The sequence below is a fragment of the Saccopteryx leptura genome, chromosome 1, assembly GCF_036850995.1.
Source record: "Saccopteryx leptura isolate mSacLep1 chromosome 1, mSacLep1_pri_phased_curated, whole genome shotgun sequence".
NCBI classification, from domain to species: domain Eukaryota; kingdom Metazoa; phylum Chordata; class Mammalia; order Chiroptera; family Emballonuridae; genus Saccopteryx; species Saccopteryx leptura.
Genome location: NC_089503.1, coordinates 82,451,734 through 82,523,822, shown reverse-complemented (window position 1 = coordinate 82,523,822; position 72,089 = coordinate 82,451,734).

Genomic DNA, 72,089 nt, shown 5'->3' with positions numbered 1-72,089 from the left:
AAATAGACAACTTAATACAATACCTATATCCTACAGTAGTGAAAAAAAATACTATGAAGGAAATTATTAGTTCAAGTGAAACAACTGAATTACCAATCACAGATTCAATAGAAACATTGGATCCCTGTTAAATTATTATAGTTAATGATGGTTCTGTGGTCATATAAAATATCCCTCTTCTTATGAAATACATAAAAAATTATAGTAAAAGGCAACATTTTACCTCATTTGAATAAGTTGAGTAAAATATGAACAGTAGTTGAATCTGTATAAAATAAACAAAGATGTTCTCTGTACTTATTGTAGAATCTTTCCTATAAAGTTAAAGTACTTGCAAAGTGACATGTTAAAAATACTAAGTAACAAAAACAAAGAATTAGTTAGGTTTGCTCACATGCCTGATTGGTGCATGAGTATGAAGCAGTGCCATGTGTGTATTGTCTATGTCAGGGGTCCCCAAACTTTTTACACAGGGCGCCAATTCACTGTCCCTCAGACCGTTGGAGGGCCGGACTATAAAAAAACTATGAACAAATCCCTAAGCACACTGCACTTATTTTAAAGTAAAAAAATAAAACAGGAACAAATACAATATTTAAAATAAAGAACAGGTAAATTTAAATCAACAAACTGACCAGTATTTCAATGGGAACTATGGGCCTGCTTTTGGCTAATGAGATGGTCAGTGTCTGGTTCCATATTTGTCAATGCTAGCCATAACAAGTGATATGACACGCTTCCGGAGCCCTGACGCGTGCGTCCCGCATCGCTGCGCTTTGTGGCGCCACCACATACAGCACACAGGATGCATCCTGTGCTCTCTCACTGACCACCAATGAAAGAGGTGCCCCTTCCGGAAGGGCGGCGGGGGCCGGATAAATGGCCTCAGGGGGCCGCATGTGGCCCGCGGGCCGTAGTTTGGGGACCCCTGGTCTATGTAAACCTGTGGGTGCCTGCCCTCAGGATGGCAGATTGCAAATTGCAGACTGCTTGCCTGCTTGGTAGGGGCCAGTGTTTGCCAGGGAAGGTGTTTCTCCCCCTCCTCCAGCTTGTTTGGCTTGTGAGGCCAGGAGAGTCCAAAGAGAGAGAGAGAGAGAGAGAGAGAGAGAGAGAGAAGCAGTTTTCCCAGCCTGCTTGTTCATCTGCCATTGTGAGACTCTAATAAACGGAATGGCCCACCATCCTCTGGTTCCAGTAGGCAGCTTTACCATCTGCCCGAACCCAATGTGAATCTGCATGGCCACGGCCACCAGCCTCATCTGGTACAGCCAGCAGGATTCAGATCAGATTGGTATGGTGCCGCTTCTACCCTTGAGGGGTGGAGTAGAGGAGTGGTCATTGCTTTCCAGTGTATGGTTCCCATGGCTCTCCTTTGGGAAATGTCAGCTGGCTGTTTACAGCCCTGCAAGAGGAAACCAAGAGCTCTGTGTGAGAAGTGGCCTGAGGTCAAAAGCTCCAGGAAGAGCTGCAGTTTCAAGAATTGCAGGTCAGGCTACAGGCTGGGAAGCAGAAACGGTGTGAACTGAAGCAAGCGCTGGAGAAAAAGGCTGACCTGCACCAGGTTTGAGAGCTGTAGCTTGAGATGCAGGCTGAGCACCAGTGGTGCATGGAACTGAAGCAGTCTCTGGAGAAGGAATTACAGGTTCACAAGTTGCAGTTTGCCTTGGAAACTGAACATTGGCAGTGACCATTGTTGGAGAAACAACTGTGGGTTCAAGAGCTCTAGTTTCAGCTTCAGGCCAAGAACCAGTAGCCACAGGAGCTAAAAAGTCACCAAAGGAGCAGCAGCATCCCTGCCAGTGGGATGGCTTTGAGTCAGTGGGAGCAGGTGTTTCCAACTCCACTTCTGAAGATGAGGAGGCACTAGCTGAAGCTGCCATCCACAGACTCAGAGCCTGGCCAGTGGTCACTAGGAGGTATAAATCCAGGCAGAAGTGATGGAGTTGGGAGCACAATTCAGGCAGAAACCCACTGAGCCCCTGGAAGGGTTGCTACATTTGTGGGTTACAGGGGTGGATGGCATCATACTCTCCAGAACAGAGAGAGAGAAATTGGCCAACATTATTATGGACTTCTTAAGGCAGCATCTTCAGAAATGCCATGACAACAGGAATGAGGGGGGATGCCTGAGGCATCATGCAAAATTGCAAATCCACTGGTCCCCTTCTAATGTGCGACAGGTGTTGTAATTAGAAGATAATAGGTGACTTTTTTTTTGTAGCAGCAGCAGCAACAAATAAGAGTACTATCAAGTGGCACAGCCTTGAATGTGTTTGACCCCACCAGGCCCTGTAAGCTTGGTGAGGGGTTTGAATGGGGCTTGCAGCAATGGACAGAGCACTTATGAAAAGGTGCTGAGGTCTGTTAATAAAGAGCTGTATGTTTAGTTTCATGTAACGGACCTTTATGTTGGTGATTTGCACAGACAGTTGGACTATCATGGACTAATTACTGAGCACACTTGTTGTAAAAGACTCTTGGACTGTGACCAGAGGGGGTTACCAGCTCCCTTGTTGGATGGATGTGTTGCATTTAGACAGTATGAGAGACCCTGATTGGGGGCGGGGGAAGCTCCGGTAGAGGCACTCCTGCACCAGAAAGCTGCTCTCCTCCAATTGGAGAGACGCGCCAATGGCACTATAGTTTCCATGGACATAGCCCAGGACTACACAGGCCCTCCCACCTACCATCGGGTACAAGGCTAGAGAAGGGCATCCAGTTAGCACCTTGGGCAGAGTGCTCAGGGAGACATTGTGAAGGGCACCTTTGTAATTGTTGTAACAAGTGCTGTTGCTGTAGTCTGTTCATGTAATGTGCCTCACTCCTCACACAGGGACCATGGTGGAAGATACCTGTCATGTAGATCATGAAGCAAGCAACCCTAAAGGGGTGGAATGTTGTGTAAACAAGTGTGTAATAAGTGTGTTAGGCCTGCTCACATGCCTGATTAGTACATGAGCATGGGGCAGTGCAATGTATGTATAGTCTATGTAAGGCTGTGGGTGCTTGACATCAGGACAACAGATTGCAAATTACAGACTGCCTATATGCTTGGGAGGGGCCATTGTTTGCAATTGTTTTCTGGGGAAGGTGTCCCCCTACCCTGCCCTATTTGGTTTGTGAGACTGGGAGAGTTGGGAGATAGAGAGGGAAGTGGTTTTCCCTGCCTGCTTGCTCATCAGCCATTGCAAAACTCTAATAAATGGAATGGCCCAGCATTTTCTGACTCCACAGTTCCTTTACTGTCTGCCCAAATCCAGTGTAAACCTGCATAGTCTCAGCAATTGGACTTATATTTACACATTACTATTTAACATTTTTTGGGACAAGCCAACTGTTTTAAATCATTAGGTTCAGTCACATGTGCACACACACAAACACACACACATACAATCACACATCTCCATTGTACACTTATAGTAATCTGAAATTCTGTAGTTCTGGGGGAAAAAAAAGACCCTGAAAGGACAAAAGGCTGCAGCTAGTCTGTCATCTCCTGTTGTCTTTACCTTTGACTACCTGTTCATGAATTCTTTATTTCATTGACAATTGTGTTAGGCAGATAAAATATATTATGCACACTTTGTTAAAAATGGCGCTGCCCACATGGAAGCCCATTGCCCACGTGATATTAATGTGTGTTGGAGGCAGGCTGTGGGCAGGCAGGATTCATGTAGCCTGGGACTTGGTTTTAGGACTAAGCAATTCTTACCCTTTTTGATGTGGGGTGGTGCAATCCTATCATGCCTCAGATAAGTGACTCTGTATCAGAGACTTCCTTATTTGTATATTGGATTAAAGGTTTTGATTTCTACATTATAAAATAGGGGCAGACTGGGAGCTTGCTCTCTCTCAGTTCCTGAGATTAGCATTAGAGCAGAGAGCAGGTGGAGAGCAGAGTAAGGCCACGTGAAGGAGAAGAGAGGCAGCTAAGATGGCAGAGTGCTGAAAGAGAAGCCAGTTAGTGCAGAGTTTGTGTAGAGAGAAGGTAATGGGGAACAAAGGAGAATAAGGCTAGTGAGCTAGAAACCTTTGATTCTAGGAAACTCGGATAAGTCAGTAGCTTTATGAGCGCTGAGTGAGTGGGTTTTGGAGCCCAGTGTGTGTTTTTACTTGCCCGCCGGGTGCAAGCTAGGATTAAAGGTAATGAATGGCCCACCAGTTCGTGGCTCTGTTGTTTCATTACCATCTGTCTGAATCTAATGCAAACCTGCATGGGCCAGGCTGCTTTGATGGTGGCCACAGCCACTGGATTTACATTTGGCATAGTCAGCAGGATTCTATATAGATCGGCAAGGAGCCACCACCATCTTTGAGCGGTGGAGTAGAGGACTGGCTGCTATTATGGTTCCCCATGGCTGTCCTTTTGGGGGCCGTAGGCTGGCTGACTTTTACAGTCATGTGTGAAGAAACCAAGAGCTCTGTGGAAGAGGCTGCCTGGGACCTCCAAATCGAGCAGCGGAAGGAGCTGGAGCAAATGTGGGAGAAACAGATGCTGACTCTGGAGCTGGAGGAAGTGCTGGAGGAGGAGGCCGACCAGGTTCGTGAGATTCTTTTGGAAATGCAGCAGACGCTGGAGAAGAAATCACAGGTTCATGAGTTTCAGCTTGCCCTGGATGTTGTGGAGAGCCAGCAGCAGCAGGAGGCCAGGTCCGGAGCTGCAAGGTCTGCGAAGCAGAAGGCTGCGGCAGCCCAGGGCTCGAGCCAAGCAGCGGGAGCTGGTGTTTTCAGTTCCTCTTTGGAGGATGAGGAGAATCGGGCTGGAGTTGCAATCTGCAGTCTCCAGAAGATGAGAGCATAGCAGCAAGGAGTTCTTACTACAGTCCTGATAGGTCTGCGATTTTGGGACATAGGGGTGAATGCCATCATGCTTTCCAGAGGCGAGATGGAAATGCTGACTGCCATTGACACGTGCTCCTCTTTGGGACAGTGTAAGACCTGCCAGAACGGCAGGGATGAGGGGGGAGGCTGAGGCCACATGGACTGATTTCCCGGACTACAACCATAGTAAGCACTGGCTCCTTTGTTGGATGGACTTACGGATTTTGGACAATGTGAAATACCCTGATGGGGGTGAGGGGCGGCTTTGCCGGAAGCACTCCCCTGCCCCAGAAAGCTTTTCCCATGGCTGAAAAGAAGGCTGAGGACATTTTGTGATTTTGGCAAAGTGCTCAAGAGACTGATGAAATGTACCTTTGTAATTGTTGAAACTGTATGATTTGTCATGTTGTTGTAATTTGTGTAATGTGCCTAATTTTCTTGTACAAGGATGCCAGTGATGTAGATTGTGGGTAGTAAAGTGAGCATAGGGGTGAATTTTGGGGCAGATAAAATATATTATACTCATTTTGTTGAAGATGGCACTGCCCACATGGAAGCCTATTGCCCATGTGATATTAATGTGTATCGGGGGCAGTCTGTGGGCAGGCAGGATTCTTGTAGCCTGGGATTTGGTTTTAGGACTAAGCCATTCCTACCCTTTTTTTTTGTTTGTTTGTTTGTTTGTTTGTTTTTTCTGAAGCTGAAAACGGGGAGAGACAGTCAGACAGACTCTCGCATGCACCCGACCAGGATCCACCCAGCACACCCACCAGGGGGCGACGCTCTGCCCTCCGGGGCATCACTCTGTTGCAACCAGAGCCACTCTAGTGCCTGGAGCAGAGGCCAAGGTGCCATCCCCAGTGCCCGGGCCATCTTTGCTCCAATGGAGCCTCGCTGCGGGAGGGGAAGAGAGAGACAGAGAGGAAAGAGAGGGGGAGGGGTGGAGAAGCAGATGGGCGCTTCTCCTGTGTACCCTGGCCGGGAATCGAACCCGGGACTTCTGCACGCCAGGCCGACGCTCTACCACTGAGCCAACAGGCCAGGGCTCCTACCCTTTTTGATGTGGGGTGGTGCAATCCTATCATGCCTCAGATAAGTGACTCTGTATCAGAGACTTCCTTATTTGTATATTGGATTAAAGGTTTTGATTTCTATACTATAAAATGGGGGCAAACTGGGAGCTTGCTCTCTCTTGGTTCCTGAGATTAGCATTAGAGCAGAGAGCAGGTTAGAGAGCAGAGTAAGGCCATGTGGAGGCGAAGAGAGGCAGCCAAGATGGTGGAGTACTGAAAGAGAAGCCAGTTAGTGCAGAGTTTGTGTAGAGAGAAGGAGATGGGGAACAAAGGAGAATGAGGCTAGTGAGCTAGAGACCTTTGATTCTAGGAAACTAGGATAAATCAGTAGCTTTGTGAGTGCTGAATGAATGGGTTTTGGAGCCCAGTGTGTGTTTTTACTTGCCCGCCAGGTGCAAGCTAGGATTAAAGATCCACCAGTTCGTGGCTCTGTTGTTTCATTACCATCTGTCCGAATCTAATAGGAACCTGCATAGGCCAGGCTGCTGTGATAGTGGTCCTGGCTACTGGCTTTACAGTAAGCTAAGGATATTTCTTTTTGTGAATTTCACTCACTGTTGCTTTTATAAATGCCAAGAAGTCATGATGAGACCCCCAGTGACACGGATAAAAAGCAAACTCTTAGCCTAGGCTTCAGATCATACTTGTTGAGTTCACCAGTGTTCTCACAAAGCTATTTTAAAAATCAGTGTAATTGGAAAGCAGCAAAATCTCTTTGTTTCTGTCCATATGACTTTATTAGAAGCCGATATTTACATAAAAATAAATTAGTTTTTTAGATAAAGGAAAATTGTGCAATATTTTTTTAGATGCAAGGAAACAGCTATCTGAGAGAGTTTAAACCACAAGAAGTATATACTTTTTTAGTATGCCACCTTTTAAACAACTAAGTCCAAACACCAGGCTTCAGATAATTTTCAATACTTCCCTTAAATGCAAACAATGGGGAATCACCCTGAAAAACACCTTGGAACAAAGTTCTGGTATTAGTCACCTTATACACAGATAAATTTATAAACCTTTTAGTGTCTATCTCCCCTCCTTTGCCAAGAGGTATAGGTTAATCTTAGGATTTCAGGAAGGGAGGGAGAGTTAAAATCAGTGTAGGGTGGTATGTAAATTTTGTCTCTTATTGAAAGGGAAAGGAAGTTCTTCAGAAAACCTTAATCCTTTCAGAGAGCTAAAACTAAATGACCCAGTTGTCCTTGTAAGTCAGGAGACTTCCATATTCTTCTCCCTCCATTTTCCAAAGAAAGGACAGGACAGAAGCCTGACTTTTCCTCTTTAAAATGGCATTGCCAATACTAAGTTTTACAGGTCTTTGATACCTTAGCACAACTGCAGCATTATTTATAACAGCCAAGATTTGGAAGCAACCCAAGTGCACATCAGTAGATGAGTGGTGTGAGAGCCCATCTATGAGCTAGAGCTCAGAACACTTGTGCAGTAGCTACACCAAAGAGGACAAGACCGAGAAGTAGGAGTGTGTAAAGCCAGTATCCACAGCCACCATCACAGCTGCCTGGCTGTAAAGCCAGGAGCCAAGGTCAGGGCCGCTATCACAGCAGCCCAGCTCATGCAGGATTGCATTGGATTCGGACAGTCGGTGAAGAAACAATGGAGCCAAGAACTGATGGGCCTTCATCTTTAATCCTAGCTTGCACCCGGCGGGCAAGTAAAAACACACACTGGGCTCCAAAACCCAATCACATTCAGTGCTCACAAAGCTACTGATTTATCCGAGTTTCCTAGAACCAAAGGTTTCTAGCTCACCAGCCTTATTCTCCTCAGTTCCCCATCTCCTTCCTTATCCCAGATACAAACTCTACACAAACTGGCATCTCACTCAGCACTCCGCCATCTTGGCTGCTTCTCCTGGCCTACTCCACGTGGCCTCCTTCTGCTCGCTGCTCTGCTCTCTCCTCTAATGATAATCTCAGGAACCAAGAGCGTAAACTCCTGTCCTGCCCCCATTTTATATTGTAGCTTCAAAACCTCTAATCCAATATACAAAATAGGGAAGTCTCTAATACAAAGTCACTTCTCTGAGGCATGATTGGATTGTACCACCCCACATCAAAAAGGGTGGGAAAGGCTTAATCCCAAAACCAAGCCCCAGGCTACAAGGATTCTGCCTGCCTTTAGCCCACCGCCAACACATTAATATCACCTGGGCAACGGCCTCCACGTGGGCAGCGGCGCCATCTTTAACAAAGTGAGCATAATACATTTTATCTGCCCAACACTGGCCCATGCAGGTTCCTATTAGATTCGGACAGACGGTAATGAAACAAGGGAGCCACGAACTGGTGGGCCATTATCTTTAATCCTAGCTCGCACCTGGCGGGCAAGTAAAAACACACACTGGGCTCTAAAACCCACTCATTCAGTGCTCACAAAACTACTGACTTATCCGAGCTAGCTCACTAGCCTCATTCTCCTTTGTTCCCCATCTCCTTCTCTCTACACAAACTCTGCACTAACTGGCTTCTCTTTCAGCACTCCACCATCTTGGCTGCCTCTCTTCTCCTCCACATGGTCTTACTCTGCTCTCCAACCTGCTCTCTGCTCTAATGCTAATCTCAGGAACTGAGAGAGCAAGCTGCCAGTCTGCCCCACTTTATAGTGCAGAAATCAAAACCTGTAATCCAATATACAAAATAGGAAAGTCTCTAATACAAAGTCCACCCCACATCAAAAAGGGTGAGAAAGACTTAGTCCTAAAACCAAGCCCCAGGCTACAAGGATCCTGCCTGCCCACTGCTCGCCCTCAACACACATTAATATAATTACGCCCATTCCAAGCATAAGGGCAAGTAATGTCATCACCTGGGAGATGGGCTTCCAGTTGGGCAGCGCCATCTTTAACAAAGTGAGCATAATAGTATATATTTTATCTGCTCAACAGAGTGCATGTACAGTTGCTCCCACAGTTATATGATGTGCTGCCTTATCTATAGTTTACTTCAGCAGAAGGGGAGTCATGCATGCGTGAATTCTTCCACAAGGTATAGAACTGGCCTTGGGAAATAAAGTGCATAGCAGCTTCTATAACATTCTTTCCCCCATGTTGACACCTCGTACATTCTTTTCCCTCAGCACCACCTTACCTCTCAAGGTACCTCTTGACCCTGACAAGTGGCCCAGTGAGTAGGGTGTCCAAAATGAGGTGAATAATGCAGGGGGAACACCCTACCCCCGGAGAGGAACAGGCTGGGGGGGGGGAGGCAAATAGAATTTTGGCCCCTGAGCTCTTTATTATATCCAGTAGCCACATTATCTGTCAAAGCTGGATGTTGCCAGAAGACTGGGGCATAGTTCATCCTGGCCAGAGGGAATTCAGAGAACTTTAGAGCAACTGGAGCTGAATGCCCTGGCAGCCCACAGAGAAGGGGTGGGCCAGGTGGCTTAGCTACAGTGCTGGGCAAAGAGCTTGGAGCAATATCTGGGCAATGTAAATATGCACCACCAAGGGCAGTTCTCCCCGGTATGAGCGAGCAAAAATCCACAGCTGTAAGACGGGAAAAAGGAATGCCACCCCAACTCACAGGAATAACAGCGGGCTCCTGAAGATTAGCTGGTGTCAGCTATGGCATGATTTATAAGCAGGGAGCCAGCTCTAGCTAATTATCTGCCAGAGGGTGGGGGCCAAGGAACCCAGAGCCAGAGGCCTCATGTTGAATTAACTATTTATTAGTCCCCCTGCAATATTTAGCATGCCTTAGCCTTGGTAAACACAGGTACAGACTCTACTTTGATTTTTGGCAACCACAAACCAGTTCCAGGGATGCTTAGTGACAAGAGAAGGCTAAAGGGGCACCAAATATGGGTTTGTAAGACCATGATGACTATAGGGATCGGAAGATTGCCTTCTAGGGCATATGAGGTTTATATATCCCCTATTGCAGAATACATCTTAGGTGTGGATGTATCGGCAGGACTGGCCATAAGCACCACCCAGGGAGAATTCCGGTTGTGATATGAGTAGTGAAGACAGTAGTGAAAGGGCATCCCCACCACACTCCCCTGTGCCTCCCCCAGGTAACCAATGGTATTATAAAGAGGCAATATTGCCTACCAGGGGGGGCATAAAAAAATTGGCTGGACCATTTTAAAGCTGGAGGAAACTGGGGTCATTTGGCCAACACACGGCCTGTACAACTCCCTCATGTAGCCTGTCCAGAAGCCAGATGTTTCCTGGCATAGAATGGTAGACTACTGAGAGTCAAACAGGTCACCCTGCCTTTGTGCACTGCTATCCCTGACATCTCGGAGCTGATGGATCAGTTGTCAGTGGAACTGGGTCAATACCACTACGTTGTGGACTTGGATAATGCTTTCTTTTCTACTGACATTGATGCTGCTAGTCGAGAGCAGTTTGCCTTCATGTGGGAAGGCTGGCAGCGGGCATTTCAAGTATTGCCTCAGGGGTATTTGCATAGCTCTACTTTGTGTCATGGCCTGGTGGCCCAAGATTTGGCCACATAGAATCACCCTGAGACAGTGCAATTGGTCCATTACATTAATGACATAATGCTAACCTCTGATTCTCTTGAAGATCTCGAAATAGCAGCCCAAGGTCTTCAAGAGGCCCTGGCAGACTAGGGGTAAGCCATCAGTGAGGACTAGGTCCAAGGATCCAGTTACACTGTCAAGTTCTTAGGTGTTATTCAGTTGGGTAAGACAAAGGGTACGCCTGAGGCAGTGATAAAATTCAAGCACACCCCCCAAGCAGAAACTGTAAAACAGTTGCAGACCTATGTAAGCCGGCTAAGGTTCTGGTGGACCTTCATACCCCACTGGCCTTGTTAGCCAAACCAGTGTATCGGTTGACCCAAAAAGATGAGCCCTAGGACTAGACCCCCGAGGCTAAGCATGCGTCAGTACCACCAAAAGGGTAGTGGCACAAGCCTAAACGTTACGGGTAGTAAACCTGGCCCTGCTATTCCTTCTGATGGTCCAAGTTGAGGAGACAGGGTTTAGCTAGGGTCTTTAGCAAAAGCAAGGTGGTCAGAAGATGCCCACTAGCTTTTGGTCCCAGGTGTAGAAGGGAGCAGTTGGCAGTGACATATGCCGCCTTGCTGACCTGTGAAAGTATCACAGGGCCACAACCAGTCATGGCGCAGACCACGTATCCGGTTGAAGGCTAGCTTTGTTCTTGGGATACATGCCCTCAAAATAGGATAGCACAGACTCCCACCTTGATCAAGTAGAGTACATATCTAGATAGGGCCCGGTTCTCATCTAGTCCCCTGATTCAGGACTACACTCCTTGCTAGGACTAATCACTGCTTTTAAGAGAGAAATGAGGGATAGAACCAGCCCTAGATGAAGTACAGGAGAGTTTGTACCAAGAGGGGAAGCCACCTCCCTCGCAGAAGCCTAGTACATGGGCGGCTCCTATAAGAGGCCGCCACCAACGTAGATGGCTATTGCTTTGCTGCCTCAAACAGAGACCTTTTACTTTGAGACAGGTGCAGGACAATCCAATGAATAGACTGAGCTACAAGCAGTATAGCTAGTCCTGATAAGAGAAACTAGACACCTGCACATCTGCACAGACAGCTGGGCTGTGTACCATAGCCTAATAATGTAATTGCCCTGTTGGGCTGCTCAGCATTAGCTTATTAGTACCACTCTCTATAGGGGAAAAGGATGTAGCAGGACATAGAGAAGTGCAGCTTACAGGAAGGAGCCATGATTTGCCATGTTTCTAGGCATAGAACCTTACAGGCTCCTGGTAATAATGCTGCAGATACTTTAGCATGGGTCTGAGCAACCATGCAAACCCCAGAGCCAGCTGCAATCACAGTGTATTTGCACAAGAAGCTAGGACATATAGGGGCTCATACAATAGACCTTGCTTTGCAGCACTGGGGACTGTGTTCCAGTCAGAGGCCAAAGAGGTCGTGAGGCAGTGCCTGTAGTGAGGCAATACCCATAGAGGAGGCACCCGGCTACCACCCTGGGACAGATACCTAGGGGAGAGAAACCACTGCAGTTGTGGCAGGTAGATTACATAGGCCCCATGCCCAAAGATTGGGGTGTCGGTATGTCTTCACAGCAGTAGATACTGCCACTGGCTTAGAATATGCCTACCCTGTAGCCAGGGTTGATCAAGAGCACACCATATAGGCTTTAGAGGGCCTTTCAGCAGCCACTAGCACATACTAGTGACCAAGAGATCCTTTTTACTGGGCAAGCTACCCAGGTGTGGGCTAAGGACAATGATGTGCACTAGCAGTTGCATGTACCATACCACCTTCAAGCTACCCGCATGATTAAACGTTGGGCTGTTGAAGGAGAAACTGAAAGCACTGGTACCCTCAGGAAAGCGGTGGAAGTGGCAGCTTCCCATTGCAGTGCGGATGCTGAATGAGCAGCCTCACCAAACAGGAAAGAGCCCTATGAATCAGGTGCTATAAGGGCAACTTGTCACCTTAAAGTGACCAGTTCTAGATCCATAGATCTGCTTACACAGGCACAGGATGGAGCCCTAGTACTACCAGCCCTGCCGGGACAGGAAGAAAACTAGAGCTGGCCATGGAAACTAGAGGCAGAGGGGTCTCCATGGGTAGTGTTACTAGAACCCTAGGGAGCAGGCCTAGAGAAAGGCTTGACCCTTGCACCCTGGCTCGCCAAATAGCTGAGAGAGGTGGGAGCAACTTTGCCTGCTACAGCTCCCTCCTCCTTCTGAGAGTCACAGTTGTTGTAAGACTGTGGCCCATGCCCTTGTACACAGTGGTTCTTAGTGAGGGGCCCCTCCCCTGACTGCAGGTGTACAAGTCTAGTATCACCAACCAGAGGCCCTTTAATTCCTGCCACCATCCTCCCACAGGATGAAAGGGTGGCTTACACTCTCCCTAAGAGACAGGACTTGCCTATGATAGTTTTACTTTCTGCTCTGTCATACCGTCCAGAATGACTGCTGGCCACAGTCTCATGTCATGGGCCCCCACTTCTGTGCAGGTACTTCAGGTGTCCCACTGCTGAATTTACACTGAGCTGCCGCAGAGATGGCAGAGGGCTTCCTTGGTGTAACGTCCCTGCCTCCCTCCAGAACTGGACTGAGATGCGTGTCTGGAACGCCCACCGCAGGAGTCCAGTGTAGAACGTGCATCAATGGACTATTAAGATGCTTCTCCGGAACTCTCCCACAGTGAACCGCCCTTACTGAGGAAAGCTGTGTATAACGGTTAGGGGTAGGAGGCAGGCATTCATGTAGAGCTTTTCTAGGTAGCCCCTTTTTGTATAGAGCAGTGCCATGACACTGTACCCAACCACACAGTGGACTGGCTGCCCATAGACTTGTATACCCAACTAATGGTGTCTCCCACCACAAATCACTAGTAGGATCAGAGAAAGCTTGAAGGTATGAAACCTACAGATGTTCTGCCAGGAGATAGGTTGTAGGTCCATAGCAGGTATGGCTAGCCCTACCTGCCAGCTCACTAGACTAATCACTGTACTTAGGGTCACCCATTTATCTAAAGCAAGGTAGTACATACATTACCACAGAAGCCCCAGAATTAGGATTCTGTGTATCACCACTGGCATAAGGAAAAGAGAGCTACCTGATAGTTTTACCCTCTGGCTCTCTTTGTACCAGGAGGTAGCACTATTGATGTAGAATCACAGGTTGAGGCATTAGTCCAACACATAGCCCAAAGCCTTAAATGTCACTCGCCACTTCCTGAGTCTCCTCCTTGATGAGACTACCCAAATGCAGAATGTTGTAGGTAGAGCACAGAGCACAATCCTTACAGCTGTGGCTGATGCAATGCTGTGAGAACGCTCCAGCACCTGAAACCTTCCTAGGCACACTAGGGACATCGCCCACTATAAGAAAGTGACTCAGTGCCAACCAGGCAACTCCCTGACCTTTTCAGCCATTGGCTTTGAAGAGCACGCTGTAACATCCTATAGGCTGAACCTGTTTATATAAGCTAGCTTACTTCCTGAATAAATCGGATCTGCATCACTGAACCTGGTCCCCGGAGTCGGGTCTCTGTGTCTCCATCGTCCTCACCCCCGGCGGGCCTTGTCCACAGAAGCTAGTCTTACAGAACCACATAGCCTTAGATTTGCTTACTGCAGCGCAGGACAGTACATGTGCCCTTGTGCATATAGACTGCTTCGTGAATATCCCCAATAATCAGCGGCAGATCCAAGAGGCTTTACGGGAGATGGATGCTGAAGTGTCAGTCATCCAGGACCTGTCAGAGGACCCTCTCTCCCACTGGTGGGAGAGCCTGGGTACATCCTAGAGATGGGCCTTGCTTATTTTATCTGGCATAGCTGGGGGACTAAAAATAGCCTGTTGTTCTCTCTACTACTGTTGTAGCCTCTAGGCCCAAGAGAGTACCTGAGGGAAAAGGCCAGGCTCCCTGAACTCTAAGGGGATAAAGTATAAGAGCCCAGCTATAAGCTAGAGCCCAGAGCGCCTGCGTAGTAGCTATGCCAAAAAGGACATGACCCAGAAGTAAGAGTGTATGAACAATTGCTCCCATGGATATACAACCTGCTGCCTTATCTATAGCTTACTTCAGCAGAAGGAGGGTCACACATGCGTGAATTCTTCTGCATAGTATAATACTAGCCTTAGAAAATAAAATTTGTAGCAGCTTCTATAACAGTGGTTCTCAACCTGTGGGTCGTGACCCCGGCAGGGGTCGAACGACCAAAACACAGGGGTCGCCTAAAGCCATCGGACCAAAACACAGGGGTCGTGACCCACAGGTTGAGAACCACTGTTCTATAATGTTCTCTCCCCCATGCTGACTCTTCATGCATTCTTTTCCCTCAGCACCACCTCACCTCCCATGGAACCTCTTGACCCTGACAAGTGGATAAAAAAGCTGTGGTACATTTACACAATAGACTACTACTTAGCTGTGAAAAAGAAGGAAATCTTACCTATTGTGACAGCATGAATGAACCTGGAGAGTGTTATGCTAAGTAAAATAAGCCAGTCAGAGAAAGACAACATATAACTTCACTTATATAAACAGTATAATAAACAAAATAGAAAGAGACTCAAGATAGAACTGGCAGCTTTCAGAGGGGAGGGTAAAAAAGATGAAGGGATTAAGCAAAGAAAATAAAAACTCAGACCACACTATGGTAATTACCAGAGAGAAGGGGAGATAGGCGGGGGAAGTAGAAGAAGGTATAGAGGGAATAAATGGTGATGGAAGGAGACTTGACTTGGGGTGCTGAACACATGATATGATACACAGATGATATATTATAAAATTGTACACTTGAAACAATTTTATTAATCAGTTACCCCAATAAATAAAAATTAAAATATTATTAATGTTGGCTCTCTGCAACTGATTTCTTTAAAGGGACAGTACTGCAGGTTTGCAACCAATCCTCTGAATAGCTTCATGAATTCCCCTCTGAACATTTCTCCTTCTTTCACATCTATGCATACACAGAAAGTGCTAAAAATGCATTCTTTCTCTTTGCCTCCACAGGCTCCATCTCACCCCCCTCCATACAAATATACATCAATATCACACAGCAACTACCTTTGACCCACATTGTTCTGCTGCCCACAGAACCACCCAAACACACTGTTTCTAAAATGTCCTCTGCCATTCACATCTTATACAGCCTTTCAGGGAAATCTAGTTCATTGTGGAAGACTGAGTCATTGTTTCTAAACATTTGCTGCCTCTCCTTAGGGGAAGACTGCTGGCATACCTTGTTTCCATGCACTTTGCTTTATTGCCCTTCACAGATGCTGCCTTTTGTTACAAATTGAAGGCAAGATACTACACCAGCTAAAAGATTACAGCCTTCTTTAATGTGATACTGGTGTCATTGCATTAGTGGAGAATTGAACCTGCAATATCCTGGAGGTACACCTGTATATTTCCCGAACCCTGTTGGACACAGGCTTGGCAATATGACTTTCTTTAGGCAATATTTACTGTGTAGCATGCGTCATTTTAGGATGGCATATTTAAGAGCTATAATGAAGAGTAGCTCCCCATGTTCATTATTCCTTATGTCACATCATGAGTAATGTGGACATTCGACATGATTGAGAAATAAACTTTGTCATGTGTAAGTTACAAAGATTTGGGGGGTGGTATTTTCCATAGTATAATCAAGCATGCTTTCTTTTTCAATCATTTTTTTAATTTTTTTTTTTATTAAAGTATTGTTGACTAACCAAACACCTCTTGAACAATACATTTATTCACCTTTTTTTCTCTGCATAGTGGTGACACATGCATTAGTATCTCTGCAATACCTGGAGAGTAAATTGCTCCACAAAACATAAGGCTGACTCTTGAAAGTACTGTATTAGAAGCATAAACAAATAAATAAAAGAAGAGTAAAATAATTAATTCTGAAGGAGAAAATTAAAAAAGGTTTATGTAGGTAGACCTTAAGCCAAGTAAACTAATCTATTAGAGGGCTTTAAGGACTACCTTGTACAAAGTGAGCTGGGAAGAACTATCCATGCCAATCAGCTTCTACTGATAACAATTAGAGGTTGAGGCTTTTTAACACATACTTAGAAAATCAGTATTAACCTTATGCGATGCCCCTGGTTACACTTATTAGACATTTGTATTGGATTTTTTTAAAGAAAATAATAAAAACACCAAAAATACTCTGCAGCCTAACTATATATGCATGAATCATATATCAAGAAGATTCATATCAAATTTCAGCATAAAGAACTAATTAGAACAAAGATATGAAAGGATGGGAGATGTATTTGTTTTCTTTCAGTGCTGTAACAATTTATCACAAATTTAGTGCCTAAAATCAACACAAAAGTATCATTTTACAGTTTTGTAGGTCAAAGGTCCAACATGGATTTTAATGGACTAACTTCAAGGTGTCAGCAGGCTGCATAGCTTCCCGGGGGCTCTAGGGGAGAATTCATTGTCTCACCTCATCCGACTTCTAGAGTGCCTCCATGTTCCCTGACTTGTGGCTCTTTCTTCTCTGCCAGCAACGTGAAGCTCAGCCTTCGTCCTTTGGCCATCCTACGGACTCCCCCCTTCTACGTCCCTCTTGAGCTTTTAAGGACGTTTGTGATTACATTGGAATCACCTGCTTCATTCATAATACCTACCCTCTTTTCAGGTCACCTGATTGGCATTATTAACTATTTGCAACCTTAATTTTCCTTTGCCATGTAACAATATATTCACAGGTTCCAGGGGTTAGGAGGTAGCTCTCTTGAGCGGGGGCACTATTCTGCCTACTGCAGTGTTAATTCTGTTGTCCAATCAATACTGAGGTTGATGTATAGTTATCCTCCAGGTTATGTAAGGTCAGACGCTGAGAGGAACTGCAGCGATGTTCTCTCCCTTGGTGTTAGGCAGGCCCTGTCATCCCCACTGAGGCCCACCAGAGGACTCTGCTCTAGTGCCCCACAAAGACTAAGAGTAAAGTGAATTTCTACTTAGAGCTTTAGCAAACTTTGCCAGTTTCAACTTGATTGATTCCCAGAGTTTTGTTATTTATAAAGCCTGGCTTTGGAAATAATCTACATAACTAAGTGCCTTCTCACCACAGGTCTGAGTACTTCATAAAGAAAGAGTATAGATGATCACAGCTACTCTCAGAGTGCTGTAGCCAACCCTTTTCAACCTCTACCTCACTTTGACAGAGAACTGGTCTACAAAATAAAGTGTAACTAACATGAGAGGATGAAAGTAATAAAAAACATCCTCAAATCAATCAAAAAAATATCCATTTTTTGAAAATAATTGTAACACCAAACGATTATTTACCAGGTTAATTGCAGTTATCACAGAGAAACCAGAAACAGGGAGGGAAATTAACATGGAAATTACTGTGTTGCATTTGCGTCAGGTGAGATGGTTTAACAAAATCATGACAAACAACTGTGCCTTAAATCTATACCAGATTTATTGCAATGTGTTCTATTTCATCATCAATGTATTTTATTATCTACTAGAATTTATCACTATTAATATCCTCACTAACTACCACAAACATTTTTTATACTTACAAAGCCTTTTTGGATTAGGTTATGGTTAAAGTGAGTTGATTACAGAGGATGGTGAAAAATAATAGGACGATTCATAGAGTGAGTAGGAGGTCTATACAGCAAAAAAAAAAAAAAATCCTACAAAAGGCTTAAAAAGAGTGATGTCATCACAGATAGGCTCTCTAAAGAGGGTTAGTGGAAGGTTCCAAATCAAATTCTTTTTATCATTAACCAAAAAATAGAAGGAGGGAAAGAGATCTCAACTCTTTAGAAACTAGCTTTTACATCAGGATCAATGAAACATGCCTGGTTGAACTCAATTCAATTAATTGCTGACTAAAATTAAAATATGTTCTGTATATTCGCACAAATTCCTCCCTTGATCATTGTAAATATCCCTATGTTCTTCACACAGGCATCTTTAGGACCCAGGCTACTTTCTGTTATACCTTCATAGACAATTACATCTTTCTTGAGATATCATGTGCATTATATTTTATAGCACTCCAGGTGAAGTCTAACTACTTTATATACAATAAGGCCATCTCTTTGATTTATACTACTATATTTCTCTGGAATTCTGCTTGCCTTTTTCAATATAGAATTATAGTGAATTCAAGCCATGGGGAATACTTTTATAATAAGTCCCAGATTTGTCTGCAACTGCTTGCATGCTGCAGAATTCTTGTGCTTTTTTTTTTCTCGCATTATGGTTTTTTACAGAATTTGTTACACTATTTTGTTTGAACTAAAATTTAGTTGCATCTCAGCAAGTGCATTGAAAAAAAACCTTCTCAAACTTCTGTTCTTTTTCACACCTTTAATCTCTTATCTACAATCATTTTCAAGCAAAACTATACTACTGTTTTTATGCAGTTACACACAATGAGCTAAAATTAGTGAAAAGTTCTAGATATATTTTACTCCTTGATAAAAACAAGTTGGTGAAGAGCAACTGAAGAAGAGCCTTTTAATTAAAAACAAGAAAAAGAAAATAGATGAACAACATGTGAAAGAACAATGCATTTTTTGGCTTTCTTTATTCCTTCTTTCCTCACCATCTTGAGCTTGCCAAAGATATGTAGCATTAGTTTCCCCTGATCAATGCTAATTTCTCACCTTTACTTAGCCTCATCATTCTTTTAGCTTGGAAAGGAGAAAACCAATATGTTTGAATAACACATAGCAAAAATATATTGTAACTGTATCTATATTTATATGGATAATAAAAACCAATAGAGTTATTTTATAGCTTGAAGACCACAAAAATAATCAGAAGGAAGATAATTATAGACTTACATCTTCTATAGACACTAAGCTATTGCTCCCTCCTCTATCTTATCTCAATAGTACTATTGAGATATGATAATATAATTTTCTTTTTATTTTATTTTTTTAATTTAGTGAGAGGAGGGAAGGCAGAGGCAGATGCCTGCATGCTCTGCAACTGGGATCCACCCGGCAAACCCACTAGGGGGCGATGCTCTGCCATCTAGGGCCGCTGCTCTGTTGCAACTGGAGCCACATTTTAGTGTCTGAGGCAGAGGTCACAGAGCCATCCTCAGTACCCAGGACCAACTTGCTTCAATTCAGCCATGGCTGCAGGAGGGGAAGAGAGAGAGAGAGAGAGAGAGAGAGAGAGAGAGAGAAAGAGAGAGAGAGAAGCAAGAAGGGGAGGGGTGGAGAAGCAGATGGACACTTCTCTCGTGTGCCCTGACTGGGAATCAAACCTGGGACATCCACACGCCAAGCCAACACTCTACCACAGAGCCAACCAGACAGGGCATAATTTGCTTTTAATCTGATCTTTGATAGCCTAGGAAAGGTAGGTAACAAGAGCTCTAAAAAGGGAGAGAGTTCAGTGAAGCCCAAATTTACTAAGATCACGTAAACAGAAATGAACACTACGTCTCAGTGACCAGAGAGCTGCATAGAGCCAAACAGCACCTACAGACCATTTAGGCACTTGAATGAGAACTACACATCACCTGGGTTTAGTTTCTTTATTATCTATCTTTCTATTTTTGTCCCAACTTACTCCTTTATCAATGGTTAAGTTGTCTCCAACTATATTTAGATCCATGAACATCTAACCTTACACTTTAGGCAGGACTGAATTGATTTGGATTGAGATATTCCTTCAAATTTGCACAGTTGTGAAAATGTTACCTCTAAAATAAATTAATATTTCTAAACATCATTCTTTAAATAAGAAATCAAGCCAGGCAGAGAAAGACAAATATCATATGATCTAACTTATATATGAAATCTAATAAACAAAGTGAACTGAAGAACAGAATAGAGGCAGAGGTGGGGTCACAGGGAGCAGAGAGACAGCTGTCAGAGGGAAGGGGGATGAGGGGATGGGATCAGAGAAGGTGAAAAGATTATTGAAATTATATATACATAACAAATAGATACAGATAATAAGACAGCAAATCCCAGAGGAAAGGGGGGAGGGAGTTAGGGGGAGGGGGGCCAAAGGGAGTATAATGGAGAAAAAGGGAGTGGGGATGAGGGAGCTATATTGGGTGGGACACTTGAATTCATGTTAACACAATAAATTAAAATTAATAAAAAAAATTTAAAAATCTTAAAGAAAAAAAAGAAATCAGTTGTTAACAAAGCCCTCAAATAAGAAGTTATTCTTACTAACAGAAGGGATTGAAATGCCTTTTCTATCACTCATGACACCGTATTGCCAAATGAGAAAACAAAAAACTGCTCAGATCAGGAAAATAACTTATTTTTTTAGTATCAAATCAGTATATAAATCATAGTTACAGTCATTCTTAAAAAAATCTCATCAGCCTGACCTGTGATGGCACAGTGAATAAAGTCAACCTGGAACACTGAGGTCGCTGGTTCAAAACCCTGCACTTGCCTGGTCAAGGCACATATGGGAGTTGATATTTCCTGCTCCTCCCCCTTCTCTCTCTCATTCTTTCTTCTCTCTAGAGTGAATTTAAAAAAATAAAATAAAAAATCTCATCAATTTAAAATCCTAATGTAACTCTTTTAAACATTGTTATGCAGAGATGTTAGAACAAGTTTCAATTACAATCTTGATAAGAACATCAAATTTCCAGTAGCAAAAAAATATTAGTAATGTTATATTTAATTGGGGTGAGGAAGTAATAGGGCATGATGGTTAAAACCACAGAATCTGAAGCCATAGCACAGCCTAAGTTCACACTATGAGTTAGAATGTCAGCTCTGTCATATGTACTGCTAGTAGGGTGATGGAAATTATGATATTAATCAAATATTCAGTATATTGTGCCAGGCATTGCATTGGTTGGTGTTAAATATTGTCTACAATACAGAAATATACTTTGCTTATGTTGTATTCATTATCTGCTATGCCTTTTCACTCTCGCTCTCATACACATATCCTCCTTTCTAATCTTTAAGGGAAAATCAAATATCATCACCACTGAAATTTTGTTAATCTGCATTCTGAAATACCTTTTACCACCACTATATCTAAGTATAATTGATTAATCCCTCCTTCTAATAAATCTCATAATACACTTTACATAATTCTTTTTCGTTGTTGTTGTTGCTTTATAAAAAGTTTATTCTTAGTTCTGGTTTTATATATCTTCTTTCTTTTTTTTTAAATAAATAAATTTTTATAAATTTTAATGGGGTGACATCAATAAATCAGGGTACATATATTCAAAGAAAACATGTCCAGGTTATCTTGTCATTCAATTATGTTGCATACCCATCACCCAAAGTCACATTGTCCTCCGTCACCTTCTATCTAGTTTTCTTTGTGCCCCTCCCCTTCCCCATCCCCCTCTCACTCCTTCCCTCCTCCTGCCCCCCGTAACCATCACACTCTTGTCCATGTCTCTTAGTCTCATTTTTATGTCCCACCAATGTGCAAGAATCCATAAAAGAGTAGTGTCCTTGACAAGTTCACCAAGTCCAAGTTGGCCCCAACACCATGCTGAGTCCCTGATAAATGCAACCCAACCCCAGTTCAGTCTGTTAGGAGCTGTCACAAGGAGCAGGAGTCCAGGAAAAGTCCACATTCAGGAAAAGTCCACATGGCACTGGAATTGTTGTCACAATTCCATACTTTGCTGCTCACATCCAAGTCCCTTTGACCACTGCTTATATCTGGTAATGATTCAGGTAGACTGGAAAAGCCATCTGCAGCATGTGTGGAGATGGAGCCTCTGTTCTCCTCTGCCTGAAGAGATGAGACCAGGTTGCTTTTCCCTGGAGCTCTGCGACTGTGGCTTGGTAAAGAGAACCTTGAGATACACTAAGCTGGGTGGCAAAGGTAGATTCATAATAGAAGTTGGCAAAAGGGGGAAAGAGAGCTCTAAATTAGGAGTAGGTCACAGCCTGAAATATGAGTGAGGCATTGAGGTAGGAGGAATAAAGGAAGCACTATATATTAAACAAAGTAGCAGAAAATAGGACTATCAACATCCACAACAGAGATCTTTGAGGGAAAAATAAAAAACCTGACTATTCAGGCAAGACATAGTTAAGTGGCCCTTGTGCAAATGAGATCAGTTTACCTGCTTCTTGGAAGAAATACCTTAGGTTTGTCCACAGTGTCATAGATGGGGCCTACGGCCCTGGGCACCTTCAGCCTTTAGTGGAAAACCCCATCATTCTGGGCAAGGTTAAGTCATAGGTGGCTGGAGCAGGGCTGGAAGAGACTGAACACTCCCTTAGAGGAGCAAGGGGGAAGCCTAACTTCCAGTGTCCCTGTTTCCTCACAGCAGAGGCATGTACGTCTGGCAGGCTTTAGCTCAATGACCTTCCTTTCCACTATTGAAGCAGGACCCAGATGGCATCCTATGACACCCCTTTGGGGCGTTGGGGCCTTTAAGGGCGTATTCTAAAAGCTGGTAGTTCCCCTGATCTCTATTGGGCATTTTCTGCCTCTTGGTATCTTAAAAGCCATGATCAGAAGATCTCACTGAGGGGTTTGAGGATCCTCATCTGCCTATATAAATCTTTTCCATATATCTGGGGCTATTTGGAAAAAGACGAAAGAGTGTTATTAGCTGGATCAAATAAAGAAGGTAGTAGTTTGCAGGAGAAAAAGATTTGGCATCTCCTGTTCATCAGCATTCAAAAGAAATTTAAAAATTTTTAAGTAAAAAGCATGGCATAGTAGACCCATAGGAGTTCCAGAATATGACTCCCTCCTTTTAAATTTTTTAAATTGACCTTAAAATATTTGCTGGGTACACTTTAAGAATACCTTGACTTTAAAGATTGTAAGAAATACACATAATTTGAAAGGTTTGACAACATACAGTAAATGCTTTTGCTCCATATGCAGGAGTATTGTCAGTTTAACCTGTTTAGGAAATCCAATAATAGAACAATGCATACAGACAATGAGCTATTATACAATATGCATAGCAGCCTCTCCTGTTCTGACAGAGGTTACTATAAATCCAGAATACGTATCCACTGTAATGTGGACATAGAACTGTTTGCCAAATGAAGGTATATGAGTAACATCCATTTGCCAAAGTTGTCCTGGTAGGGGTCCTTGAGAGTTAACTCCAAATGAAGGGACAGATTGTAGTATAGGACAGCTTGGACAGGATTTTCCAATCTGCTGTGCTGCTTCCCGAGAAAGTTGAAACTGTTTACACAGGGCTGCAGCGTTCTGGTGATGAATAGTATGAGACTGAATTGCTCTATCTGTCATGGTTGCTCCAAATAATTTTCTTTTGGGTAGCTTGATCAACAAGGGCATTCCCTTGTGCTAAAGCTCCAGGGAGCATGGAGTGAGCTCGAGTATCTCCTATAAAACATGGAGCTCTATGTTGACATGCAAGTCTTTGAAGGACGAGGAAGTGCTGAAATAGTTCATCAGCATTTGTTCCTAAGACAGCAGTCTTTATAGTGGAAACACCATAAGTAAATATTTGCTGTCTGTATATAGATTAAAGGGGGAATATGGCAAATGCTGAAAAGCCATGATAATGGCATATAATTCTAGTCTTTGAGCTGATTTTAAGTTGACAGTTTCAGTATAAAGTTGTCCATTGATTTGCAAGAGTGATTTGCCATTTAGTGGAAGTTTCCCAGAGCCATTGTTGTTGATCCTTTCCAAAAAGGAACAACAATAATTTTGAGGCTCAAAACCTATAAACTGTAAGGGTCACCTATGCCCCTTGATAATCCTGCTGGCAACAAGATCAAAATATGGAAGTGTATTTCATGGGCTATTAGATGGTGCAATGTGCCCAAGCTCTAGCTGCTCTTCTACCAATTGAGCACCTGCTCTAAGTTTCTCCTGAGAAAAGGGCCGTTGTTCTACCCATACAGGATTATCTGATTTCCATCTAATTGGGTCTGCACAATGCATTATTGAGGTAGCAGGAGCTACCAAGGCTCCTATGCTAAATTTTGATATCCTAATCCACACCTTCTGGTATTGGGTGCCACTTCTATGGGGGTTGAGAATTCCTCACTGTTCTTTCCCTAGTCCCTTGGTGGGCAAAAATCCCTGATCAAGCATCTGAGTATTGACTAAACCATTAGGACTGACAAGCAATGCTCCCATATTTTTCAAAATATCTCTACTCCACAAATTAACTGGCCATCCAGGGAGCACATAAGGCTTAAAAAATCCAGAATGACCTTCTTAATCTTCCCAATTTAGAAAACTGGAACTTTGTTGAGGGGATTCTGTGGTGCTGCATGAGTGGGCCAGGAAGGAGGCCAACATGTAGCTTAGCAATAACAGATACATCAGTTCCAGTATCTAAAAGTCCTTTAAATTTATGCTCATGTATTATTAGTTCCATTTCAGGGCATTCCTGACCTATTTTTTTTTTTTAATCCAATTGGCAAAATCAGAGAAGCCAAATCACCAATTTGCTTGGGGCCCCTTTTGCAGGATGTGGCCTGAGAAGCAGAATTAGCATCCTTATACTATTCTTCTAACTGCCTGAATTAGCCGTGAGACAAATTTTTTTTGATTAATTTTAATGGGGTGACATTGATAAAATTGTCTTCCATCAATCTAACTGGTTTTCTTTGTACCCCTCCCCTCCCCCAATGCCCTCCCTCTTCTCCCCCCCACCCTGTAACCCCAACACTGTTGTCCATGTTTCTGAGTTTCATTTTTATGTCCCATCTATGCATGGAATCATACAGTTCTTAGTTTTCTCTGATTTACTTATTTCTCTCAGTATAATGTTATCAAGGTCCATCCATGTTGTTGTAAAAGATCCGATGTCATCATTTCTTATGGCTGAGTAGTATTCCATAGTATATATATACCAAAGCTTTTTAATCCACTCGTCCACTGATAGACACTTGGGCTGTTTCCAGATCTTCGCTATTGTGAATAATGCTGCCACAAACATGGGGGTGCATTTCTTCTATTCAAACAGTGCAATGGTGTCCTTGGGGTATATTCCTAAAAGTGGGATAGCTGGGTCAAAAGGCAGTTTGATTTTTAATTTCTTGAGGAATCTCCATAGTGTTTTCCACAGTGGCTGCACCAGTCTGAATTCCCACTAGCAGTGCAGGAGGGTTCCCCTTTCTCCACATCCTCGCCAGCACTTATTCTGTGTTGTTTTATTGATAAGCGCTATTCTGACTGATGTGAGGTGATATCTCATTGTGGTTTTAATTTGCATTTCTCTAATGATTAGTGATGTTGAGCATTTTTTCATATGCCTATTGGCCATCTGTATGTCCCCTTTGGAGAAGTGTCTATTCATCTCTTTAGCCCATTTTTGGATTGGATTGTTTGTCTTCCTGGTATTAAGTTTTACAAGTTCTTTATAAATTTTGGTTATTAACCCCTTATCAGACACATTGTCAAATATATTCTCCCATTGTGTAGTTTGTCTATTTATTCTGTTCTTATTGTCTTTAGCTGTGCAGAAGCTTTTTAGTTTGATAAAGTCCCATTTGTTTATCCTGTCTTTTATTTCCCTTGCCTGTGGAGACAAATCGGCAAATATATTGTTGTAAGAGATGTTAGAGAGCTTACTGCCTATGTTTTTTTCTAAGATGCTTATGATTTTACAGCTTACATTTAAGTCTTTTGTCCATTTTGAGTTTATTTTTGTGAATGGTGTAAGTTGCTGGTCTAGTTTCATTTTTTTGCAGGTAGCTGTCCAATTTTCCCAACACCATTTGTTGAAAAGGCTGTCTTGACTCCAATGTATGCTCTTAACTCCTTTGTCAAATATCAGTTGTCCATAGAGCTGTGGGTTTATTTCTGAGTTCTCTGTTCTGTTCCATTGATCCATATGCCTGTTCTTATGCCAGTACCAGGCTGTTTTGAGTACAATGGCCTATAATATAACTTGATATCTGGAAGTGTGATACCTCCCGCTTTATTCTTCCTTTTCAAGATTGCTCAGGCTATTCGTGTTCTCTTTTGATTCCATATACATTTTTGGGATATGTGTTCTATATCTTTGAAGTATATCATTGGTACTTTAATCGCTATTGCATTGAATTTATAAACTGCTTTGGGTAATATAGGCATTTTAATCATGTTTATTCTTCCTAACCATGAGCACAGTATATGCCTCCACTTGTTTGTATCTTCCCTGATTTCTTTTATCAATGTTATATAATTTTCTGAGTACAAGTATTTAATGTCCCTGGATAAATTTATTTCTAGGTACTGTATTTTTTTGGTTGCAATGGTAAAGGGGATTGATTCCTTAATTTCTCTTTCTGACAGTTCATTGTTAGTGTATAAAAATGCCTCTGATTTCAGAGTATTGATTTTATATCCTGCACCTTGCTGAATTCATTTATCAGGTCTAGTAGTTTTTTGATTGAGACTTTAGGATTTTCTATATACAATATCATATCATCTGCAAATAATGATAGTTTTACTTCTTCTTTTCCAATTTGGATGCCTTTTACTTCTTTTTCTTGTCTGATTGCTGTGGCTAGGACTTCCAGAACTATGTTGAATAAGAGTGGTGAAAGGGGGCACCCCTGCCTTGTTCCTGATCTTAAGGGGATTGCTTTTAATTTTTTCCCATTGAGTATGATATTGGCTGTGGGTTTGTCATAGATGACCTTTATCATGTTGAGGTATGTTCCCTGTATTCCCACTTTGCTGAGAGTTTTGATCATGAATGGGTGCTGGATTTTATCAAATGCTTTTTCTGCATCTATTAAAATTATCATGTGGTTTTTCTCCTTCATTTTGTTTATGTGATGAATCACATCGATTGATTTGTGAATATTGTACCAGCCTTGCTTCCCAAGGATAAATCCCACTTGATCATGGTGTATGATTTTTTTCATATACTGCTGGATCCAGTTTGCTAATATTTTGTTGAGGATTTTTGCATCTAATTTCATCAGGGATATTGGCCTATAATTTTATGTTTTTGAGTTGTCTTTGCCTGGTTTTGGAATTAGAATTAACTCGCTGCATAAAAGGAGCTTGGATGTCTTCCTTACTCATGAATTTTTTGAAATAGCTTGAGAAGGATAGGAGTTAGTTTTTCTTTGAATATTTGGTAGAATTCACTTGTGAAGCCATTAGGCCCAGGACTTTTATTTTTTGAGAGTTTTTTTTATAACTGTTTCAATCTCATTTTTTTTTTTTTGTAATTGGTCTGTTTAGGTTTTCTGATTCTTCCAGAATAATTTTTGGAAGATTATATGTTTCAAGGAATTTGTCCATTTCATCTAGGTTGTCTAGTTTTTTAGCGTATAGTTTGTCATAGTATTTTCTTACAATATTTTGTATTTCTGTTGTGTCAGTTATTTCTCCAGTCTTGTTTCTAATTTTATTTATTTGAGTCCTCCCTCTTTTTTTCTTGGTGAGTCTAGTTAAAGGTTCATCGATCTTGTTTACCTTTTCAAAGAACCAGATTCTGGTTTCATTGATCCTCTGTATTGTTTCTTTAGCCTCTATGTCATTTATTTCTGCTCCGATCTTTATTATTTCCTTCCTTCTACTAGCTCTGGGCTTTACTTGCTGTTCTTTTTCTAGTTCTTTTAGATGTAGGGTCAAGTTGTTTATTTGAGCTTTTTCTAGCTTCTGAGGTATGCTTGTAATGCTATAAACTTCCAACTCAGGACTGCTTTTGCTTTGTCCCATAAATTTTGAGTTGATGTATGCTCATTATCGTTTGTTTCTAGGATTTTTAAAATTTCTTCTTTGATCTCATTGTTTACCCATTTGTTATTTAATAACATGCTATTTAATTTCCAAGTGTTTGAGTATTTTTCAGTTTTTCTGTTGTGGTTAATTTCTAGTTTAATGACATTGTGATCAGAGAAAGTGCTCGATATGATTTCAATCTTCTTAAATTTGTTGAGACCGCTTTTGTGCCCTAACATGTGGTCTATTCTAGAGAATGTACCATGAGCACTTGAAAAGAATGTATATTCTGCTGTTTTAGGGTGAAAGGTTCTGAAGATATCTATTAAATCGAGTTGATCTAATATGTCCTTTAAGTCTGCTGTTTTGTTTCTTAATTTTCTTTCCTGAGGATCTATCTAATGATGTTAATGGGGTATTGAAATCCCCTACTATTATAATATTGCTGTTGATCTTGCCCTTTAAATCCATCAAAGTCTGCCCTATATATTTAGGTGCTCCTGTATTAGGTGCGTAGATATTTATAATGGTTATATCATCCTTTTGGATTACTCCCATTATCATTATGTGGTGACTTTCTTTATCTCTAACTATAGTCTTTGTTTTAAAGTCCATTTTTTCTGGCCCTGGCCAGTTGGCTCAGTGGTAGAGCATCGGCCTGGCGTACAGAAGTCCCAGGTTCGATTCCTGGCCAGGGCACACAGGAGAAGCGCCCATTTGCTTCTCCACCCCTCCCCTCTCCTTCCTCTCTGTCTCTCTCTTCCCCTCCCACAGCCGAGGCTCCATTGGAGCAAAGATGGCCCAGGTGCTGGGGATGGCTCCTTGGCCTCTGCCCCAGGTGCTAGAGTGGCTCTGGTCAAAACAGAACGATGCCCCAGAGGGGCAGAACATCGCCCCCTGGTGGGCAGAGCATCGCCCCTGGTGGGCGTGCCGGGTGGATCCCAGTCGGGCGCATGTGGGAGTCTGTCTGACTGTCTCTCCCCGTTTCCAGCTTCAGAAAAATACAAAAAAATAAAAATAATAAAAAAATAAATAAATAAAGTCCATTTTTTCTGATATAAGTATTGCTACCTCACCTTTTTCTTCATTTCCATTGCGTGAAACATTTTTTTCCATCCCTTTATTCACTCTATGTGCAACTTTTGATTTAAGGTGTGTCTCTTGTAGACAGCATATGTATGGGTCTTGTTTTCTTATCCATGCAGCTACCCTATGTCTTTTGATCAGATCATTTAATGCACTTACATTTAAGGTTATATTAATATGTAATTGTTTATTGCCATTTTATTCTTTAAAACTGTATTCCCTTTACAGAGAACTCAGAAATAAACCCACAGTTCTATGGACAACTGATATTTGACAGAGGAGATAAGGAAATACAATGGAGTAAAGACAGCCTCTTTAACAAATGGTGTTGAGAAAATTGGACAGCTACCTGCAAAAAAATGAAACTAGATCACCAGCTTACACCACTCACAAAAATAAACTCAAAATGGATAAAAGACTTAAATGTAGGCCGTGAAACCATAAGCATCTTAGAAGAAAACATAGGCAGTAAGCTATCTGACATCTCTCGGAGCAATATATTTGCTGATTTATCTCTACAGGGAAGTGAAATAAAAGACAGGATAAACAAATGGGACTATATCAAACTAAAAAGGTTTTGCACAGCTAAAGACAACAAGGACAGAATAAAAAGACAAACTACACAATGGGAGAACATATTTGACAATATGTCTGATAAGGGGTTAATAACCAAAATTTATAAAGAACTCGTAAATCTCAACACCAGGAAGACAAACAACCCAATCAAAAAATGGGCAAAAGAGATGAATAGACACTTCTCCAAAGGGGACATACAGATGGCCAATAGGCATATGAAAAAATGCTCAACATCACTAATCATTAGAGAAATGCAAATTAAAACCACAATGAGATATCACCTCACACCAGTCAGAATAGCGCTCATCAATAAAACAACACAGAATAAGTGCTGGCGAGGATGTGGAGAAAGGGGAACCCTCCTGCACTGCTGGTGGGAATGCAGACTGGTGCAGCCACTGTGGAAAACAGTATGGAGATTTCTCAAAAAACTGAAAATCGAACTGCCTTTTGACCCAGCTATCCCACTTTTAGGAATATACCCCAAGGACACCATAGAACGGCTCCAAAAGGAGAAATGCACCCCCATGTTTGTGGCAGCATTGTTCACAATAGCAAAGATCTGGAAACAGCCCAAGTGTCCGTCAGAGGATGAGTGGATTAAAAATCTTTGGTACATATATACTATGGAATACTACTCAGCCATAAGAAATGATGACATCAGGTCATTTACAATAACATGAATGGACCTTGATAACATTATACGAAGTGAAATAAGTAAATCAGAAAAAGACTAAGAACTATATGAATCCATGCATAGAAGGGACATAAAAATGAGACTGAGAGACATGAACAAAAATGTGATGGCAACAGGGGTGGGGGGGGGTGGGAAGGGGGATGGGGCGAAGAAGGAGAGAGGGGTTGGGGGAGGGGAGGGGCACAAGAAAACCAGATAGAAAGTGACAGAAGACAATTTAACTTTGGGGGAGAGGTACACAGCACAATCAAATGTCAAAATAATCTAGAGTTGTTTTCTTTCAACATATGTACCCTGATTTATCAATGTCACTGCATTAAATTTAATAAATAAATTAAAAAAAACTGTATTCCTTTTTTGGCTATATTCTTTTTCTCCTTTGATCTGTTTATAACAGGTCCCTTAGCATTTCTTGCAGCCTTGGTTTGGTTGTAGTGAATTCCTTGAGGTTTTTTTGTCTGTAAAGCTTTTTATTTCTCCTTCAATTTTAAATGATAGCTTTGCTGGATAAAATAGTCTTGGTTGTAGGCTCTTGTTCTGCATTACTTTGAATATTTCTTGCCATTCCCTTCTGGCATCAAGTGTTTCTGTTGAGAAGTCAGAAGTCATCCTTATGGTGGCTCCTTTGTAGGTGATAGTCTTTTTTTCTCTAGGAGCTTTTAATATTTTCTGTTGCTCACTTAGCTTTGGTATTGTAATTATGATGTGTCTTGGTGTTGATTTCTTTGGGTTTCTCCTTAATGGAGTTCTCTGTGCTTCCTGAACATGTGAAATGTTTTCCTGCCTTAATTGAGGGAAGTTTTCAGCTATGATATGCTTGAACAAAGTCTCTATTCCTTGTTCTTTCTCTTCTTCTTCTTCAGGAACCCCTATGATGTGGATATTATTTCTCGCCATGTTGTCACAGAGCTCTCTTAGAGTTTCCTCAGACTTTTTGAGTCTCTTTTTTTTTCTGCTCTGCTTCCATGCCTTTATTTATCGTGTCCTCTAACTCACTGATTCGATTCTCCGCTTCATCCATCCTGCTTTTTATTCCTTCCATTGTGTTCTTTATTTCAGATACTGTATTTGTCATTTCTGACTGATTCTTTTTTATTATTTCAATGTCTTGTTTTATATTTGCTATCTCTTTATTTAGGTGTTCGTAATGACCATCTATTGTTGTTCTAATATCTTTGAGCATCCTAACAATCGTATTTTAAACTCTGCATCTGGTAATTTGGTTCTATCTGATTCATTTAGGTCCTTTTCTGGGGATTTCTCTTGGTTCATTTGTGTTGCATTTCTTTGCCTTTGCATTTTCTCTGTGTAAAGGAAAATTTTGGCCTCTGGAGTCCACTGGGTATGGCCTCTGTTCCCTAGGTATGGTCTATCTTCAGGCCTGCCACCCCCTCTTCTCTTGCTGCCTAGGGCTTTTGGGTTTGGGTGTTGTTGGTGCCTGCCCACGGGGGCTGTTGCTGTGGTTTCCACCTCTCCTTCATGGGAGTGTCTGTGATCATTTGCTCGGGTGCACAAGCCTTTGTGGCCTTGGCCTTTGCCCCACCCCCATGGGTGGCATTATGCTTGGCCCTGAGGGCAGTGGCAAGCACTTTTGCTCAGCTGTGGGTCTCTGCCTGTTTCTGGGCTTTCTCCCCGCCCTTGCAGGAGGAGCCCACTTGTGGAATGGCTGCTATCCTTGGCTCTAGCGGGCGGGCAGGACTGCATGCCCATGCTCAGCTCAGTAGTGGAACTCCGCCTGTTCTGGGCTTTTGGCTCTACCTACGCGGGAGGAGCCGGCTCACAAGTCAGGCCACAAGCCTTGGTTCCATGAGCAGCGCAAGGCTGTGCTCCTGTGCCCTTGCTCAAGGGCTGGTCTCCACCCCTTCCGGGGTTCCCACCCTTCTCCCGCAGGCTGGATTACAGGCTTCTGGCAGCTGGGCTTGACCACTTTTGCATGCCTACTCCTCCTCATCTGGGCAAGACTGAGCTCACACGTGAGCCCAGTGGTGGCCACCCAGCTTCCGCCCTTGCCGACAGAACCGTGCCTCCATGTCCCACTGCCGCCCACCTTCCAGTGAGCCCTCAGCTGTATGGGTAGGGGCGCTGCAGCTCAGACCCTAACACTCACTACTGTAGACCCAAAAGCTCCCTCCTTCTAAGCAACTCTGTTGTGAGTGCTGCGGGAGGGCTTGTTTGGCTGATGTCCTGCTTCCCTTTGCTGGTATTGTTGTTTCCGGGGGAAGTATTCACTTCAGATATGGGGAGTGACTTGCACCAGGGGTTAGGGTGGCTGTCTCCCAAAATGTTTCTCCTGTGTCTCCTAGATTACACTCTCTTCCTGCTACTCCGGTCCTCTCCTCTATCCCCATTCCCTGGAGCCCTGGGTGAGTGGTTGTGAAAGAGGTTTTCTGTGCAGTCCCTTTAAGAAGAATCTTGGGTCTGAGAAATCATATTTTTTCTCACAAACAGTATCCTCACTTGTTTCCAGCTAAATACTGTCCTTACGCCCCTTCTAAGCTCTGGGGCTGCAGGCTGGGGCTTTGTTTCTGGGACTCAGGACCCTTCCCTCTCTGCTAAACTCACTTCCTGCCACACGAGTCTCTCCCGGCTGCCGTTTGCTCTGGGGAGCGTTTCCACTTTTCCTACCAGTCTCGGTGTGGCTTCTTCAGTGTTCCTTGGTTGAAGAGTCCTCTTAGTCTAGTCCAAAGTTGGTTTTTCCAGATGATAGTTCTTAAAATTAGTTTGTAATCCACTTTGGTTCTGGGAGGTCGATGTTGGTACGTCCGCCTACTCCAGCACCATCTTGTCTTCTCCCTACTTTACATAATTCTATTGGTTCACTTACTTATATGTGTATGTGCATGAATGAAATATAAATTTCACAATATGCCTTGTATAAATATCTTTCCTAGTGTCCCAAACACTTAGCATATCCTAAGAAGTAGTGAGAGTATATGACTATGAACTCCATATAGTAAACTCATGATAGCAAGTGATTCTGGAACTATACAATATGGTTTACAATGGTTGAAAGTTGAAAGAAAAAAGCAAACACATTGTTCAGTAACTGCATTGAAGAGAACAGTACTAGGGACATTAGCAGCAGAAAGAATCAGGCAATGTTTTTCAGATAGAGCACAGATTATTTTTTCATTACAGTAATTACTTAGAAAATGGATGCATACAAATTTTCAGCAACAAAAACATGAAATTATGAGAACTAAGAAGTAACCTAAAACATTGACACAATCATCAGTGAAAAAAAGAAGATCAGTAAATCTCTATATTAGAAGAATCAGAGATTAAAATCAGAATGGCATCTCCTCATGTAATGACAGTTTATTTGAATTCTTAGAAAAATAATTTTATTACATATAGAATGCTGTCCCAGGCCATTTATCTTAGTGGTGGATCATTGACCAGGCATGTGAAAGTCTGAGGTTCAATTTCCGGTCAGAGCACATAGGAGAAGCAACCATCTGCTTCTCCCCTCCTCCCCCTCCTCTTCCCCCTCCTCTCTCTTTATCTCTCTCTTCCTCTTCTGCAGCCATGGCTTGATTTATTTGAGCATGCAGCCCTGGGCACTGAGGATGGCTCTGTGGAGCCTCTGCCTCAGGTGCTAAAAACAGCTTGGTTGCAAGCATGGCCTCAAGTGGGCAGAGCATTGACCCCAAATGGGGGTTTCCAGGTGGGTCCCAGCCAGGGTGCATGTGGGAGTCTGTCTCTATATCTCCCCTACTCTCACTTATAAATAAATAAATAAATAAATAAATAAATAAATAAATAAATATAATGCTTTTATTCTTTTTAAATTATATATGTTGATAGCCCCAGTTGAAATAACCCTGTAAGTATTCATTATAATAGAATAATAGAAACAGAAATTATGTAAGAATTTCTGGAAGTGCTGGGGAAATTTTATTTATGAATTAAGTTTCTTCAACTATTTTTATTTTTTTGTTGGCTATAATTAATGCAAAATTTAAGGTTCTAAAGATAAAGAAGTAACTTCATGGAACTTACTCTTTATTGGATGGATACAGACAATGTTCAAATAAACACATAACAATAAAATGTAGTAAATGATGGCAGGTTCTATCTATAAAAATCAAACAGGTGAGGGGAGAAGGTTCTAGTGGTGTAGTTTTGTAAAGGGTAGTTAGAGAAGCCTGATTGAGTGAGATTTAAATAGAATTCTGAAGCCAGCACAGAGAAAATCATGTAGATGTTTGGTGAAGAGAATCAATACAAGAGAAAAGCAAATGCAAAGCCCCAAGATTTGATGCCGCAGACTAGCATGGCTCCTAATAACGGTGTGGAATTAAGGAATCAGACTTATTAAGAAAAAAGGATGAGACCAGGAGGACTCTTTAAATGCTGATGGCAATATCTGAGTGCCCCATAGCCCCAGTTTGCTTTATTATATAGCCATATGCAAATCAAGGAAGTCCTTGATACAGAGTTACACATCCAGGCTAAAACAGAAACTCTCCCAAGACATAAACAGGAATCCGCCTACCATGCATAAGTGAAATCAACCAACATCTAAACAAACAAAGAGTAAGAGGAAGGGCATGTAAATTGTTTCCAGCAATTTAAGGAAGCAAGTGAAGTGGGTGCAAATACTCAGCATCATAGCCAATATGGAGGTGGTGGGGGAGAACTTAGCTTTTGCTAAGCCTCGAATCTACAATGGTTTTTTGCCATATATGGTCCAGAACATATCCCCCTTTTCCTTTTTATTTTTAATTTTTGTGCTGAGATTTGCACTCATCTGATTTCCTAGTTTCTCAGATTCTAATTTGGAGGCAGACTGAAAAAATACAGAACAAATACAAAATTAGTATAGCAAAAGATAACAGATACCCAAACAAACATTCTAATACAATTACAGTGATTAAAGCCTTTAAGCAAATTGTTAGCCAATATAACAAGAATCTATAAAAGAGTAATGTCCTTAACATGTTCACCAAGTCCAAGTTGGCACCAACACCTTTCCAAATCCCTGCAAATGCAACCCAACTCCAGTGCAGTCCATTAGGAGCTGTCACAAGGAGCAGGAGTCCAGGAAAATTTCTCATGGCACTGGAATTGTTGTCATACGTTGCAGCTCTCGTCCAAGTCCCAATGACTGCTGCTTTTAGCTGGTAATGATTCAGGTAGACTGGAAAAGCCATCTGCAGCATGTGTGGAGATGGAGCTTCTGTTCTTCTCAGCCTGGAGAGATGAGACCAGGGTGCTTTTCCCTGGAGCTTTGCAACCGTGGTGTGGTGAAGAGAACCTTGTGATACACTAAGCTGGTTGGCAAAGGCAAATTGGTAACCAAAGTTGGCAAAAAGAAGAAAGAGGGCTAAATTAGGAGTAGGTCCCAGTCTAAAATATGAATGGGGCATTCAGGCAGGAGGAATAAAGAAAATACTATATATTAAACAAAGTAGCAGAAAATAGGACTATCAACACCCACACCAGAGATCTTCGAGGGAAGAATAAAAAACCCAAATAGTCAGGCAAGACATAGTTAAGTGGCCCTTGTGTAAATGAGATCAGTTTACCTGCTACTTGGAAGAAATACCCTAGGCTCATCCACAGTGATGTAGATGAAGTCGACAGTCCTGGGCATCTTTAGCCGTCAGTGGCAAATCAAAGCAGGCTGGGCAAGGTTAGGTCACAGGTGGCTGGAGCAGGGCTAGAAGAGACTGAACCCTCCTATAGATGAGTGAGTGGGCAGCTGACCTTCTAGTGTCCCTTTTTCCTCACACCAAAGGCATGTAAGCCTGGCAAGCTTTAGCTCAATGACCTTCCTTTCCACTATTGAAGGAGGGCCCAGATGGAGTCCTATGAGATCCTTTTGGGGCATTGGGGCCTTTAAGGGTGTATCCCAAGAGCTGGTATTTCACCTGATCTCTATTGGGCTTTTTCTGCCTCTTGGTATCTTAAAAGCCATGCTCAGAAGATCTTGCTGAGGGGTTTGAGGATCTCCATCTGACTATATAAACCTTTTCCATATATTTGGAGCTATTTGGAAAAAGACAAAACAGTGTTATTAGATGGATCAAATAAAAAAGGGTAGAAGTTTGCAGGAGAAAAATATTTGGCATCTCCTGTTCATCAGCATTCAAAAGACATTTTTTAAAGATAAGGTAGATTTTCAGGAATTTCAGGATATGACTCCCTCTTTTATATTTTTTTAAATTGAACTTAAATATTTGCTTGGTATACTTTAATAATACCTTGACTTTAAAGATTTTTAAAAATACTTGTAATTTGAAAGTTTTACAAAGTACAATAAATGCTTTTTTTTTTTTTTTACATATGTAGGAGTATTGCCAGTTTTAACCAGTTTAGGAAGTCCAATAATAGAAAATGCATATAAACAATGAGCTATAACATGTTTAGCAGCCTCTCCTGTTCAACAGAGGCTACTATAAATCCAGAATAAGTGTCCACTGTAACGTGGATAAAGGACTGTTTTCCAAATGAAAGTATATGAGTAACATTCATTTGCCAAAGTTGTCTCAGTAGGAGTCCTCAAAGGTTAACTCCAGAATAAGGGATAGATTGTAGTATAGGACACCTTGGACAGGATTTAACAATCTGCCGTGCTGCTTCCTGAGAAAGTTGAAACTATTTACGCAGGGCTGCAGCATTCTGGTGATGAATAGTGTGAGACTGGATTGCTTGATTTGTCATGGTTGCTCCAATAATTTTCTTTTGGGTAGTTTGGTCAACAAGGGCATTCCCTTGTGCTAAAGCTCCAGGGAGCATAAAGTGAGCTCGAATATGTCCTATAAAACATGGAGCTCTATGTTGACGTACAAGTCTTTGAAGAAGGAGAAATTGCTGAAATAGTTCCTCATCAGCAGTTGTCCCTAAGACAGCAGACTTTATAGTGGAAACAACCATAAGTAAATATTTGCTGTCTATATACAGATTAAAGGAGGAATATGGCAAATGCTGAAAAGCCATGATAATGGCATGTAATTCTACTCTTTGAGCTGATTTCAAAGTGACTGGTTTGGTATAAACTTGTCCATTGATTATTAAGCCTGCTATTTCTGAGCTGGACCCATCAGTAAAGACTGTAGGTGCTTCAGGAATGGAATCATTAACAATTTTTTTAGGAAATACAAATGTAGTAATTAATGAAAATTGAACTATTTTATTAGCTGGGTAGTGAGAATCAATTTGGCCTGTAAAATTTGAAAAAGTGATTTGTCATTTAGTGGAAGTTTCCCAGAGCCATTGTTGTTGATCCCTTGAAAAAAGAAACAACAATAATTTGAGGCTCAAAACCTATAATCTGTAAGAGTCACCTACATCCCTTGATAATCAAGGAGGCTACAAGGTCAAAATATGGAGATAAAACTTTCTTAGGAGTAACAGCTAAATGAATCCATTCAATAGGACCTGAAGCTTGCCACAATAGTCCCGTTGGAGTGTAACTCAAGGGACAAATTAGTAAGGCAATTGATTCTTCAGGATTTATGCATTTTAGTTGTGCTTGTTGCAAGGCTTTTTCTACAAGCTTTAAAGCTTGCTGTCCTGCAGCTGTAAGTAGCCAAGGAGAAGCTGGTTCAGCTGAGCCTCTAAGACTATCAAAAAGTGGTTCAGTTCCCCGGTAGTTAATTTCAAGGAATGTCTAAGCTAATTAATGTCTCCTTATAATTTCTAGAAATAATTTAAAGTTTGCAAATGATCTGTCCTGATTTCTAATTTTTTGTGGATGAATTTGTTTTCCCTCAATAATTTGTCCTAAATAATAAAAAGGTAAAGATTGCTGTAACTTTTCAGGAGCTATATAAAGTCCTGATTCTTTCAAAGAATATTCTAGTTGTTGCAAAGTGGTCAACACAATGTCTTTGTCTGGATGAGTGATAATAATATTATTCATATAATGAATTATATATGCCTTAGGGTTCTGCCTTCATATTGGAGAGATAGCTTGAGCAACATATTTTTGGCACAAGGTAGGACTGTTAGCCATACCTTGAGACAAAACTCTCCACTGGTATAGCTCCATTGGAGCCTGGAAATTAAGTGAAGGAACACTGAATGAAAAACACTTGCCATCATGAGGGCTTAAAAGAATAATAAAAAAGCAATCCTTCCAGTCAATAATTACAAGGTGATAATTCCATGAAATGGCAGTAGGAAAAGGGAGTCCCAGCTGAAGAGGAGCCATAATTTCCATAGTCATATTTACTGCTCTCAAATCTTATAATATTCTCCAGTTTCCTGATTTCTTTTTAATGACAAATATAAGTGTATTCCATGGACTATTAGATGGTTCAATGTGCCCAAGCTGTAACTGCTCTTGTACCAATTGAGCAGCTGCCTTAAGTTTCTCCTGAGAAAGGGGCCATTGGTCTACCCATATAGGATTATCTGATTTCCAAGTAATTGGGTCTGCACAATGCATTATTGGGGTAGCAGGAGCTACCAAGGCCCCTATGCTAAATTTTGATATCCTAATCCACGCCTTCTGGTATTGGGTGCCACTTCTATGGGGGTGAGAATTCCCTGCTGTTCTTTCCCTAGTCCCTTAGTGGACAAAAATTCCTGATTAAGCACTTGAGTATTGACTAAATTATTAGGACTGACAAGCAATGCTCCCATATTTTTCAAAACATCTCTTCCCCACAAATTAACTGGCAATCCAGGGAGCACATAAGGCTGAAAAAATCCAGAATGACCTTCTTAATCTTCCCAATGTAAAAAACTAGAACTTTGTTGAGGGGATTTACTGTGCCCTACACCTTGTAATTCTGTGACTGCTGCATGAGTAGAAGGAGGCCAATGTAGCTTAGCAATAACAGATACATCAACCCCAGTATCTAAAAGTCTTTTAAATTTATGCCCTTGTATTGTTAGTTCCATTTCAGGATGTTCCTGACCTATATTTTTAGTCTAATAGGCAGCATCAGTGGAGCCAAATCTTTGATTCTCTCAGGGCCCCTTTAGCAGGGTTTGGCCTTGTCTTAAAGAGGTAAAAGGATTAATTGAGAAATTTTCATGTCAGGGGAGATAGTGATTATATTCCTCAGAGTGTGAGCCATTACTTTAATTTCCCCTGTTTAATCCAAGTCTATTACTCCAGGAAGAACAAAAAATTCTCTCATAGTTAAACTACTTCTGCCTAAGAAGAGTCCTACTGTGTTACTGGGAAGTGGCCCAAAAATCTCAGTGGGTATAGCTCAAGTTCCCATCTCTGAAGTTAATATAAATTGGGAAGTAGGACTGAGGTCCATTCCTGCACTGCCTGTTGTTGCCCCGGCTAGTTGGGCAATGTTTGGTCTGGTGGAATCAGAGTTTGCTGAAGAAACACTGTCATTGCCCCTACTGTTCAATGGGGCCAGGGAGGCAGTCCCATTGTTTGTTTTCCTGTCCTCCAGTAGTATATTTAGTCCTACACTTTTTTGCCCAATGTTTCCATTTCCTACAAAATGAGCAGAGGTCTGGAGCCTTAAGGGCTGGCTGTCCTTCAGGGAGAAGACAAGACCGATATCCAGGGGGAGCAGGGTAGTTTCTAGCAAAATGCCCCAGCCCTGGCCGGTTGGCTCAGTGGTAGAGCATTGGCCTGGTGTGCAGGAGTCCTGAGTTTGATTCCCAGCCAGGGCACACAAGAGAAGTGCCCATCTGCTTTTCCACCCCTCCTCCTCTCCTTCCTCTCTGTCTCTCTCTTCCCTTCCTGCAGCCAAAGTTCCATTGGAGCAAAGTTGGCCTGGGCACTGAGGATGGCTCTATGGCCTCTGCCTCAGGTGCTAGAATGGCTCTGGTTGCAACAGAGCAATGCCCCAGATGGTCAGAGCATTGCCCCCTGGTGGGCATGCTGGGTGGATCCCAGTCGGGTGCATGTGAAGTCTGTCTGACTGCCTCCTCGTTTCCAACTTCAGAAAAATACAAAAGAAAAAATGCCTCAAACTCCCACATTGGAAACAATATCCATGGGCAGAGGAACTTCCCTGACCTTCCTTCTTTCATTTGTTCTGCCCTTTATCAAAGTATCATCCTGGAAATCTTTGCCTTAACGTCTGTGGCAAAAGCAAGACCTTGCATGTATGAAGGCTCAACATTAGCGCATATTCTGATATAGTCTTCTATATCTCCCTTCTTGCAGTGAGGCCAAAGTGCAGCCTGACAAGCAGAATTAGCATTTTCATAGGCTAATTGTTTTATTAAAATCTTCCCCACATTTTTATCCAATACTATTCTTTTGACTGCTTGAATTAGCCATGAGACAAATTCTTGAAATGACTTATTAGGGCCCTGCTTAATTTTGCTCAATTCCTTTGTTTTGCCTGAGTATAACTTTATACATAAACAAGACAATTTACACACAAAAAACACAAGTATAACATATAACTTTGATTAATCCTAATACTTAAATTGCTATTTGGCTCCTAACTCTGAACATACCTCACAATACACTAACCAAATCAGTAAGTCTTAAGGATCTACATTCTATTCTTTTTAAATTTAAATGAGCGCTCCTTATAAGTTCTAAAAACATTTTATTTTTTCTAAATATTAGAGCCAGCATTTCCAATTTTTGCATGCAAAAAAAATAACTTAATTCAGGCCTTAAAAATAGACACATTTTAGACAACATTAAACAAAGACTAAATAAAAACAAGAATTAGACGAACCAGACAAACCAGAGAGAAACCCGGGATTTCAGAGCACAACCAGATTAGAAAGATGCCTGCCTGATTTTAGTCAGGGCATTTTCTGACAGAGGGACTGAAAGATGGGACTAAACAAAATGTCCCTGAGAAAATTTGCTCTCGGCAGCTGCTGGGATATCTTCTATAGTCAGATTTAACACAGGTCCCCTGCCTCAATTTCCAGGCAAAGAATAAGAAAGATACAAAATGATAGTTCAGAAGATTGTAGTTAAAACATTAAAGAAAATCAGACCATAACAGGAAAAGCTGTAACTTTCATAATACCTGAGTCTCCTATCCATTCTCAAATTCTATAGTCGCTATAACCAGTGGCTCAAATTGACTATGCTGAGATTTCTCCCCTACTTCTACAGCCTTTTCATGAAAGTCTGACTTCCACAGCAAATAATCACCCCTGGAGAGACAAGCATGAGCGATTGCCTTCCAGTCATTTGGGGGAAGAGCATTTGCACTAATAGTATCTAATAAACCAAGTGGAAAAGGGGCAGTAGGCCCATACTGAACACAAGTAAGTTTAAGCTCTTTCAGAGTTCTAAAGGGTACAGGTTCATGTTCTCGCACTAGTCTCCCTGTATCATCCTGTCTTTCCACAACAGGAAAACAGGCAAAGCCATCTATTGTTTCCCTGATATTTCGAGCCTGGTCTATAGATTGTTGGAGAGAGGATTTCCCAGGTTTTGAGCTATAGACTCCGGAATCAGCCCGATAAAGGAATGGAGGAATGGAGGAACAGAGGAGCAGAGGATTGAATGTAGGAAGGAGCCGAGGGCAGCGGAGGCCCCGCGGCTAAGGCAGCCATAGCCTTGGATTTCTTACCCCCCGAGTCATCCTCAGACTCCAAGTTATCCTCATATTCACATCCCTCTGTTTCTGGCTCACCCTGATACTCTTCAGACAACGATTTGTCTTCATACAGAAACATTTAGACAAAAAGGTCCTTTATTTTTTTACCCTATCTGCCCCATAATTTTTAACTCCCAATTATACTTTCCCCAAAAGCTTTCTTTACTCACTGTGCACACTTTACTTGGGGAGTTCCGTCACCAGCCTTCAGTTTTAGTTTCCTCATACTCAAGTCTTCTGTTCATACGCCACTTGCCATGGACCAGTGTGGCTCCTAATTACAGTGCAGAATTAAGGAAACAGACTTACTAAGAAAAAAGGATGGGACCGGGAGGACTCTTCAATGCTGATGGCAATATCCGAGTGCCCATAGCCCCAGTTTGCTTTATTATATAGCCATATGCAAATCAAGGAAGTCCTTGATACAAAGTTACACATCCGAGGCTAAAACAGGAACTCTCCCAAGGCATAAACAGGAATCCCCCTACCATGCATAAGTGAACTCAACCAACATCTAAACAAACAAAGAGTAAGAGGTAGGGCATGTAAATTGTTTCCAGCAACTTAAGGAAGCAAGTGAAGTGGGTGCAAATACTCAGCATCATAGCTGTAAGGTATTTTTCCCTGCCCAGAAGGAAGGAAGGGGCTAGCCACCAAGTGGTGTACAGAGCGTTTCTCGGATGAGATTCACTGGCCTGGAAGATGGAGGTCAGGAAAATCGTGCATGGAGAGACCGTGTGGGCAAATTTAAAGGGGTCTTCTAGGGAAGTCGGGCTAATATGACGTAGCGAAATCTCACTGGCTGACAGTCAGTCGCTTTTTTCCCAAGGACTCCTAGGAAGTTTCTTTTGGCGTGCTTGGTTGTGGGCGGTCCTAGCCAAAGTTTGCGGGCCTGAGTTCCCCAAGTGACCATCCCTCATTATCCACCAACCTTACAATAGCCAATATGGAGGTGGTGGGGGGAGAACTTAGCCTTTTGCTAAGCCTCAAATCTACAATGGCTTTTTTCCATTTACAGTCCACAACAATTTGAAGCCAAACCGTTTGACTCCAGAGACTATTCCCCTACTACAACAGTGGTTTTCAACCTTTTTATGCTTGGGGACCAGTGAAAATAGGAGAATTATTTCAGGGACCACTGAGGCAGAAATGACCTGAGAATAAGTAAATTTGACTAAGATTATTGAGTCTATAATCTTTTTTTTTTTTTTTTTTTGTATTTTTCTGAAGTTGGAAACGCGGAGGCAGTCAGACAGACTCCCGCATGTGCCCGACCGGGATCCACCCGGCACGCCCACCAGGGGGCGATGCTCTGCCCATCTGGGGCATTGCTCTGTCACGACCAGAGCCACTCTAGCGCCTGGGACAGAGGCCAAGGAGCCATCCCCAGCACCCGGGCAGACTTTGCTCCAATGGAGCCTTGGCTGCGGGAGGGGAAGAGAGAGACAGAGAGGAAGGAGAGGGGGAGGGATAGAGAAGCAAATGGGTGCTTCTCCTGTGTGCCCTGGCCGGGAATCAAACCCAGGACTCCTGCACACCAGGCCAACGCTCTACCACTGAGCCAACCGGCCAGGGCCTGGGTCTATAATCTTTATACAACATCAGGGTGGTCAACTCTTTAGTGGACCAGCAGTTGAAAAACACTGCTCTATACCTCCTTATAGGACTATTACAAGGACTAAATGGGTTACTATATAAAGAAACTTATTATGGTACTTTAAAAGTTTTTAATTATTATGAGAAAAATTATAAATGCTTAAATAGATCAAAGCAGGTGTTTGTTATACAGAACTTCTACTCTTCAGTAATATAATAGTGACACTCTATCAGCTGTAAAAATATGGCAAAATTACAGAATTGAGACTTACTAGTGACCTCAAATATGTTAAAAAATAATTGCTATGCATCCGTAAAAATATTGTCACTATAAAAAGTATTTTCCCACCAGACTATATATGACTAGGGGATAAAAAATACAAGTTCATGAAGAGAACAAACAATGATAGAGTTTTCTAAATAGTCATTGGTGAATATATTTCCAGGCTGACCGCTAGCAGATTTTACCCAACTGTGTTTTATCATTAAAGTTTTAATAGAATGTAAATAAAAACCCTATCCTAAACCATGCCCTGAGTTGTAGAATCGACACACTGTGAACCCATGAGTATCCTCAATACATTCCCAAAGCCAAGTGGCAAATGTACCGTGCTAATGGGGACTGCCTTGCTTTCGTGTTGGCCTCTACATTGTGACTGAATTTGCAATACCCCATCAGTTACAAAATGCTGTGTTGGCACAGCTTCTTCTGGACAAATGGTTGGTCCTGAATTCACACTTACAGGAAAGCCAGACAGTCTTTTACACTGCAATGATATAACTTATAGGTAAACTTAGATGAGATTGTAGGTTCAATATTTTCTTGAATATCACAGGCTACTGCAATTAAATGTCAATGTTGTTATTCAGGTAAGGAAGTTAAGAGCTGTGATGGTCACTAGCTTCCATAAGCTGACTGTTTCTGGTTAACACTTTTATTTAAATGGCAGTCTTCATCAGCATTTAACCCATAGAATTAATACAGCATCAATTACTGCAACACTCCCTCCTATGTACATATTTGAAGCAATGCCTTCTCTTCCCCTAGAACCATTTCCCTACTGAGCAGTTCAAAGAGGTTCATAGGGGGAGCAGATTACGCTGACTTGTGATGACTTGTCTGCCCATTACATTCTTTTAAAGAGCTGCATTAACTTATTTATTTCTCTAGTTTTACCTCTCTCTCTCTCTGACACTTAAACAGAAAGTTACAGTGATTTTAGAAATTTTTCCAAATTATTACAATCTCTGTCCCTTTTGGTAGAGCCAATTTTCCTGAAAGCTCAAGTATTGCCTTTGCCTATACTGTTCCTCAGTGAATTCTCTGAATAACAATGTAGGGAAAATTTAACAAAAATTGCCACATCTAGTTCTCACATTTTTAAAAAAAGCTCATGTGATAGCCATTATTATTTCTTTTTCAAATAAAAGACTCTGTCTGGAACAAGTTTAAGTAATTAATTGATTTTCAAATGCTTTTTAAAAATGCACTTATTGATTTTAGAGAGGGAGAAAGGGAGAGAGAAACAATGATTTATTGTTTCTATTTATGCAGTTATTGGTTGATTCTTGTATGTGCCCTTAAAACTTTTGTTCACTCAACTGTACCCACACTTTTTTCTTATGATATAGTAGAACATAAGGAAATGATTATGAATTAAAAAGTTTAAGAGGCCAGTGATGGGTCTTGTCTGATGCTAGATCTATTCTAATGCAAGTCATAGTTGATATTACTTTTTGCAAAACGGCTTAGCTTTTGTATTTTCACACTGTGCTTTAAATTATCTGCCCTTTTCTTTCTCTTTTCTATTCACAGGCATTTTTGTGATTGGTATAATTACCAACAATAAAAATATGCTTTCTTCAGTTATTGTAAGTTGCTTATGAAATGCCCATCAACTATTGCTACAATTTGCTCCTGAGCTGGTTAGCAGAGTGAAATCAAAACAACGCTGAGTCCCTGTTTTTAATATTTGAATTAACTTGTGGTGTGATTACTCAAAAAGTGATCATCAGTGCCATTGTGTCTCTGACATTAGCAAAACATCATTGCTACCAATTGTATAATGTATATAGCACTAATTTTTACATTTTAGCAAATATTTGAAAATATCTTACTTGATATACTCTGCAAATAAAATAAACTAAAGTAAATACATAAGTGTATAATCTCATATTTATCTCTATGTAACAAACTGGCATTCGGACTGTCAGACCTAATGCCATCATCTAAGAAAATAAAAAATATTTTGAAATGTCCTCTTTACTTTTTTTTTTTTTTATGGAGACAGAGAGAGGGATAGACAGGCAAGAACAGAGAGATGAGAGGCATCAATCATTAGTTTTTTGTTGCACGCTGCAACACCTTAGTTGTTCATTGATTGCTTTCTCACATGTGCCTTGACCAGGGGTCTTCAGCAGACCAAGTAACCCCTTGCTAGAGCCAGAAACCTTGGGTCCAAGCTGGTGAGCTTTGCTCAAACCAGATGAGCCAGCGCTCAAGCTGGCAACCTTGGGGTCTCGAACCTGGGTCCTTCCGCATCCTAGTTCGATGCTCTATCCACTGTGCCACCGCCTGGTCAGGCCTCTATTTTTTGAAATGAAGCATATATCTAATATAAAATGCAGACATATATAAAAACAAATGTAATCCATGAATGGTAATATGAGAAGAGTTAAAAATTAATGTCTTCAGTCAGGTTCCCTAGAAGCAGAGTCTGGCTCCAGGATTTAGGCCCGTGGAAGCAATGTCCTGAGTGCTTTCTGGAGAAGGCAAGTGAGGGAAGTGGTGATGATAGATACTGATGACAGCTGTGTTGTCTGCTGGAGCTTGGCTTCTGCCACATACCTCTAGGAGCTCTGGAACTGTGTTGAACAGTGCAGTAGCCATTTGACATCTGCATCAGTTGCACACTTGAATGTGGCTAATTTGAAGAATTGAATTTTGTATTTGATTTTATTTTAATTAATTTAAAATTTAAAATCTACTCCACTCAAGGATTTGGAAAATTTTAAGCATGTCTGGAAAACCTGGAGTATGTAAATCTATTGTTTAACTGTAAATATGATAAAATATAAATATAGATGAAGTATTTATGATGAAAATTTTGTTGTCAAATGGAGATGTCCTATAGGTTTAAAATGCACATCTGAGTTTTAAGCCTTAGTATGAAAAAGTACATAAAATATATCAATAATTTTAATATTGCCTTCAGATTTAAATGACATTTTGAATAAATTGGGTAGGTAAAATATAAATTTCACCTTTTTTTTTCTTTTTTAAAATTTTTTCATGTGGCTACTTGAAAATTTTAAATTTGGGGCATAACTACATTTTATTTTTATCTAGCAACGTTCTATAAAAACACTGTCCAATAGAATTCCATGTGATGATGATAATATCCCAGATCTTTGCTGTTCAAAACAGTAGCCACTAGCCAAAGGTGGCTCTTGAGCTCATAAAATGTACCTTGTGAGACCAAGGCACTGGAATTTATTTAAATATGAATCTAAATAGCCACATGTGGCTAGTGGCTGCCATCTAAGACAGTTCTGGAGGCTGATGTCCATGATCAGGGTATCAGTGTGTGGGGTGAGGGTTCTCTCTGGAAGTGCAGACTTCTCAGTTTCACCCTCACATGCTGGAAAGGGTGGGGAAGTTCTCTGGGGTCTCTTTTGTAAAAACACTAATCCCATTTATAAGTGCTGCACCCTCAGAACCCAAGCCACCCTCAAAGACTTCACTTCTAATAATATCATGTGCCTTTAGAATTTTAACATATGAATTGGGGGGGGATTCAGACCATGGCAGGGGTCAGGGGGTCTCCCATTCCAGCTAAAGGCGATCTCTGAAGGACTATGGTTAGCAGTCAACTTTCACAACAGCTCAGGTATAAAGAAATAGGCCAAGTAATGGGAATATAGTCAGGGCCATGTTCACTGCAGGGAGAAATTTATAATAAAATGGCACATGTTTTAATATGTAAATGCTCAGGTACAAACACATGTGAACACAAAATATTCAAACATTTGAACCTATTCATGGAATTATTATAAATGGAATAGCTACTGATATAGGCTAATACAGGTGGTTTGGATGGAGGTTCAAATACCACAATATTGCTTTAAGAGATATAATTTTCCAAAATGTAGTTAAATCTTGGAAAAATATGAATTTTAAAAAACACAATCTTTCTTCAAGTGACACATAGCTACATTTTTTAAAATTCAGTGTACATAGAAACTGTGCAAAAAATATGATGGATGAATGACATAGAATTTGGTTTTAGGACTGATTGATTAACAAGGCTTTCACTTTCAATCTATTTACACAGATAATTGAAAGCTATGAAAACTGTGAAATATTCTTCATTTTTAAATTGTGTAGACATTGATGGTTAGCTTTCTTGACTTACTCATTAATATCCCCTCTTGATCTTTAGAAAAGGCAAAATTCCCTTCTAGCAATTTTCAAACTACACCATCCCAAAATTCTCAAGATTACCCCCAAGGTTCAATACAACTTCACAGAGAACTATTGGTATAACCAAGTCAATCTTGTGTAAGTGAATTGGGAGCATGGGTATATATCATGATGAAATACTCTACATTCCACAGTTAAATTCCAAGGACACTCTAAGTGCACACAAACACGCAGACAGATGCATTCACAGTGAAAAGATAACTGTTTTAAAGAAAGTATGGAACTAGTGAAATAATATAAAAACAGATAAATATAAAACATTTAATATATGTATATTTTACATAATATATTATACAATATATAAATATAAAAACAAGAAAATAAAGTTCTATTTACTCATCTACTGCTTATTCTTGCATTCATATTTGTAAGTGAATTGTGAAATTCATGGTTCTAAAACTTCCAGATAGAATTTAAGAAGAGTGCCAATTAGAACATAATGGCATTCTAATGTTACTAAAAGAAATATAGATATTACAATAATTAACAGAGAGAAGAAGGTCAAAGTAAATTTAGAGAGAGAAATTCTTCTCTTATTGTATCATATTTGCAACCTGAGTTACAATAATTGGTTTCCCTTGAACTCAGCACTGTAGTTATTTCAATTAGTCTTTAACTTACGGATAATATAAGAATTCAAAAAATGCCTTACATAAGACATACATGCTACATTAAAAAGTGTTCATTGAATTCTCAGGGTTTTATAGTTAAAAAATAATCTGGCTTTCATTCATTAGTATGGCAGGTTATCATATATCTTAAGAGCTATATTTTACACAACTCAGAAATCCCCTACCTTGAGTTTGTCCTGAAAGAAAATGAAGAACAAAATGGACAGGCATAGAAGGAAAACATGATTGCCATCTCATTAGTTAGATGATTGAAGAAAAACGTATTGGAATATGTCCATCATACCTAACTGTCTTCACAGACTGCTTAGACTTGCCCGATAACTTGAACATGCTGAAAAAGCCTTTTAGCTACTGCATAAATTATTTTTCCTAGAGAAGAGACATTAAAGAACCAGAGGAGGCTCAGCAGGTCAAAGTAACCAGTGAAAACTAGATTTATAGGGAAATAATTGTTAGTAATAATTACAGTAATTACTACCCAGAGAAAATGATATCATTCTTTACTAAAATCACTACCTTTTCTTATGATCTGAACTTTATAATTTCCTGTTTGAAATACATATCTACAACTTTTTTAACCTCCTGCAATCATTTAACTTGTTACTACTGTCCTCTTTCTTCCAAATTAATCCATTCTTTATATTCACTCCACATTGATCTTAAAATTACTCTCTATAGCTACTCCAGGGGAAAAACAGTAATATATACATTATATCGAGTTTAAATTATCTGGTTGGCTTTCAAAGTCTCTAATAGTTTGTTCCACCCAACACTTTTATCTCTATTTTTTTTTTCACTATTGCCTGGAGTGCTTTCTTCCCATTGTTCTACTCAAGCTTGTGTGCTTAATGTATAGTTCCCAAAGTCCAATGAGATGACTTCAAGTGCACTACAGAAATATTCTGGATCCTCCACTTAATTAAACATCTAAGATTAAGGCCTTGGCTGGTTTGTTCAGTGGTGGAGTGTCTGCCCAGCATGTGAATGTATTGAGTTCAGTCCCTGGTTAGGGCATACAGGAGAAGCAACATCTGCTTCGCCACCCTCTCTCCTCCCCCTTCTCTCTCTCTCTCTCTCCCTCTCTCTATTCCCCTCTGAGGGCTGGGTGCTGAGGATGGCTCCTGGAGTCTCTTACCTCGGGTGCTAAAAATAGCTCGGTTGCTGAGCAACAACCCAAGATGGGCAGAGCATTGCCTCTTAGAGGGCTTGCCTAGTGAATTTTGGTAGAGTTGCATGCAGGAATCTATCTCTCTGTCTCCCTTCCTCTCACTTAAAAAAAAATCTAGCTGGGCCTGTAGTAGCGCAGTAGATAGAGAGTTGATCTGGAATGCTGAGGTTGCCAGTTCAAAACCCTGAGCTTGCTCAGCCAAAGCACATATAAGAATCAACTACTACTACAGTTGATGCGTCTCATTAACCCCCTTCTCTCTCTCTCTCTCTCTCTCTCTCTCTCTCTTCTGTCTGAAAATTAATAAATAAAATCTAAGATGAAATAATTCTTGGCCAATATAGTTCTTCTCTATTTTCCTCCTAAATTACAATATTATCATGTTTTGTTTGTTTGTTTTTTGCTATTTCTTATCTTTTAAACACAGAAACCTGGAATAACGTACTATGTCATTTGTCTTGAAGAGAGTTTACTTCACTTTTCACCATTGCTGGAAGATCAATAAAGTTTACATATTCAACTGAAATATTGATGTTCAAATGTCAAATTTTTTAGCCAAATGTCATAAAAGATTGGTGTTCAAAAGAGGGTGCATTCCCGGACAAACGCTTGAAAGTTAAAGGCAAAAATTGTAGAAACAGCCTAATTCTCTCATTTTTCCTAATAATGATTTCTACAATTCTGACCAGGTAATGCAGTCTGTTATTTCTGTCACAACATTCTTAAGTTTAGAAAAATACTATGAAATATTGCCTTAGAAGAAAAGTTTTTTGCTTTTTTTAAAACTCCTTTCTATATAAACCTTAATCATACTATCTTACTTTGAAGTTAGTCTGGAGATATCAAAATCCCCAGTTCCCATCATATCCAAAAGATCTTCATAAAATCTTCCAAATTTCTTGAACCAGACTAGTGTGTTTTTTTTCTTTTGACTTTTTTGAAGACTCAAGAGATACTATTATTATAAAAGAAGTCTTGGAATGTATTACATATTACATATCTTCTGAATCTTAGTATGTTTACCCATTCAGTTTACCTCTATCTGAAATATTTCTGAGACATCTAAATAATAATCAAAAGCCCGACAAATTATTTTAGTGTCAGCTCAGTCGTTTTTTCCTCTATGAATCTCTACTAAATGAGAGGAATAACTTGAGTGCAAGTAATGGAAATCAACTAAAATATAAGGAATTTCTGGCCTTAAGGGTAGCTAATATTAATAAAAAAGAACAGAGTCCCATGTGCCTACCAGCTTCATCTCTTATTAAATCTTTTCTCTGTGTCTCTTACAAAAATCAACCCACTCTACTGTTGGATAATAAAAATTTGTCTGATTTTTGCTCTTGGTTTCTCTAAAACAATCTCTAAATTCTTGTAATTTCTGTAGTGATATGCATGTCTTTGTTATTCATGGTTGGCTTTTGGATCACACCTGAAATTATGCTAATGAGAGGATACAGAATGAGAACTAGTAATTGCTAAAAAGATGAACCATATAATTAGAGGGTTAGGGCTTTGAGCTACATAATATTAGCCCAAATTCCCAACATCTGGAGAAAATAGGAGGCTGAAGATTAAATTCAATCACATGGCCAAGGATGCAATCAATTAGGACTACATAATAAAAATCCAATAAAATCTCTGCACATTGAGCTCAGTTGAACATCCTAGTTGGTAAGCACACTGATGTGCTAGAAGAGTGATGCCCTTTGATTGCATGGAGAGGACACAAAACTCTGCATTCTGGACCTTTGCAGACCTTTTTCTGTGTCTCTTCATTTGGCTGCTCCTGATTTATATCTTTTAGAATAAAACTGTCATTGTAAGTATAGCATTTTCCTGAATCCTCTGAGTTTTTCTAGTTAAATTGTTAAATCTGAGGGGATGGATATAAGGACTCTCAAATTTATAGCCAGTTGGTAAGAACTGTGGATGGTCTTAGGGCCCGAACATAGCAGATAGTGTCCAAAGGAAGGGCATTCTGAGCCCTCAACACAGAGTCTGTGCTAACTCCAGGTGAGTAGTAGCAGCGTTTAATTGTAATACACCAGCTGATGTCAGAATATTCATCCTTATATTTGTAGATATGATTTTGCTGCCTGTAAATTTGTCTTGTCTCAGCTGTAACTTTTGTTTATCTGAGGCTTGGATTTGATAGGCACCCTTGCAATCATTTAACCTCTTCTGTTGAGACACAAAGGTTACCAGAATTTACTCTATATCCATTGGAATTGGAGGCAGATTCTGGTGACTACCAGCAACTTTATCCTAACTTTCAACTAAGAAGTGGATTTAGACTAAATAAAGAATTATGTTCCTGGTTAAGACACCCGCTCAGTGGTAAAAGGAATTCCCTACTGTAAGGCTGGCAGTTGTGGCCACGTAGATGTAGATTCGCATTGAATTCAGGCCAATAGTAAAGGTACTGTGGAGCCAGAAAACAGTAAGTCATATCAATTTATTGGAGGCTCGCAAAGACAGGCAAGCCAAAAGAAGAAAGAAAAGAAAAGGAAAAAAAAAAGGAAAAGCTGCTTTTCACAATGGAGGGCAAGGGATCAGGCAACAATCCTCACCTTTCAGAGGTAGGGTAAGATCTGATCTCATAGCCCCTGGGGGAAAATGCTTATATCCTTACAATAGTGCACAAAGGGCATGCAGCCAGTAAACCAGCAAGCAAGCCTAACATGGCTGTTTTCCCCATACCTGCTCACCAAAGTTTCAATATCTAATGTAATATCTATGTACCCTATCCACAAAGTAGGTCAATTTTTATTCTTTAGAGTTCTGAAAATGAAGGAAAGAACAACCCTTGTTCCCCAGTGTGGGTTGAATAAGTTTGCAAATATGATGTATGTGTTTGCTCACTTATAGTTTGCATTAGGTGTGGGGATAGGCTGTAAGCAGGCAGGATTCTTATAGCCCAAGGCTTAGTTTTAAAACTAAGCTTTTCCCCACACCCTTGACTGTTGCATGTTGTGGGTTATGCACTCTCATGAGGAATCCCATTATGCCTCAGATAAGTCTTTGTATCAGAGACTTCCTTGTTTGTATATTGGATTAAAGGTTTTGATTTCTACACTATAAAATGGGGGCAGACCAGGAGCTTGCTCTCTCTTGGTTCCTGAGATTAGCATTAGAGCAGAGAGCGGTTGGAGAGCAGAGAAAGGCCACGTGGAAGAGAGGAGAGGCAGCCAAGATGGTAGAGTGTTGAAGAAGAAGCCAGTTTGTGCAGAGTTTGTATAGAGAGAAGGAGATGGGAAATGGAGGTGAATAAGGCTGGTGAGCTAGAAACCTTTGATTCTAGGAAACTCAGATAAGTCAGTGGCTTTGGGAGCCCTAAATGGAAAGGGAAATGTCTTCCCACTGTGTGTATTTCTTGCCTGCCGGGTGCAAGCTAGGATTAAAGCTGATTGCTCACCAGTTATTGGCTCTGTTGTTTCATTACCGTCTGTCCGAATCTAATGCGAACCTTCATGGGCCAGGTGGCTCAGTTGGTGGCCGTGGCTACTGGCTTTACACTCAGATAAAAATTAGTTTATCTAGCCTATTAAAAATGCACAATATATCGTATTTCCCCATGTATAAGATTCACCTTAATTTTAGAACCCAAAATTTAAAAAAGAAAAATGTATTACATAAAGTTATTGAACTCAGGTTTTATTCATCAAAAAATTCATACAATTCCTCATCCCTGTCAAAACTCCCATCCATTAGCTTCTCCTCATTTGTGTCTGATGACAAATCACTGTCTTCAACAGTGAGTGCAAAAACAAGCACAAAAAAGCTGGAAATGCAAGTAAAAAAATTTACAACCACTGTATAAGATGCACCTAGTTTTTAGACCCCAAATTATCTGAAAAGGGTGTATCTTATACATGAGAAAATACTGTAACCTAAAATTGTTACTTTTTTGTGACAATTGTTAAGCAGCCCCTACATCAATAAATTTATTAATATCACTGGCTTTGTGAACCTTCTTCCCATGGGAGATAAAGTCCTGCCCTCCACAAAGGTGTCTTATGGAAGAGCTATGTACTTCCAAATGCTCCAAAATAGAATAATTTCTTATTATTTTCTTATGGTTATTAAAAAATAAAAGCGTCTGGAAAATAGAGAAAGTGGTATCACTACATGAAGTAAAAAACATATTAATGGGACTGGTGTGAGATGGTAGAAAAGGTCCCCATTTAACAAGGCAGAAGACCAAGATTCAATTACTGGGTCATTCACAACTATTTTTATATCAATTATTATGTTATTCTATTATCTTCAGTTTCTCTAATATAAATAAGAAAGTTGGGAAAAATGGATTTCAAGTTGTGCCCAGTGATTTATTTGACTATAGAAACAAAATTTCTTTGATGTCTATGTATGATAATATCAGTGGTCTAAACTAATATTAAAGTAATCAGTGTTCTATGAGAAGGTTGAAGAACATAATTAATAAAGGGAAACACATCTTTTTCTGCCTTATATAAGTTCTGGTATCAATTCCAATATGGAGGTGTGGGGGAAGCTCCTCACATCAACAAGCAATTCTTGGGATACCAGCTGGATGGTTCTACAATTCACTTGAATTCTGATATAATCTACCCGGAGATAGCATCAGATTATACAGATAAGATCTCAGGCCCACAAGACTGCCCCCCAGCACTTTAGATGCCAATTACAAGTCCAGGTTTTTGCTTCTGAGAAAGTGGCTACAGATTGGAAGTTTTCACAATACCCTCTTTGGCCTTCAGAGGACAGTGTCAAACTTCCATGCCCTTTTCATGTGGGTCACTCTCCCCAATCTCTTGTGTGTATACCAACCCAAAAGTACTTCAAATATCATCCTTTGGGGATATTCTGGAAGCTTTACTACATTGGCAAGATTGATCACATCATTGCCTATTGGTGATTGAACTCAATCTCCAGCCCCTCTCTGCTTCCCAGTACTTAGAGCCAAAAGTTTCAACCCTATAAGCACATGGTTGGTTTCATGGCAACCAGCCCTTATCCTCAGGTGCCTTCCAAAGGTCACCTCATTAACATGACAAAAGATACCTTTATTACCCTCAACACTTGGAAATTTCCAAGGGTTTTGGGAACTGTGAGCCAGGCACTGAGAAAATCAAATATGTAATAGAAATAATGCTACAGTGAATATAGGGGTAAATATTTTTTTTTAAGTAAGTGTTTTGGGATTTTTAGTGTATAGTCCCTGAAGTGAAATCACTATTGTAAATCGGTTCCATTTTTAATGTTTTGAGGTAATTCCATACTGTTTTCTTAGTGGCTAATCCAGGGCTCCCCAAATATTTTACACAGGGTGCCAGTTCACTGTCCCTCAGACCATTGGAGGGCTGGACTATAAAAAAAAAACTATGAACAAATCCCTATGCACGCTGCACATATCTTATTTTAAAGTAAAAAAACAAAACGGGAACAAATACAATATTTAAAATAAAGAACAAGTAAATTTAAATCAACAAACTCACCAGTATTTCAATGGGAACTATGCTCCTCTCACTGACCACCAATGAAAGAGGTGCCCCTTCCGGAAGTGCAGCAGGGGCCACATGCAGTCGGTGGGACGTAGTTTGGGGACCCCTGAGCTAAACCAATATACATTCCCACCAACAATGCACAATAGTCAACTTTTGGAAACAGGCCAAGTGCCCATCAGTAGATAGTGGATAAAAAAGAGCTGTGGTACATTTACACAATGAAATACTACTCAGCCATAAACAAAAAGGAAATCCTACCTTTTGTGACAGCATGAATGAATCTGGAGAGTATTATGCTAAGTGAAATAGGCCAGTCAGAGAAAGTCAAGCACCATATGATTTCACTCATGTATGGAATCTAATAAAATAAACTTACAAACAAAATAAAAACAGATTCATCGATAAAGAACAAACTGACAGCTGTCAGAGGGGAGAGGAGTTTCAGGGCTTGGTGGAAAAGTTGAAGGAATTAAGAAAAAAAAATCCTCAAAGACACAATCAAGAACATGGTCATTACCAAAGGGAAAAAGGAGTGGGGGGAGGTAGAAGAGAATAAGGGAGGATAAATGATTATGGAAGAATTCACTGGGGTGGCAAACAAACAATACAATATATAGACGATGTATTATAGACTTGTACACCTGAAATCTATATAATTTTATTGACCAAAGTTAACCCAAGAAATTCAATAAAATAAGAAAGAAAAAATATATTATATACAGTATGTATGTGAATGTATATATATATAAGATATATAAGAAATATATTCTGGTCACCTGAATGATAAAATAAATACATATTTCTTAGAAATCACAATGTCACCTGCCCTAGTTTATGTTATGCAGGGTAAAGCAAAAGTATGTGTACAGTTTTTTATATAGGAAATAATACAATAATTAACAAATCACAAAAGAAAAATTCTATTTTGTGAACTCACAACTGTAAACCTACGTTTGCCCTGCTCTGGATATTAATTTTTTTCTTTATTATTAGTCTTAATGGGGTGATATTGATTAATTAGGGTACATAGATTCAGAGAAAACATCTCCAGTTTATTTTGACATTTGATTATTTTGTATAGCCATCATCCAAAGTCAAATTGTCTTCCATCACCTTCTATCTGGTTTTCTTTGTGCCCATCCCTCCCACCCACATAACCACCACAGTCTTGTCATGTCTCTGAGTCTCACTTTTGTGTCCCACCCATGTATGGAATCATATAGTTCTTAGTTTTTTTTTTAATTTACTTATTTCACTCAGTATGTTATCAGGGTCCATCCATGTTTGTTGTAAATTTAGATCCTATGTCATCATTTCTTATGGCTGAGTAGAATATATGTACCATTTCTTATTTATCCAATAATCATCTATTGAAGGGATTTTTGGTTGTTTCCATGTCTTGGCCACTGTGTACAATGCTGCAATGAACATGGGGCTGCATGTGTCTTTACGTACCAGTGTTTTTGAGTTTGGGGGTATATACCCAGTAGAGGGGTTGCTGGGTCATATGGTAGTTCTATTTTTAATTTTTAGAGGAACCACCGTACTTTCTTCCATAATGGTTGTACTACTTTACATTCCCACCAACAGTGGATGAGGGTTCCTTTTTCTCCACAGCCTCTTCAACAAATATTATTACCTGTCTGGTTCATAATAGCTAATTTAACAGGTGTGAGGTGGTATCTCATTGTAGTTTTGATTTGCATTTCTCTAATAGCTAATGCAAATGAGCATCTTTTCATATATCTGTTAGCCATTTGTATTTCTTCCTGGAAGAAGTGTCTGTTCATGTCCTCTTCCCATTTTTTTATTGGATTGTTTGCTTGTTTGTTGAGTTTTATGAGTTCTTTATATATTTTGGATATTAGGTGCTTATCTGTGCTGTTATTTGAAAATATCATCTCCCATTTAGTTGGCTGTCTATTTTGTTGTCAGTTTCTCTTGCTGTGTAAAAGCTTCTTAGTCTGATGTGGTCCCATTCATTTATCTTTGCCTTCACTTCCCTTGCCTTTGGAGTCAAATTCATAAAGTGCTCTTTATAACCAAGGTCCATGAGTTTAGTACTTAAGTTTTCTTCTATGTACTTTACTGTTTCAGGTCTTATATTTAGGTCTTTGATCCATTTTGAATTAATTTTGGTACAAGGGGACAAACTGCAGTCAAGTTTTATCCTTTTGCATGTGGCTTTCCAGTTTTCTCAGCACCATTTATTGAAGAGGCTTTCTTTTCTCCATTGTGTGTTGTTGGCCCCTTTATCAAAGATGAGTTGACCATATATATGTGGTTTTATTTCTGGGTTTTCTATTCTATTCCATTGGTCTGAGTGTCTATTTTTCTGCCAATACCATGCTGTTTTGATTGTCTTGGTTCTATAATATATATAATTTGAAGTCAGGTATTATAATGTCCCCAGCTTCGTTATTTTTCCTTAGGATTATTTTGGCTATTCAGGGTTTTTTTTATAGTTCCATATAAACCTGATGATTTTTTGTATCGTTTCTTTGAAAAATGACATTGGAATTTTGATGGAAATTGCATTAAATCTGTATATCACTTTGGGTAATATAGTCATTTTTACTATATTTATTCTTCCTATCCAAGAAAAAGGAATATTTTTTCATTTCATTGTATCTTACTCGATTTTCCTTAATCATGCTTTGTAATTTTCATTATGTAGGTCCTTTACATTCTTTGTTATGTTTATTCCTAGGTATTTTATTTTTATGTTGAAACAATGAAGGGGATTATTTTTTTGAGTTTGTTTTCAGATGTTTCATTGTTGGCATATAAAAAGGCAAAAGACTTTTGTATATTAATTTTGTATCCTGCAACCTTACTGTATTGGTTTATTGTTAATTATGATCTTTTTGTGGAGTCTTTGGGGTTTTAAATATAGTATAGGATCATATCATCTGCAAAAAGTGAAACCTTTACTTCTTCTTTCCCAATATGAATGCCTTTATTTCTTTCTCTTGTCTGATTGTTCTGGCTAGAACTTCCAGCACTATGTTGAATAAGAGTGGAGAGAGTGGGCAACCTTGTCTTGTTTCTGATTTTAGAGAAAAAGTTCTCAGTTTTATGCCATTTAATATGATGTTAGCTGACGATTCATCATAAATGGCCTTATTATGTTGAGATATTTTCCTTCTATTCTCATTTTGTTGAGTGTTTTAAACATAAAATGGTGTATTTTATTGAATGCCTTTTCTGCATCTATTGATAAGATCATACGGTTTTTGTTCTTTGTTTTGTTGATATGGCATATTGTGTTAACTGTTTTATGTATGTTGAACCATCCTTGTGATTCTGGGATGAATCCCATTTGATCATGATAAATTATTTTTTTTAATGTGTTGTTGTATTCAATTTGCTAGCATTTTGTTTAGAATTTTAGCATCTGTATTCATTAGAGATATTGGTCTGTAGTTTTCTTTCTTTGTGTTGTCCTTGCCAGGTTTTGGTATGAGGATTATGTTGGCCTCATAAAATGTGTTTGGAAGTCTTGCTTCTTCTTCAATTTTTTGGAAGACTTTCAGTAGAATAGGAACAAAGTCTTCTTTGAATGTTTGATAAAATTCACTAGTATAGTTGTCTGGCCCTGGACTTTTATTTTTTGGGAGGTTTTTTATAGTTGTTTCTATTTTCTTCCTGCTTATGAATCTGTTTAGGCTTTCTGCTTCTTCATGACTCAGTGTAAGAAGATTGTATTGTTCTAGAAATTTATTCATTTCTTCTAGATTGCTAAATTTGGTGGCATTTAGTTTTTCATAGTATTCTACAATAATTCATTGTATATCTATGATATCTGTAGTAATTTCTCCTCTTTCATTTTGGATTTTGTTTATATGAGCTCTTTCTCTTTTTTTCTTAGTGAGTCTTGCCAAGGGTTTGGCAATTTTGTTGATCTTTTCAAAGAACCAGCTCCTTGTTTTATTGATTTTTTCTATATTATTTCTGTTATCTATTTCATTTATTTCTGCTTTAATTTTTATTATTTTTTTTTTTGCTGGTTTTGGGTTGCCTTTGTTGTTTTTTTTCTATTTTCTTAAGATGTGAAGTTTAACTGTTTACTTGGACTCTCTCTTGTTTGTTCATATAGGCCTGTAATGATATAAACTTCCCTCTTATTACTGCTTTTGTAGCATCCCAGATATTCTGATATGTTGTATTGTTATTTTCATTTGTCTGTATGTAACTTTTGATCTCTGCTTTTATTTCTTCTTTAACCCAATCATTTCTTAAAAGTATGTTGTTTAATTTCCACATTTTTGTGGATTTGTTTACCTCTTTTTTGCAGTTAAATTCTAGTTTCAAGGCTTTATAGTCAGAGAATATGCTTGATGTAACTTCAATCTTTCTGAATTTGCTGATGTTATTTTTGTGGCCCAACATATGGTCAATTTTTGAGAATGTTCCATGTATACTGGAGAAAAATGTATACACTGGCACTTTGGGATGAAATGTCCTGTAGATGTCTATCATATCTAATTGTTCTAGTGTTTCAGTTAAGGCCAATATTTCTTTATTGATTTTCTGTTTGGATAAATAATCTAGAGCCATGAGCAGTGTATTGAGGTCTCCAAGTATGATTGTATTTTTGTTGGTTTTTATTTTTAGGTCAGTCAGTAGCTGTCTTATATATTTTGATGTTCCTTGGTTTGGTGCATATATATTAAGAAGTGTTATGTCTTCTTGGTTCAATGTCCCCTTTATCATTATGAAATGACCATCTTTGTCCGATTACTTTTGCTGTCTTGTAGTCAGCATTGTTAGATATGAATATAGCTACACCTGTTTTTCTTTGGATGTTATTTGCTTGGAGAATTGTTTTCCAACCTTTCTCTTTGAATTTGTTTTTATCCTTATGGCTTAGATGTGTTTCTTGAAGGCAGCATACAGTTGGATTTTTTTAGTCCATTCTGCTACTCTGTGTCTTTTAATTGGTGAGTTCAATACATTTACATTTAGTGTAATTATTGACACTTGAGGGTTTCCATTTGCCATTTTATATATTGCTTTCTGATAGCTTTGTATCTTGTTTTGTTCTTCTCTTTTGTTTTTCTATTTGTTTTTGTTTGGTTGTATTTCATACTTCTTTCCTCCGTTACTCCTTTTTTTAAGCTATGTGTTTCTGTGGTGATTTTTTCAGGGGTGGTTATCATTAAGTAATAGAAAGTATGTATATCATGTTCATTGTAGTACATTATCTTATGACTGCTTCTGCACTCCATCCTTCTTTGCTACTGTTAATCTTTGTCCTCCCCACTTTTTTGCTTTTGTTGTCACAGATTACTCTTGTTTTTATTGTGATCTTGATGGAGCTTTTACTTGTACAGGTATTGATCGACTTATGACCTATGCAACTTATGACCATTTGATTTTACAACCACAATCGCTAGACATGACTGCTCTGTGTCTGGCAGCTCAAGTGTTACCCAGCTGGGTGTACAACAGTGTGAACCAGCTTCCGGTAGCAGTACCATCTTTGCATGCACCATTTCAACTGTTATCCCAGACTTGGTACAGCAATTTATGTTTTGTGTCTTGGATATTTTTCATCAAACCCCTCCCAAGGTCTACCAAGAGGAAATTGTCTTTGTCTTTGACTTAAAGATTTTTATAACATCATTTTACAGTACTGTACATATAGCCTACTCAACTTATGACCAAATGGTGTTACAACCAGTCTGTAGGAACAAATCATGGTTGTAAGTTGAGCACTAGCTGTAGTTTTATTTTGTTTTGTTCTTTGTATCTAGTTGGAAAACCCCCGTTAGTATTTCCTGAAGTGGGGATTTTCTGGTGATAAATTTCCTCATCTTTTCTGTGTCTATGAATGTTTTTATTTCTCCTTCGTATTTGAAGGACAGCTTTGATGGATATAATATTCTTGGCTGGAAGCTTCTCTCTTTCAGAACTTTAAATATTGGGGTCCACTCTCTTCTGGCTTGTAGGGTTTCTGCTGAAAAATCTGATGATAGTCTAATGGACCTTCCTTTATATGTTGTATTTTTCTTTTCCCTGGCTGCCTTGAGAATTTTTTCTTTTTCATTGGTTTGTGTTAATTTCATATGATATGCCTTGGAGTAGGTTTGCTATGGTTAAGATAACTCGGTGTTCTGTTTGCTTCTTGAATTTAAGGCTCTAATTCTTTCCACATGCTTGGGAAGTTCTCATCTATTATTTGTTTGAATATATTCTCTATTCTATTTCTCTCTCTTCTCCTTCTGATACACCCATTATTCTTATGTTGCTCTTTCTGATGGAGTCACACAATTCCTATAAGGCTTTCTTATTTTTCAATTCATGAGTCTCTCTCCTCTTCTTTCTGTAGTGTCTCTAGTTGCCTGTCTCCTGTGTCACTAATTCTCTCCTCTATCAGGCCTGTTCTATTAGCTAAGCTTGTTACCTTGTTTTTCAGTTCATAAATTGAATTTTTCATCTCTGTTTGATTCATTTTTATAGTTTCACTTTCCTTGGTGAAGTATTCTTTTTGTTCATTGAATGGTTTTTTGAGCTCCCTAAAATGCCTTTCTGTGCTTTCTTGTATTTCCTGAGTATTTTTAGGACTTCAATTTTAAATTTCTCTGTCATTTAACTCCAAGGTTTCCAAACATTTGAATTTTTTTTTCTATAGATTTTTCCTCATCTATCTGAGCTACATCTCTGTCTTTTCTATCCATGATATTTGATTTATTTTTCCTTAATGGCATTTGAGAGTGGTATTGTTAATAACACTAGTAAGAGTTGATAAAAAAAATTTTTTTGAGAAAATACAGTGAAAATATGAAAATTCTATTGTGCTAAGTGGAACAAAAACTACATAGAACAGAGCCTGAGTTGGGGGGAAATGAAAAAGTGATAAAAAATGAAGTAAAAACACAAAATGCCACAAGAAAAAAATTTGAATGTAGAACAAAATAATTTTTTGTAAATGACAGTTGAATGAGAGAAAAAGTGAAAGAGAAAAAAGAAAAAAAGAAAAGAAAAAAAATTGAAAAAATACAGTGAAAATTGCCTGACCAGGTGGTGGTACAGTAGATAGAGCATTGGATTGAGATGTGGAGGACTCAGGGTCAAGACCCCAAGGTCGCCATCTTGAGCAAGGGCTTATCTGGTTTGAGCAAGGCTCACCAACTTGAGCCCAAGGTCGCTGCCTCGAGCAAGGGATCACTCAGTCTTCTGTAGCCCCCCCCCCCAATCAAGGCACATATAAGAAAGCAATCAATGAACAACTAAGGTGCTGCAACAAAGAATTAATGTTTCTCATCTCTCTCCCTTCCTATCTATCTGTCTCTATTTGTCCCTCTTTCTGACTCTCTCTGTCTCTGCCACAAAAAGAAAAAAATGGAGAAAAGAAAAATACAGTGAAAAATGGAAATTCTATTATGTTAAGTGTAACAAAAACTATATAGGATGTAGAGCCAGAGTTGGGGAGAAATGATAAAGAGGAAAAAAAAAGAAGTAAAAAGCACATAAAATGCCATAAAGAAAAAATTTGAATCCAGAATAAAATAATTTGATTGTAAATGACAATCAAATGAGAGAAAAAGTGAAAGAGAAAAGAAGAAATAAGAAGAGATTAAAAAAAAGAGTTAAGGTTTTTGGAATGTAACCCTCATAGAAAAAAAAAAACAAGAATGAAAAATGTAACACCTATGGGTAATGAAGTTCAAAATGAAAAAGAAAGAATAAAATGGTAAGAGGATAAAATGAACAAGGTAAAAGAAAAAAGATGAAAAATACAAAATAAATGAAAAAAGTTATAAAGAATATGTTTTTTTCCTGGTTTTGAGAGATTATGTTCTTCTTGTATCTTTTTTTTTTTTTTTTTTTTTGGCTGATGGTGCTATACCCCAGGCTTTGCCCCTGTGGCACTCTTGAGTAGAAATTTGCAGTTGATGTGTCACTATGGTGATGACATAAGCTAGGCCTCAGTACTGTTGGTAGGTGGGGCTTGTTAGCATTTGCAGGCTCCGACAATGGGAGAGTCAGTTTTCTTGGTGCCTCTCCCCACGTCTCTCCTCCCTGAGCCAGCATCCTGAGGACCCAGCTGTGAAGTTGCCCCAGCCACTTCTTGGAGAGCAAGAGGCTCTAAAGAGCTGCCAAATCCCTCCTCTAGCCCCGCTCAATGCACAGTTCTGGGTAAGGCTTTGCCAGCCAGAGCCACCAGAATAAGCAGGCAGGTTTGGGAGCAAATTGCTTTTCAGGTGTCGTTCTATGAGCCTTCAGGCATGTCTAGTATGCCTCAGCACTCCACAGGTCTACTTTTCCCTTGCTTTTTGCATTTTGTAACCTGTTTCGGCTGTCAGGAAGATGCCCCAGTCACTGCCTGCAGAGCAAGTGGTTCGAAAAGCTGCCAAGTCCCTCCTACTGGCCCACTCAAAGCACAGCTCTGGATAAGAAGGTTTTGTCAACCAGAGTCGCCAGCATAAGCAGGCATGGCAGTGAGCTATTTCTGGTCAGACTCCTTTCTAAGATTCCCTGGGTATGTCTAGTTAAATTTGCCTCAGTCCTCCGTGGGTCTGCTCTCCACAGGCTTCTCCCTTTTTGGAGAGCTTACAACCCAGCCTGCTCAAATTTTTCAGTTTTCTATGAGGTCTGCTCTGTAGGAATGTGCTTTGTAACCTGTATCAGCTGGAGGGAATTTTCCCCAGCCACTGCCTGCAGATCAAGAGGCCCTAAGAACTGCCAAGTCCCTCCTCTAGGTCTGTTCACAGCATAGCTCTGGGTAAGAAGGCCTTGTCAACCAGAGCCACCAGCATAAGCAGGCAGGACAGTGAGCAGACTGTGGGTTAGGTTCCTTTCTAAGGGTTCCAGGGTATGTCTAGTTTGCCTCAGCATTCTGCTGGTCTGATCTCCAGAGGCTGGTAGCCTGCAACTAGCTTCTTGTGCACCTAGCCCCCACCACTTCTGCAGGTCTGTTCCACAGGAATGTGCTTTGTAGCCTGGCGGAGGTGCCCCACCTGGACAGGTACAGGCGTAGGGAATCTGGCCTTTGTGCACTTCCTGTGGTGTTGGTCGGGGAGCCCAGATTACACAGAAACTCTTGCTACAGCCCATGTAGAAGGCCACTGCTGACAGTCTCCAGCCCAGCCCCTCCATCCACAAACGTGCATGCCCACGCCAGAAGCTCCAGGTGGAACCACTTGCATACTGCCTGCAATCGCAGACAGGGAGTGAACAAAGCTCAAAGTTGTTCTGGTGCCGGTCTCCGCAGGCAACCTGCTTGCCCACCTCTGCTGGGGTCTGCCACTGGTGCTAGCTCAGCGTGGGCAATCTCAGGCTCAGCTGAGAGGCTCAGGCGCACTCTCTCTTTGACTTGAATATCTGCCCTGGCCAGCTTCTTCCCTCTTCCCTAGTGTAAGGTATTTTCTGCCGAGGAAGAAAGAAGGACATAGCCATCAAGTGTGGACAAGCAAAAGCTTTATTTAGAGCACTCCTGGGTGAGGTTCACTGGTCCGCAAGACAGGGGCCAGGGAAGTCATGCAGCTTCTCCTGCCCAGGGGTAATTTATAGCGTTGGTAGGGTGGTGGTGGGTGGCGAAATTTCATTGGCTGACAGACAGTTGTTCTTTTTCAAAATGCTTCTGAGCTGTTTCTTTTGGTGGGCATGGGTGTGGCCATTTCTTTTGGCAGTCATAGGCATGTGTGGTTCCTCATGTGACCTTTCCCCATTGCCAACTGACCTCACACTTAGCCCTCCCTTCCTCTCAGTTCCAAGTGAAAGCAGCCCTTCCTCAGATCAGTGAGGAAAGCAGAATACTCCATTCTCCATCTTATTTCCTTCAGAGTGGATTATATATTCAGCCACCTTTTCACCCAATTGTACCTTTGTTTGATGTATGTGTATTTCAGATGCTCCTGGGATTGTTTTTCTGTCTCTAGTTGTTGAATTTGTTGAAATTTCAGTGGGGGATATCGGGAGCTCCCCTCATGCACCATTTCTCTGACATCACTCTCTGTATATTATTTAAAGCATTTTTAGTCAAATTATTATATTTTATCCTCATAAATAATCCATCAAAACTGATGTAAACATTCAAGTGAATGTACTGGGTTATATAGTTAAAACATCCTTCAAGCATGGCTGATTCAGGATCTAACAAAACAGCATGAGGATCCAGGCTACATTGACAACTCTATGATTCCATGAGTTGTCTTTATTTTCAGAAAAGTACTTCTCTTAAGAGTGACATGATCATTACTGGAGATCCTGTGTAACATTTTGCCAGCTCACAACAGGAGAAAAATAACATCTTAAATCAAAGGGCCCAAATTGGGCTCCATGTTCATCCATGAACTAGCTACATTGGTTCAACAAATGAAATACATTGACTTAAGCTCAATCTCCTTGCTACTAATGCAAAACACACAAAAGAGAGTAGGGGAAAATTCAGGGTATGGATTTCTCAAATTAGACCTAATGGAAATTAGGGAAGAGGACTGTGGATTTATTCAGTCAATAAATGTTTATTGACCATTGTCAATGAGCCAGACACTGTGCTAGACTGGGGGGTTAGCACTAAATAATAAGACAACATCTTTAGCTTTTATATATATTAGATTGGTGGGGTAGAAAGATAAGACAATTTATTCTGAGAATAGATATTTATTTCTAGTTATCTAGAAGCTCAGAGAAAAGGCAAATGCAATGAAGTCAGCCCCACCTACTACACCACATGTCCCAGTCGGCATTTTCAAATTCATTGTGGCAGGGGGCCAAGTGGCTAAGAAGCTGTGCTGAAAATGGTGCTTAAAATATGTAGAATTGAAATGTAGACAGAATTCAATGCAGAATAAGACTAAATGGAGTTAAAATGTTTAAGTTTTTAGCTTTATTGAGAAAGTGTTAAAAGTAATAATTGATTAAAAGCACTTCAAAATTTCATATAGTAGCTATAATGTCCTTTATGCTATTTAGATGAATTTCAATGGTTGCTTCTTAATCTTTATTTAGCTCTCTTAATTACTTATGCACATAAATTTGTTATTATTTTATTATTTTCTTTGTTTTGTTTTTGCCATTTATATCATCTACATATAGCTTATTGTCAACAGTGACATGACTTTTCAATTGAACTACCCTAATTATAGTGTCTTTTCCTGGGAACTATTGCCAAGGGAGATCAAAATTGCAAATGACTTTATTAGTCGTTTAAGGAACTTGCCACAAAACTATTTAATAAACATCAAATTGTTCAACTTTTTAACAAACAGCATCAAAAAGCTGTTTATACTCCAGGATTTCAAGACTGTTTATGCTCCTGATCCAAAATTCTCATCTTGCTCCAATTCTCAAACATTACATTATGAGTCTTACCTAACCCTAGACAAGCCCCTTTTTGAAAGATCCACTGGAAACTGGAATTCATAACATTGGTAACTCTCTTAAATTTTCCCTCTTCACTTAAACTCTGTCAACATAGACATCTCTCTTACTAGCCTTGCCTCAAGAGGTAGTTTTAGTGATATTTTCATGAAGCCAGAATTCAATAGCCATGGGAAAACTTAAACACTGCAATTCTAACATGGAGTGAAAAATAAGACCCCCCCTTTAAATAAGAGGCTTCAAGGATATTTTATAATTTAGGCCAAGTGTTCAAAGAGAGTTTGTAAATATGATTTTTTGAGTAATTTACAAAATCTCAAGATGGCTGATAATATTCCTGCTTAGGAAGGGCTGTTATAATGTAAATAAAGAGGTTTTCATACTTAGAAGGTTTTGAAGTCTTGGACCCCGTACCTTCTATACACTTGGGTGAAAGAAGGTAAAACAGCCAGAAATATAGGAGGGGGAAGGAAGACATGAGTAGCCCTTTCCTCTTCCCCTTTCTTTTTCCTAAATGGACGATTTACAAATGATTATCCTCTAGCATCCTGTAAGCCCCCTCCCATCCTGAAATTATGGAATTAACAACAAAGAAATCATGTGGCCCACGAATGTAAACTTATGTTCTGTAAAGGGTATATAAGATATAAGAAATCTAATTTCAGGGAGCACGTGTCTTTGGAGCTATAGCCCCACTTGCTCCGCCAGCTTAATAAATTCTCTTTTTTCCTCTTATAAGTTGTCTGAGTGTCAATCCTCTGAGCTTTTGCTCTCTTGCAACAGTAGTACTTGTGTATGTATACTAATTGAGTACAAAAATGATTCATTCAGAATCAGAATAGATCACTCTATAGTACTATACTTAAACTATACAAATTCTCTAGCAGACTATCAAAACTTATGTTAATAAAGCTCTTGAAGCCATAACAAACTTAAAGAGATTTGTTCTCATCAAAACCTAATCAGGTTAAGGAAATACCACCAAGCCCAGAGTCACAGGTAAGTTTATGCTCAAAGACTTGGCTCCCCAATGGCTTCTAGAGGATGAATTAAATAGGGGGGAAATTATTAGTCATAGTGGAGTTAGGGTTATGGTTTTTAGTGATTGGTCAATGCTAGGGTAGGGTGTAGTTAAATATTACATCCAGTCCTAACGTCAACCATGGCTTACTCTGTCTGGTTTCACAAGTATGTGGTCAGTGGAGTTGTTCCACTTTTTGGCATCTGGGGCTGAAACACAATTAAGTCCAAAATGTCATCTTTAGTTTGACTAAAACACTGTCTCTGTGGCCAACAGTCCTTGGGCTTTTTTCCTAAGATTATTTGATGCTGACCAGAACTTCATTGTCTTGAAGCCTTAATTATTAAGGGGATGGACCTGCAAGGGAGAGGGAGGTGGGTAAGTCAGGATGCTAGATGAAGCCAGTTTGAATAAAAGGAAATAAAGGAGGAAAAATTATATTAAAAAACTGAAGTCTCTGCATCGTTACAATACCATATCTGTACTTATTTTCTTAAAGATAGTTCAAAGAATTCTGAAGAGAGAAGTATGAGAATCTGGATGAAAATGTGTGCATCCTTGGCAGACAAAGAATAGAATTAAAAGTTACCAATTTGATTGTTTATTGATACTTGATGAGAAGTACTGCATCTAGGATTACAACTTTAGATTGTTCATGAAGTGTTTTCTGATAAAGTATAAGTAGTCAGTCCTCAGAAACCCCTCAGAAGCTTTAGTGCAGTCATTTCCTTTTTTTCATCAGTGTAGGTCCAAAAACCTTGTTAAAATTCATGTAAAATAAAGATATATCAGAAACACAAACTAATAATCAAGCAATATTTATTTTAAGCATTTGACCCCTTTAAGAAACACCAATAATGGCTTATCATACTGCTTCCTTAAAGGAATTTCTTCCCTAAAATATAAGCCAATTTTTTCATGCATGGTTAAAATGTTGATTTCCCATGATTACATTAATGGAAGTGCCAGGATTAGAACTCAAGATTTAGAGTTTCAGCCTAGGGTTCAATAGACAAGAGAAGAATAATAGCATTGACCACTCTGTCTTATAGGAAGAAATAATGCAAATCGGTATAGCCTTCGGGTAGCAAACAATATACACTGAGTTTGTCAGCATCCTCCCTTCCCAATGGGCTCTCTGTCTGGAAAGAAAGTGAAATCAATGAATGGTAAGGTAAATGGCAATCCCCAGTTTCCAGCTTCAGTCTTTGCTTTTGAGAGAAAAGGCCTTTTTCCTCATGTGCAGAGAGGGGAAACCCACAACTGCATCCTAAGGCAAGGTATTCCCATAGACAGATATAGCTCAGATGGAAATTAAGGACAAAAGGTAGCCTGGTGATTTGGGGTTTGCTCCTACTGGGCAGTTAGACAAAATAGACTGTGAAATGCCTTTGTAGACAATAAAGGCCTATAAAAATGCTAGCCCATTAATCATGGCTGATTTTAATTACTGTGATATTGATTAGTGTAGAGCAACTATGCAAAATCTAAGCCAGATACTGCACTTTCCTGAGCTTGCTTTTTTTTTAGTCCTCAGTTTCATGAACAGCTGGCTTGACCAAAGACTATTTTAAGACACAAAAAAAGAGCAAACATGAATAAAGTAAAGTTGAAGGTTGTAGAGGGCTCCAGTAAGAAGATATTGAAGACAATGGAATTCTGGTTTCTCTTGGAAAACTTAAATTTTTGAAAGAATGCTCAGCTAAGTATTATGCCTCCAGGGAATGGTCCCGCCAATTTTTTACAGTAAATGTATGAATGCTTATATTTGGTTTATTCCCTAGGTTAAATATATATATATATAGCTATTTTAAGTTATATATAATTGATGTACTTACCAAAGCATATATGTACATCCTGTGCTTTGGGGCCTATCTTCTCTGCTTTCGTGGGAATATTGTGTTCCCACACAAACATTCAGTTCACACAAATAGCAATAAATAAATTCCCTTGATTTATAGTGAAAAAAGTATCTAATAATATCATGCCAAATTCACATATTTAGGCATCCTCCAACTCAGATCAGAGAAAATACAGTTTCTTTTCTTTTTTGTAACTGAGCTAATGGTTTTTGCAAGCGCTTAACTTGCAGTATAATAATAAACTAATTTTTAAAACTTTAAACATTTTATTTAATATCCTTACTTTCTTTTGGTTTCAAATGCTCTCTTAATTGAATTAAGAGTTTGGGTAAATTCTCAAGCTTTCAGATTTAATTTTCCTGTCCGCATTGCCCTCAATATAGTAATCTCTGAATATCGAGGGTGGGAATTGTAAACTCATAGGCAAATGGCAGGGAGACCAGAGAAGACACAGAGTTCTTACACTTAGGTCCTTGTTTTGTTTTCCCAAGCAAAGTGTTTTAGCAGCCAGGGCTGTCAGTGTTTGGCCTCTGAGCTAATATCTCTTGAGATGCTTCACATCTTAATTAGTGTTCAGCTGGTACAAGATGATGAATTCCCAACTTTCCTCCTTTTAGTCACAAAATGTCTATGCATCTTAACCACTTGTCCTGCTTTATGCTTATTAGTTAATCAGTCTATTCAGTATACCTGTGGAGAGTCACAGGAATATGCAGAAGCTTAAGGGTCTTTTGCATTGTTCAGTGGGCTCTGGGGAGCCAGAAGCACTGTCTCAGGCTCATCAATCTATTTCTTCCCCATTACCACTCACAGAACACTGGACTGGCCACAGTAACCTGTGAGGAGCCCCTCCCACAGCACAGAAGCCTCTTAGGGACTCCAGCACAGACAGGCAGATTCTCACAGACCTCGTAGCTGGTGGTGAGGTGAGATTAGGAAAGAAGAGCACAGATGAAAGACTTGCCTAACTTCTTTCTTTTCTACCTTTTTTCTGAGGGATACTACATTCAAAGCAATAAGCTATTATTTAAAAGTATAAAAAACAGTTTTTAGTTGCATCTTTAAAAATGTATAAAAAATCATTTTCTCAGCTTAATAACTAGCATTTATGTGCCAGGCATCATGCCAAACTGTCTTATTTAATCTGCATATTAAACTTATAAATATGTATTCATACCTATTCAAGGAATAATTTCACAGTTAAGGGAGGTTAAATAACTTTGCTAATGTCACACAGCCAGTAAGTGGTAAAACTGGTATTTACATCCAAGTATGTCTGACTCCAGATCAATATCTTTAAGTGTTTTGATCAGACATAAGAGGAAGAAAAACTGACTCACCGATATCCTAATGAAAAACAATTATTAAAGAAAGTCAAACAAACATAAAAATTGCAAAATTAAGAATCCATGTGTTATAGTATGATGCATCAATTGTTTGTTGGAATTTGTAATGATAGTGTTGGGCTAATAACAGTATGGAAGATCTATCAGCAAATACAATAAATTGATGTTCTTAGAATTCCAAAGTAAAGAATGCCATATATAAACATAAATAAATACATAGATCTTGAGTTCAAATTTTAATATTAAGTCACTCTGTACTAGAAATATCACAGTAAACTTTAATAAAAAGTATATATAAAACTGAAAGTGCTTCCAAGGAAAGACCCTTAAGATGAATATTTTGTATAGTTTGTGATGTGAGTTGAAGGAGTCATTTACCTCATCACCAAGGAAAATGATTAATAGGTGACTCATAACATGTGGTCATTTATAGCATGCAGTTTTCTTCCTTTCTTTTTTCTCTTCTTTCTCTCTCTTTTTAAAATTATTATATAAGTTTCAGGTGCACAACTTTATAATTTAACATGTGGGTACATACTGCAAAAAAATCACCCCCCAAAGTCTAGTTAATATCTATCACCATACATTTGACCCCCTTTAGCCCAGCTCCAGTCCGGTCCCCTCTCGTAACCACAAATCTGTTCTCTGTATCTAGCTTTTGATTTGTTTCACTTTGCTTAGTTGGTTTGTCTTTTTTAAGATTCCACATATGAGTGAACGCATACAGTACTTATCTTTTTTTTTTTCCTGTCTTATTTCACTTAGCATTATAACCTCAAGTTCCATTCATGTTGTGGCAAACAGCAAGGTTTCATTCTTCCTATGACTGAGTAATATTCCACATCTTTATCCATTAATTCATTGATGGACACTTATGTTGTTTGTAAATAATGCTTCAATGAACATCAGCGTGCATGTGTCTTTTCAAATTAGTGTTTTCATATTCTTCAGATAAACAGCCAGAGGCAAAATTGCTTAATTATATAATAGTTATAGTCTTAGTTATTGAAGAATATCCATACTGTTTTCCACAGTGACAGCACTACTTTACAGTCTTGCCAAGAGTGTATGAGTGTTTACTTTTCTCCATATTCTCTCCAACACCTGTTATTTATTGTCTTTTGATGATAGCCATTCTAAGAGGGGCACGGTGGTATGTCATTTTGATATGTATTTTCCTAATTTTAGTCAAGCTGAACACCATTTCAGGTGCCTGTTGGCCATCTGTATGTCTTCTTTGGAAAAATGTCTATTCAGGTTTCCTGCCCATTTTTTCATTGGATTATTTGTTTCTGTGGTAGAGTTGTATGAGTTCCTTATGC